This window comes from Myotis yumanensis, unplaced genomic scaffold, assembly GCF_028538775.1.
Source record: "Myotis yumanensis isolate MYYU_CA2020_CCGP unplaced genomic scaffold, mMyoYum1.0.hap1 SCAF_13, whole genome shotgun sequence".
Classification (NCBI taxonomy): Eukaryota; Metazoa; Chordata; class Mammalia; order Chiroptera; family Vespertilionidae; genus Myotis; species Myotis yumanensis.
Window position 1 is genome coordinate 26,730,188 of NW_027223764.1, and position 72,089 is coordinate 26,802,276.

Here is a 72,089-nt window from a genome sequence, read left to right on the forward strand (position 1 = left end):
CCTACTACCTGAATCATCAAACATATCTTCAAACGTGCTTGGCCTCTGTTCCTCAATTGAGCTTTCTGTATGACGACCTAGCAAAAATCACATGGGCACAAATATTTAGCTATAATTCTTTATCAAAAGCACAATATCCATCAATGCTCTCAAGGTCAGCAAATCTAGAAGAAAAGCTTATTATATTGACTCTACTCTAACAATAAATGCCAACTGTCATTTAAAAGCTTTCCTTAATGATTTAAAATTCTCTGATAGAGAAAATGTCACCAAAATGATTATGTTAGCATTTAAAATCATTTACAAGTTTGACAGCTTCCTGGATCTAAGTATTGATTGAATACACAACAATGGTTACATACGTGTGTAATTAACATAGTGACTTTCTTGAGACCATGGGTATCAGCACAAATTCATCACTTGTCTCTAAGATCGAGTCCTTAATGTAGAACTGAGAAAACATCCATGGCTGACTTTGTGGTTCCAAATCGCCTAAACTGCCTTCATCTCTAGCTGGACCACAGCAACCTTCGAACTAGATTCCCTGTACCCATCTCATTTATTCCCAACAAGGCATGTATTATCATTGTTTTAAATCACACATCTGACATAATTCAGTTTTAAGCACTCTTGGGATTAAAACTCTTTAATGGCTTTGCATTCAAAATGCTGTGAATGGTTAGGAAGGCCTACAAACCAGGCTCTGCCTACCTCTTCAAGCTCATCACTCCCTGGCTCCCTATGTTTCTTTAATTCTCTTCAGGAAGCCTAGCTCCTCGCCACCTGAGCTACTCCCCTGCCTGTAATATCTGTCATATTTTACAGATCTCAGCCAAACATTCATTTCCTCAGAGAAGACTTTTCTGTCCACCCTGATGATGGTGCACTTCATATTGCGATTTAACTCTGTGAGTAAGCAGCTGTAGAGTGTCTGCCTTTTACATTAGTCTGTAAGTTCCACTTGGGCAGGAACCTTATTACTCTGTGTTCTTAATGTCCGGCTAGTTCATAATAGATACAAAATATTATAGCATAAAGATTAAGAGCTTGATATCTAAAGTCAAGATTTCAGAGATTAGAGAATTGATATTTTGAGGCGAGTTGCCCAATATTTCCAAGCTTTAGTTTCCTGATGTATAAAGAAAGGATACAAATGGTACCATTTTATTAAGCTATTGTGAAACCGAAATATTAAGTGCCAGACTATTATTTTCTTATGCACTTGAGTGATTGTGTAGGTAATGGTTTCTGTCAAATCCTATACTTCTTCTGTGTTTTTTCATCTTTGTACAACAAGCGACATTTTTATACTAGGACTTCCTATGTTATTTACAGGTAAAGAATCTGTTAGTTTGGCATAAAACTTGATATAGTTCTTTTGACAGCTAGAGTTTTTAATGTAAATTATAAACACGTTATTGATTTGTGCTTTGTAACTCTTGTAAATTTCAGTTATGTGACTCAGCATGTGTAAGTGCAGTCATTTCCGACACACTTACAAGATTACATATCAGGATATGCTAGTCTGGTATGTCCCAGTCCCCCAAAAGGTGCCTCCCTGTGAAGTTGTTTGGTGTCCTGCCAGCCAGCCTTCCCCTGCCAAGGCTCAGATCTCATTCAGTTCCCTCCCTTCCAGATCAATAGCTCCTGATTATGCCAAGAAATTCTTGAGCAATGAGTCTTAGCCAAATATGTATTAATTGCATCTTAAAAGTACCCCCCTTTCCACAAGACCCAATCAAGTGCTTGGAGGACAGAGAGGACATTCTCAGCCATGTGACAACTATTTTTTAATCACTGACTTTGTGCCTGGGTGATTGTGGGTGCAATCACTCTACAGCTGCTTACTCACAGAGTTAAATCTTTGCTGTAATTGTGCCGAATCCACCGATATGAAGTGCACTGTCATCAGGGTGGACAGAAAAGTCTTCTCTGAGGAAATGAATTTTTGGCTAAAATCTGTAAAATCTGACAGATATTACAGGCAGGGGAATAGCTCAGGTGGCGAGGAGCTAGGCTTCCTGAAGAGAATTAAAGAAACATAGGGAGCCAGGGAGTGATGAGCTTGAAGAGGTAGGCAGAGCCTGGTTTGTAGGCCTTCCTAACCACTCACAGCATTTTGAATGCAAAGCCATTAAATGAGACAGACATATTGAGGCAGCTAGTCTCCCACCCAAGTTCATTTGAAAATCAGATAATAGAGTTACTAACATTATCTCCACTTTACAGGTAGGGAAATGTGGATTAGAGTAATTAACTTGTCTATGGATTATAAATATTATAATGGAGCTAGGAACCAAACCTAAACCATTTGGACTTGAAGGCCCATGTTTGAGTACTGTGCTACACAAATGTGCTTCATGAACATCTTTGGTCTTCATGACAGCATATTAGGTAGGCAGAAATGAATGACTCTGTTTTGTAGAATTAATGATAAAGAACTTTCCTAGGGGCACACAGGTAATAATTAGTGGAGGTGGCTCTGGAACGTCCACTATTTAGCCCTAACATGAGCATTCTTTCCATAGCGATTCCATCTTACCTCTCAATCCTTAAGAGGAAAGGTCATGATATCTGTGAAAGCACTTTGAAATGAAGTGCCATAGAAATGAGAGTGACTTTTTGTTATGGATGATCTTGATAAACATCAGCAGTATCCACGATATCCTTAGAAGGAAGGGTTAGGAGAGAACCAGTTCATTTCACTAAACCAATATATCCCCCTGACACCATATTAGCAGGATACAACCGTTGAAACCATCACTAAAAGGTCTAGGTTGATGGAACCTAAAAATGTGAAAATACTCAGCCTCATGTAAGAAATTTCAGGTATGAAATGAAAGGGAAGGCCATTGCTTACAGAGGATAGTGACTTTTCAAAATGTCTAGTTCTATTCAATATAGAAGAGAAGAAGATGCTGCTGAAGCTTGGGTAATTTTCCAGTGCTGCAGGGAGTGCTTCAATGAGAGGAATTACATTGGGAAAGGTCAGAGGGATGACTCTGAGCTGCTACCTTTAAGTGGTGTAGCTACGCAAAAGCCATCACAACACTCTTGTCAACAGATCTGTCAGCTGAATACCAGCCAAGCTGTCAACCTGGTTTTGACTCAGCACTTGGGTGGCCTGCTTTACATATTTGTATGCACCCCTGTTATGTGCTGGCATTGCCCATTTCATTCCCTGCCCCTGCTGTTGATGTAGTCATTCCCTCTCAGTAGCTCTGATGACATAGATTTTGTTTTAGTTACTTTATTTATTTCAAGTCTGTCTTAAATTCTGGTCTTGTCTTCTGTACAGAGCCCCAAGAATCCTCTAACAAGCAGATACTTTTGTGTCTACATGAGCTATCCTGGACTTACTATTGGGATACAAAACAAGAAAGTTTTAAAGCCTAGGATTTGGATTTAGACTCAAGACCCAGATTTGCTTAAAATTCTTAAATATTTGACATGAGCTATGAAAAGAAATTATTTAAATTTTCTAAGCATCAGTGGTCTTCTACAAAATAGATAAGCATAGTACTTGTATCACAAAGATATGGACAGGGATGAATGACCATATCTTTTATAAAAGCTAAATAAGTTAATAAGTGCATAATAAATGCTACGTAATGTTCATTATTTTACTTACCATCCTCATTGGTTGAAATTTCCCATCATATTTTAAACTCAATATATAAGTCGTAAGGGTAAGAACCTGGCTTTCTTCTTTCCTCCCATATCTCTAGACTCTAACATATAAAAAAATGCAGGGTACATTTTTAAAATTAATAACCTGTTACTTTGAGGACTTGTTCAGAAACTTCTTTGGCAGGGATTGCGGAAACTACCCAACACTAAGGAGACATCTGATACACCAAGTCCTGCACAAAGTAGGCTTACGGTTAAACTGAAAAATGATTCCATGTGAAATTTTTCTTCCTTCTAGAAGCTGCCAGTGTTCAGAATCCTAAACATATAGTACAAAATCAAACGAAAAACATTAAATTAATATAATTGATGAAAGCGATGGTGATGTACTTGAGATTCTTACTGAATATAAATTAAAACAGTATTTTTAAGATACAGCAATAAAAACAAGAAAATCCTACTTGCTTAAGAAATGCAATGTTATGATCTAATTATATTTTCATTCAGTTTAAGGCAAACAGTGTGGACAAATCCTGTCCACGAGAGTGAGAAAGATGTGTAGGAAGACTTAAGTGTACAAATCTTTTTTGAATAAAACATTTGCATCTAGTTAAGGAAGCAGAGGCAAAATGTAACTGGAAGAGTGGGCGGAGTCAGATTATGGGAAACTTTGAAAGACAGCTGGGGGTTAGGGTTTGATGGAATAAAATAAAAAGCAGAGCGTTATTGTAAATTCTGGTATGGTGGTATTTCATGGTGAAAAACCATTTTCAAAAGTAATAGGGAAGATGGATCAGTGCAAATGCTTGTAATTAAAGACATTAGGAAGGAAGCAGTAAAGCTTTTGCAGAGAAAAATTAATGTCCTAGAAATACTACATTTGACCAGCATTCTGAAAATACAGTTCATATATTATCTTACTAATTTATACACTTATACACCATGGACAAGTCACTTCTCCTTGACTGTGCTTACTTATATCTAAATTCAGAGGGTTGGACTCCATTACAGTTCTCCACAACATACTGGTAGTAAGACAGACAATTTCAGGTAGAACAGAGAAAAGTTAAAAATTTTAAGTTACATATTCTTTTTATTTCATATTTTTACAATTACCTTCTTTATGTGAAGTTATACTGGTTACACATTAGCAGAATGATATAATTTTTCAAAAGAATCTTGACTTTTGCTTTTAGTCATGAGGGAATAACAGGGTCTGGAGTTATCATCCTATCATAAAAATTAGAAAATGGAACCAAAGTAATAAACAACAGTTGTCAGACATTGGCAAGCAGGCAACACTGTGATGAAAACAAGTAAGGTGAACCCTATGAAAACCTTAGCTTTCTGCCTACCAGCAATTTCTAAAGTCTGTACTCAGCAATGCAAAATTCAAAGTCTGGCACCCAATAAAAAAATTTTAAGTATGGAATTGAAGCAGGAAAATATAACCCTTAGTCAGAAGAAAGGCAATCTATAGAACAAATGCACAAATGACAGAGAAAATTAAAATAAACAGAAAGTATGTTAAATCAGGTATTAAAATACGTGTATGATGTTAAGATTTAAAGAAGAACAGGAAAGTAAGGAAGAAAGGTACAGAAAATATAAAAAAAACCTAAATGGAATTTCTAGAGATGAAAAATACAGTATCCAAAATTTTAAAAAATGCACCAGCTATAGTTACAGCAGATTAGACAGTGCAAAGGAAAAGATTTTTGAATGTGAAGCCATAGGAACAGAACCTGTCTCAAATAAAGCACACAGAGAAAAATACTGGGGGGAAAAATACAGCTTCAGTGACTTGTGAGTCAACTGCAAGTGGTCTAACATATATGTATTGAGACCCAGAAAAAGTAAAGCACAGAAGGTATTTGAAGAAATCATGGACAAAATTTTTCCAAATTTGATGAAAGCTGTATATGCACAGATCTAAGAAGCTTTTATAATTCCAAGTAAAATACACACAAAACCACAACCAGGTTTACCCAAATCAAATTGCTGGCAATTATTGGCAAAAAGTATATTTAAAAACAAAAAAGGTACATTAAGTACAAAGAAACTTATATGGTATTGCATACTTATCAGAAACTATGCATTCCAAAAGTCAACGAACAATTTTAAAGCACTGAAAGAATAACAACTAATTATGAAGAAGGACAATCTAAAAGTCTATTGTCAGAAAAAAAATCTTTCAGAAATGAAGGCAAAATAATAATAATTCACCAATCAGCCCAGCTAGAAATTCTGGGAGCCTCTTTGTCTTCTTTCAATCATCACTAATCACCAGGGAAATGCTAATCAAAATCATTATAAGATATGACCTCACACCTGTTAGGATGGCTATTATCAAAAAACAAAAGACAAATGTTGTCAAGGATGTGGAAAAATTAGAACCTTTGTACATTGTTGGTGGAGATACAAAATGGTGAAGTTGCTCTGGAAAACAACAGTATGGAGGTTTCTCAAAAAATTAAAAATAGAACTACCATGTGATCCAGTGATCCCATTTCTGTGCATATATACAATAGAATTGAGATTAAGATCTTGAAAAGATATATGTACTCTGGGTTCATTCCAACATTATTCACAATAGCCAATGTTTGGAAGCAATCTAAATGTTCATTGATGAACAAATGGATAAGAAAAACATGGTATATACATACAATAGTAATTAAGCCTTCAAAAAAGACGTTTCCATTTGCAACAACATAGATGAACCTAAAGGACATTATACTAAATGAAATAAGCCAGTTACAGAAGGACAAATACGTCATAATTCCATGTATATAAAATAGTATATAAAATAGTCAAACTTTTGGATGCAAAGAGTACAATGGTGGCTGCCAGGGCCTGGGAGAGAGGGAAAAAAAGGGTTATCCAATAGGTATAAAGTTTCAGTTAGGCAAGAAAAAAAGTGCTAGAGATCTTCTGTACAACATAGTACCTATAGTAACAATAACTTAAAAAATCCATCAAGAGGGTCAATCTCATGTTAAATGTCCTAACTATAATAAAACATGAAGAAATGAAGGCAAAATAAAATTTTTTTGCAGAAAAAAACACTGAGAAAGTCCATCACTAGCAGATCTGCAAAACGAGCTATGATCAAAGTTCCTCAGGCCAAAGGAAATAAGACAAAGAGAAATAAGGGCAGGGTCTCTCAAGCTTCTAATCAGAGACAAAACAACAATAATCCTATATAATAAAGAGCTAATATGCAAGTGGTTGTCACACCCTCACACCATCACACCATCACACCATAATGGCTCAGACACTCAACACTGGGGAGAGAGGAATGGGGACCAGCCAGGCACAAATGAGCTCGCGAGAGAGTAATGGGGACTAGCCAGGCTGCGGCTCGGGAGAGGAACAAGCCACCCGCCCCACGGTCCCAGGCACCAACGGCTGGGGCTGTGGTCTGGGAGAGGGGCAAGCTACCCATTCCGTGGTCCCGGGCAGCTGTGGCTGCGGCCCAGGTGAAGCTGCCCCCACACGATCCCCTGCGGCTGTGGCCAGCCTGGTTGAAGCTGGCCTGGGTCCTGGGTGCCTGTGGCCGATCAGAGAGAGGGAAGCCTGGGTTTCGGGTGCGGGGTGAGGCAGAGGTGGTTAGGGGCAATTAGGCCAGCAGGGGAGCAGTTAGGGGCGATCAGGCCAGTAGGGGAGCAGTTAGGGGTGATCAGGCAGCCAGGCAGAGGTGGTTAGGGGCCATCAGGCAGGCAGGCAGAGAGGTTAGGAGTGATCAGGCAGACAGGCAGGTGAGCAGTTAGGAGCCAGTGATCCCAGATTGCGAGAAGCAGTCGGACATCCCCCAAGGAGTCCCAGGTTGGAGAGGGTGCAGGTCGGGCTGAAGTACTCCTCTCCTCCCCGCTTCCCCGGCCCGCCTACATGAATTTCGTGCACCAGGTCTCTAGTAACAATGATAATACTTTAGTATTATTACAATAGTAGTAGTTTACTATTGCTGATCACAAATACCCACAAATGTAGCTGTTCAGAACAATATATGTTTATTACCTCACTGTTTCTGTGGGTCAGTACTCAGGCATGGCATAGCTAGATCCTCTGCTCAAGGTCTCCCCAGGCTGCAATCCAAGTGTTGGCCAGGCTGCTTTCTCAACTGCAGGCTTTCCTGGGAAAGAATGGGCTTTCAAGCTCATTTGAGTTTTAGGCAGAACTCATTCCCTTAGAGCAGCAGTTCTCAACCTGTGGGTCACGATCCCTTTGGGGGTCGAACGACCCTTTCACAGGCGTCGCCTAAGACCATCGGGAAACATATATATAATTACATATTGTTTTTGTGATTAATCACTATGCTTTAATTATGTTCAATTTGTAACAATGAAAATACACCCTGCATATCAGATATTTACATTACGCTTCATAGCAATAGCAACATTATAATTAAGAAGTAGGAACGAAAATAATTTTATGGTTGGGGGTCACCACAACATGAGGAATTGTATTAAAAGGTTGCGGCATTAGGAAGGTTGAGAACCACTGCCTTAGGGTCTTATGACTGAGTGTCCTGACTCTTTGCAAGTTATTAGCTGGCTGTCACCTACAGATCCTAGAAGCCAGACACAGTGCCTTTCTATGTGGGTTTCCTCAACATAGCTGCTTGCTTCATCAGGCCAACAAGGGGAATTTCTTGCTCCAGTCTGCTAAGATGGTTTCTTACAGAATATAAAGTAATCAGAGAATGACATCCCAGCACCTTTGCTATAAACATAATCTAATTAAGGGGTGCCATCCCATCACCTTTGCTAATTCTAGGAGCAAGTCTCAGGTGCCTCCCGAACTCAAGGAAGGTGAGCTACACAAATGCACGGACATGAGGAGGTGAAAATCATTGGAGGGGTCACCTTTGGGTCTGTGTGCTACATAATTATCATGGAAACTTGCTGCTTAGAAAAAGGTAAGTGTGTTTAATTTTAGCAATAGTCCTCCATCATTCTAATTAGGTGCTGGTAAATTTCCTGGGTCGCATCCTGTCCAAGGTAAAAATCCACGTGATTGTAGTGTGGAATACATTTGTAATAAATAAGCCTGGTGATGTTCGGGAGTAAGCTTTCAATGTCCCTGGGATCAGCCACAATGTCATGTCCACCACTCCACATTGCCGTTGGCACTTCCATCTTAGTCACGTTGTATAAGGGAGGTGTAAACTAAATACAGTTAAAGAGAGGGAGAGAAAAAAGAAGAGTTTTCACGAAAAATCACATTAGAGAAGTAACAAAATCAGTTTTTAAGCATCTACTTTAAATGTTAAAAATGTGCCGTTAGGATACAGTTAGTGATATATAAACATTAAAATGTGAAATTTACTTGAAAACACTTTAGTACAAAAATATGAATTGTAAATTTTAAAAGACCACCATTATACTTTTGATTTGATTTTTGGGGAAATAGAAAAGGATCCTAGAGAAAACGGACGCATTTCTTTGGTGGGGCATCTTTCTAGTAGCACTTGGACTGGGAATGTGTCCTTTTCAAACAAAATTTTGGATGGGCTAAAATAGGACAAATATCAATACCCCTCCACATATGCTGAAGTCTGGGCCCAGGGAATTATTGACATTTGAGAAGCCTCTTCAGGGAGCGTTGAGACACGTACATAAAAACACACATTTGAAATACAATGTTAAAAAGCCAGCCTGTTACAGAAAAATCGGGCCTGGCAAGTTTTTCCTGCCCCTTTCTTTCTGTTAACACCACTCATGCTGATTTGACAAATTCCACTCCCCCAGTTCCAGGGTAGTCCAGGGGACCAGGCCTGGCTAATTTGTTCTTCATTCTTCTGGCCACAGCGATTATATAAGATGACTAAAACAGGGCCCGAGTTCTCTCTGGAACTTTTTGCTAGAGCTATTAAGAAAAACATTGCCGCCCTAACCGGTTTGGCTCAGTGGATAGAGCGTCGGCCTGCAGACTTAAGGATCCCAGGTTCGATTCCGGTTAAGGGCATGTACCTTGGTTGCGGGCACATCCCCAGTAGGGAGTGTGCAGGAGGCGGCTGATCGATGTTTCTCTCTCATCGATGTTTCTAACTCTCTATCCCTCTCCCTTCCTCTCTGTAAAAAATCAATAAAATATATTTTTTAAAAAAAGAAAAACATTGCCTTTTCCTTTGGGTTTGCAGTTGGAAGAACTGTGTGAGCTAGATACATCAGTCACCATCCTACGACTACTATCTTGGAAAGAACTTAAAAATGGAAACAGCATTTGAAGGCAGAATTCAGAGAGAAAAAGCAAGAGAGAGCGAACCCCAATGCCAGTGTTTAAGTTCCTGGCTATTGTGAGTTCACCATTGTACATTTTAGCTCAGTAAAGCAGTATAATAGAGTTTGTTTCTGCTACTTGCAACTGGAAGTCTTACCTTTTACCATTTGCTACGGACTAACTTGTTTTCCCTCTAAATTCGCATGTTAAAACCCTACCCCAAATATGATTGTATTTGGAGATAAGGCTTTTAGGAGGTGATTAGGTTAAATCCAATAGGATTAATGGAGGGGAGACAGAGGTCTCTTTCTCTCTCCAAGAGCACACACCGAGGAAAGACCATGTGAGCACATAGCAAGGAGGAGGCGCTCGGCAAGCCAAAGGGAGCCCTCCCCAGAACCCGACTAGGCCGCTGCCCTGTTCTCAGACTTCCGACTTTCAGAACTGTGACAAATACATTTCTGTTGTTTAAGCCGCTCAGTTACGGTATTTTTTTAAATCTCAGCCTGAGCAGATGAATATACAATAGTTAATTTTGGCAGCAAACAGTTTACCCTCAGTTTGTTTGGGTTTTTCTTATTTTCTCCCAAAGTCCTACACAAACTTTTCATAGCGAAACCTGAATCACCATTTTAAAAAAATAGAATCTGTAAGCTTAATGATAAAGCTAATACCTGTGAGTCAGAACTTATCCAAACAGATATCTGAGTCTCACATGGTGAGGCCACCATCTAACAGCTTTTTCTGGGGCAGCTATATACTCTTGCTAAAGCAGGGAATTGGTTAATTACAAGAGTAAATGGTACTTCGCCATAGCATGTTTGTGTGTTTGGGCACACCCACTTACACACATATAACCATAGCAGTTTAGAGGAAAATCGGATTTTTCACACCAATTAAGTTACGCATTTTTACTGTTGTAGTTAATATGGTGGCACTTTAAATTTGCTATTCAAAAAGTTTCCAAATTTCCTCAGCCCTGATTTGTAAAACCCTTGTATCTTTTTAAAACAAATTTTATTATTATGTTTTAGAGAGAGAGAGACAGAGATGAAGGGAGAGGGGGAGAGAGAGTAACATTGATCTGCTGTCTCTTGAACACCTCCTACTGGGGATCAAGCCTTCAACCTAGGCATGTACCCTACCTGGTTTTCACAGATAATGTCAGGAAATATCTTGACATACCATTCTCTGGCTGATAGCACTGCTTCTTCCTGAGGGGAATATTTCTGTTTGGTGTATCTTTAATTATCCTTTATTGTTTATTAAAAAATGAATAGCAAATGACTTTCCAAGACAGTGTTAACAAGACAGTGTTAGCTCATTTTATGAGAGATGGATAAGAAGTCAGAGGACATGTTCTAGAAATATAAATTATGTATCTTTATTTCTCTCTTTAAAATATGGTCTCAAGCGCTAAGAGTTCTTTTCTTTCTTTCTTTCTTTCTTTCTTTCTTTCTTTCTTTCTTTCTCTCTCTCTCTCTCTCCCTCTCTCTCTCTCTCTCTCTCTCTCTCTCTCTCCCTCCCTCCCTCCCTCCCTCCCTTCCTTCCTTCCTTCCTTCCTTCCTTCCTTCCTTCCTTCCTTCCTCTCTCTTTTTTTGAGAAGATAGTGGAAGAAGAATGGACTTTAGATCCAGAAACCCCTGGATCATATTTTGGTTCTTTACTAGCTAAATAATTTCAACAATTTACCTAATCCCTCTGAGCCTTACAAGGTCATTATGAAGATAAAAAATAATGATACAGCACATGGTAAGAAACCAATAAGTAACATCTGATCTACAAATAATAGCTGGCATAGTTTGGGACCTACTAAGTGCTTAATGAGTAGAGACAAAAGTAGGTTTATAGTTGTTCATATGAAAAATAACATGATGAATAATGATAATACAAGAATAAACTGTTTTTGCATACTCACAACTGTAATCCTACTTTTGCCCCACCCTATATCTATTTGTTCATTTGCGATATGCAACTGATGATTGTTAGAATCATACCTGTTGGAAGTGTAACATGTTCTGATAAGGGTTTCCCCAATCAAAAGCTTGGAACACACCAGAATGAACCGCCTATAACAAAATAAAAAGAATAAACACATTAAAATGATATAAAAGCATACATTTAGAGACAGTAAACAAGAAATATACAGAGAAGATTGACATTATGTTCCACTTTTTAGCACATGAGAAAATTTCATAAAGACTAATAAGCCAAATAATAACAATGATACAAATTTATACTAATTAATGAAACTGATTATCAAGCTTATATTCCTCCCTATAATTTTCCAATGAAAATCCTCAGACTGCAATGCTTTTAAGTGTTACAATGCTATACACAGACATTTTTTAAAAGATGCTGAACTGAATGATTCTTAAATATCTTGGCTTAAGGAATTTTTATTCATATTTTTTAAAGGCACCACCTACGTAACTCCTACATTAAACAATGACTGCCAGTATTCTTAAACAACTTTAAACCTTTCTATCCTTATCAGGTGGTCTAGGATATTACAATGTTACTCATTATTCTTAAACAATTTTCTTACTATTGAAAGGAATGTTTATTCACAGAACTTCTCAGTGCTTCCTGTGGAAGGTGTGGCATGGCTGTGTCCTTTTGTCGGCAAGGCCAAACATCCTGCCGCCTTATCAGTAATGTTGCCACAGGCTGCATGTCTGAGGTGCCATGCATGCCTATGTTTGCATTTTAATTTTAGATCAGATGTTGGAATAGAAACATTCATACACCTAGGGGTTCCTTTTTCTGTTATTTGCCACCCATGCCGATTAGAAGAGACAGATAATTTTTTTTTTCTTGTTCTTGATCTTTTTTATTTTTTTGCTAAAAGTATTACAAAGGGTATTACATAAGTGCCCTTTTTATCCCCCCCACCCTTGACAAACCCCTGCCCTCCCTTACCCCCCAGTGTCTTATGTCCATTAGTTATGCTTATATAGATTCATACAAGTCCTTCGGTTGATCTCTTACTCCCCTCCCTCCTGTCCCCCAACCCTCCCTGGCCTTCCCGCTACAGTTTGACAATCAGTTTGAGGCAGCTCTGCCTCTGTATCTATTATTGTTCAAAAGTTTGTAATGGTCTTTATTATCCATGAATGAGTGAGATCATGTGGTGTTTTTCCTTCATTGACTGGCTTATTTCACTTAGCATAATGCTCTCCAGTTCCATCCATGCTGTTGCAAACGGTATGAGTTCCTTCTTTTTCACAGCAGCATAGTATTCCATCGTGTAGATGTACCACAGTTTTCTAATCCATTCATCTACTGATGGGCACTTAGGCTGTTTCCACATCTTAGCTATGGTGAATTGTGCTGCTATGAACATAGGGGTGCATATATCCTTTCTAATTGGTGTTTCTGGTTCCTTGGGATATATTCCTAGAAGTGGGATCACAGGGTCAAATGGGAGTTCCATTTCCAATTTTTTGAGGAAACTCCATACTGTCTTCCATAGTGGCTGCACCAGTCTGCATTCCCACCAGCAGTGCAGGAGGGTTCCCTTTTCTCCACATCCTCTCCAGCACTTGTCATTTGTTGATTTGTTGATGATGGCCATTCTGACAGGTGTGAGATGGTACCTCATTGTTGTTTTGATTGAGACAGATAATTTTTACCTTTACATCAAGCACTTCATTAAATTATTCTGACTACTCTAAAGGGTTTTTTTTTTTTAACTCATTTATTTATTTATTTATTTATCCTAACCCGAGGATATTTTTCTATTGATATTTAGAGAGAGAAAGAGAGAAGGAAAGACAGAAATATTGATGTGAGAGAAACACATCTATTGGTTGCCTCCTGCATGAGCCCTGACCAGGGGCCTGGGTCAGGGAGGACTCTGCAACTGAGGTACCTGCTTTTGACCAGAATCGAACTCAGGATCCTCTGTTTCACAGGCCTATGCTCTATCCGCTGAGCCAAACTGGCTAAGGCTCTAAAGGTTTTTTTCACACTCATTGATTTAAACTTGATTTTTAGTTTTAAATGATTCCCATCAGATTTATATTGACAGAGGCAGCAACCTTTTGTTATTGAAATTCTGCAAATTTTCAACAATGGGAAGCAATAGACTGTACTAGCTAGGAACTTGGATTCTGGCATCAAACAGACCTGGTTTGAATCCAGGCTTAACAGAATATTGAACCGGTGGGTCCAGGACAAGATATTTATCTTCTCTAAACCTATTTTTTCACCTGTGAAATAGGAATGACAATAATATTCTTCTTGTAGGTTGTGAAGATTAAATAAGGCAATGCATAAAAACATGTAGCACCTAGAAATGTTCAACAAATCTCTTTTCACTAATATTACTACCATCATCTGCATCTTTGTCTATGTAACTTATGACCAAATATTTTATCCCCCACCTTTATTTCTATCCTGAAGAGTTCTTCCTGCCAGAGAAGGGTACTTTTTAAGAAGAGTCAGCTGTGCATGTGTAAGGGATTGGCTATTTAGAGAGTGGAGGAGAGAGGGAAAGACAGAGAGAAATATTGATGTGAGAGAAACACATCAATTGGTTGCCTCTTGTATGAGCCCCGACCAGGGGCCCAGGCCAGGGAGGAGCCTGCAACTGGAGGAGCCTCCATTTGTAGAATGGAGATATCAATGTCTTTATTGAAAGATTGTTATGAGAATGAATTTGATGATACTGAATGAAACCATGTACACAATAGCAGAAGAACACATAGTAAGTGCTCAATAAATATGAAATTGAAGTTGTATTGCCTGGAAGGTCATGGCCATCAGAGAGGCTCCGTCTCCTCACCAGTAGGAGGCCCTATGACTCAAACTTCATTTTCCCTATTTGAGTGTGAAGGCTTATCTCCTGAAGGTAGAACTCTTCAAAGAATTTCCAAAACTCTCAACTAGTGTGTCAGGCTATCTATAGCAGTGATTCTAAATTTTAAAGCAAAGAACAGGGTGTAGGTTAAATTCCTAGAGTTCTCAGCTATATTAAAACTTTGGGAAGTTCTCTCTCTCTCTTTCTTTCTTTCTTTCTCTCTCTCTCTCTCTCTCTCTCTCTCTCACACACACACACACACACACACACACACACACACACACACACTTGGGTCAGACAACTATACTAATTGAATTTGACTTACCTTTGAGCTTGTCAAATATTGAGTAATAGAGTAATACATGCACATACAAAGCTGAGGGTAAAAATAGACAACACTAATCTATTTTAATCCCTCCCTAATATTTAATTTTCTCTGAATTATTTCTCTGAATTATTTTCACACTCTGAAATGGCCTATATGCCAACTAGAAGGTGAAATAGTGACACATAAAGTTCTATTAAAGCTAGTGATTTCCAAGAGGAGAAAATACAAGTTTTCCTAGAAAAAGCAGTTTGGAGTAATCTAAGGATCAGAAGTCAGTGACTATGTCTAGGAACCACGCCCAAACTCCAGACCCGGAAGATGTGAAGACTAGAAGGGTGTAAAGGAAATCCGCATGAGTTTACGCTGATTCTAGAACACCAGCTGGACAGTGGCAGGTGCCTGCAAAACCCTGCAGAGAGTTCTCTGGGAGCTTTCCTTGGGGATCTTGCAGAGATGTGTGTGTCTCACATCAGAAACAGGAAGCACGTACCTGGGCCCAGTGTAGCATGTTCTGAACAGATGTTCCTGCCGGACTCTGTGCCATATAAACATCCAAGCGACTCTATAAAGTAAAGAGATTATGTCTCATTTGAAGGCTCATCATATAATCACATCACAAGGAAATGTGAATATCTTTTCTCTGTTTTTCTTTTAGGAATAAACATATAGCATAACCTCTGAAGACTCATTATCCAAAGAAGCCCACCTTTAAGAACTTTCCCTTCCCTTAGCTCTGTTCTTCTGTCCTGAGCAGTGTCTCATAGAGCCCACAGAGAGCCTCCCACTAGTCAAAGACAGAAGATAATACAGATTTTCTTTCCAGTCTTGCCTGGGACAGGTCTAAGAAGACAAGAAGTCATTGACCTTCTTCTTCACCCGATGTCATGTCCCAAAGACATTCCAAGAAAGTTGTTCTTTGTAAGACATTGAGAACACATCTGAATGTTCCCTTTGTCATCTGATTTTTAAAATGTGGTAATATTCTGCAAGGTTCTTCGAAAGTTTGTGGGGCATAATCCATCCAATATTTTAACCTCCATTAACTTTTAAATTTATTCTGAATTTTAAAAACCCTTGATTTTTTTCATAATTTCAATTGCATTTTTTTTTTTTTTAAATATATTTTATTGATTTTTTACAGAGAGGAAGGGAGAGAGATAGAGAGTTAGAAACATCGATGAGAGAGAAACATCGACCAGCTGCCTCCTGCACATCTCCCACTGGGGATATGCCCGCAACCAAGGTACATGCCCTTTGACCGGAATCGAACCCGGGACCTTTCAGTCCACAGGCCGACGCTCTATCCACCGAGCCAAACCGGTTTCGGCAATTGCATTTTTTTTAGTATGTAAAAGAGTTATTTTCCACCAAAGTTGACATCAGAAACATCTTGGAGCTTAAAAAAAAATACAACTACTTATGAGTTACCCAAACCTAGAATCAATATTAAAATCTCTAAGACTGAGTTCTGGACATGTGTATTCTTTCAAAGTTCTACAAACACTCTGCTTAGGTATTCCTGGTTATACTGTACTAAAATAAACATTCTTGCAGGCATTGTAATATTCCATAGTCCAGTACCCAACAGTGAGAAAAAAGGCATTCTTACTATATAAATATACAACAGGGGCCCCCCAATTTATGTTCAACTGTTATTTTGTGACGTCTTTCTTTAGCAAACTCTCAAACCATGTTGAGAGGGTGCTTTTGAAATTATCTCTATTGAGTTTGCTTAAAGGTCTTTTTACTTACCTTTACCTACATGAAATGCTTCCATCTAAGTGATAGGCAAGCATAGATTCCCTAAGATGTGAAAAGGCAGTGGCTAAAGCATGTTTTGCATAAACAATTTTTTATAAATCTTGCTTGAAAGCAAGGAAAGTGTTAATCAGTGCTTTCCACTGACAGAGAGATACAAGTCTCTGGGCAGAATCTGTGGCATAGGTGGAAATCAACTTCAGCTCTGGTTACAAACATATCTCCTCCCTGGCTGGGGAGTAAGCAGTAACTTCCCCTCTTTTTCATTCCCACTCTTTGGGTCAGCTAGTGGTAACTAAAAAAAGGAAAGGATCTCAGTTAAGCTGGAAAGGACTGGACAAGAACTCTAACATTTATTCGTCTCAATATCCCTTAAACAGTGAATGTATAGCTATCATTGAAGAGCCACCCCTCCATCCCTTTGAGTTAAAGAAGTGGCTCACAAAATGGCCATTTCCAGATCACTCATGAAAGTAAAAAAAAATGATTTAAAAAATAGAGATACCTGAGCTCACTCCCTAAAATTCTACTTCAGTAGGTCTGAGATAGGGCTCAAGCTCAGCAAGATTAATTTCAAAACCATAGCCATAGTCAAAGTGAAGGACTTTTCGGTGTGGTGCTTTGGCCACTAGCAAGAGTTGATGAGTATTTTCAGCAAAAACCTTCTTCTCAAATCCTCCTACGAAACCAGGTGGACTCAGCTTTGGTGGGAAGCCACGAACATGCTAATCACATTTCCAGAGACAAAAAAAGCAGATCTTGAATGTAGTTTGTATGCAATTTATAGTGAAATCTCCTAGCTGCTGTTTAACAAAACATTTGCCTTCCCAATCCAACTATTTACACGTACCATGTTTAAGTTTTTTGGATCAAATCCACAAAAAGAAAATAGGAAGTTGCTGCAAATACGATGAAATAGCTTCTGGTTGCACACTTTGGTGGCAATGAATTGTTCAAGAAATGTATGAGGAGAGAACATCTTGTCACCAAATAACACCTGCAAATTCAATTTAAGACACAATCAAATTTCATAGATGTGCATGTCAAGAGTGGAAAATGAGTGGTAATTCAGATAAGAACTGGACAGAAGATGACATCTCCTTAGTACTTATAACTCAGTGAAAGTGGGAGTTCTGTTAAATTTTGTCCTTGTAGTTCTTCCAACTCACCTCTTTTCCCAAGATCCTTTACTTGGAGTATTTTTGTAAAGTCCCCTAAGAAATGAGTCCCCACAGAACACTGTTAAGGCTTTGGCATACGGGATACTTTGGTTTGATTTTGGACTCTGTCTCTTATACCTTAGGAAAGTATTTACTTTCTATTATCCTGAAATTTCTCAACTATAATGGAAACTTAATATGCACTAAGTAGGACTGCTGTGAAGATAAAAGGTCATGTTTAAAAGGCACCTCATGCATTTTCTAGGACCCAGTAAAAATTCCAAATACAATGTTATTATTATATTTAGTGACTGACACAGACTTAAAGAGTCATTCCTTGCAGAATCTTTTCATGAACTCTAGAGGCAAAAGCTGAACCCAAAGAAATGAATCTCCACTAGTGGAATTTCAAGCAATGTTACAGGTACGTTTAACTTATCTTTTGAACTTTAAGAAATTTAATTTAATTCTTGAAATTAAAACATAAATTAATATCTAAACTCCTTGCATATAAGTACAATCTTGCATTTTTAAAAATAATAACTATTTTTATAATCTTAGGAAAATAAACTAGATATAAAGCTGAAAAGATTTCTTTTTATTCTTAAAACTTTTGGAAACCTCCATTTATAGTAAAAAAAAAAAAAAAAAAAAAAAAAAAACCCAAAAAACAACTGTCATATCTCTCTCCTGGAATCCTTCATTAATTGACTAAAAGACAACAATAAATAGCATTTACTTTTATTACACAAATACCTTACAATGTGTTACACTATCTTTGGTAAACTAGGTCTAGTAAATTCCTACTGGTTATAATTTGTTAAATTCTGAGCTTAAAAAATAGTTACCTTATACAGTCAAAGATAATCTTCATTCAATGGAATATCTTATATTCCATGGAATATTAATGAAGTATATGATACGCCATGACGTAATATAACCCTTAGTGCCAGAGAGAGGGAGGAAATAAGGAAAGACGGGAGAGGCTACAATATGTTAAACTCATTCAAATCATACTTCTTTAGGTCTGACAAACAATAATTAACCATTGCAGAAATTATCTAATTTATTCTGGCCTCTTATTCACTTTATCCCAATCAGTGGGTTAATCCACTTAACAAATTGTAACTCTTCCTATATAACTGTCTACATGGTAGTTTAATAATAGTACCTATCTTTTAATAGAATGTCGACATCTATGTTCTCAAGTGTGATAACCTAAATAGATCTCCACAGGAATAAGTTAAAGTAGAAGGCAGGATCTGATTTTACTCAGTGGACATTTTTGTTTTTCATTTACCAATATCTTGGTCATCCACACTTGGCAGAAAATTCATGTGAAAGAAAACAGCCAATTCAGAGAATAATCAACCAGGGAAATACTATTGAAGAAAGAGGTTATAGCTATCATAAGGGGTCCTTGTTCTTTGTTCTGAGAGTTGACTTTTCTAAAAGACAGAGTGAATTAGCACAGTAGTCTCTGACTTGACTCCACTGCTATGTCCATGCATGAATGACTCAGCTAAACTACCACACATTTACCTAAGAACAAATTATTGCTCTTTTAACCTAAAAGCGGGGGTAATAATGCAGACTAAGTAGCCATATAGCATCCACTTGGAGAGTGATAAACATGCTGACTTGTCACTGTAATTCCAAGTTTGTTCTGGAGGGGGCATGTTTGTCTCATAGCAGTATAGAGATATGCTTTTTCTGTTAACTCTTTTGGCACCTGTATGAGAATTAGAAAAGCCCTCTCCCCTTTTATTCTGCACACATGGCCCCATGCCAGGGCACATGGCTGGCCAAGCAGAACATGGTCTGGATTCAATAGCTGAGCTCCATAAATAGCTACATTTTGGATTCGATAGCCTGTTTGGCTGCATAAGGATCTAAGACTGACTTCTTCAGGTTGGCATGGAAAATGACAACATATAAAGAGGGCACTGACCATGGATGGTCTGATCAGATCTGGATTCAAATTCTGGTTCTGTCATCCGTTCACTAGGTGATTTGGGACAGAATGCTTAGTCTCTCTGAAACTCAAATTCTTCTTTTAAGAAATGGAGGCAATATTAATAATCCTTATTGTTGTAGATAATATGTTAAAAAAAAGCAAAGGGTCAAAGCAAGCTATACTTTAGAGAAAAGAAAGAGAATTAGGAATTAGTGGGCCACATGTGGTAGCTCCTCTATTGGAGTTAAAGCTCTTTCAGGGCAGCCTTTCGAAAACTACAAATCTGATCAAGCCATTTCTCTGCTTAACATACTCCATTGGCTTCCCATTACTAACAGAACAAAAATCTAAACTCCTTAACATGACACAATTGCTTTCCATTTACTGTCCCCTACTGTCCCTAGTCAAGTCTACCATGACTCTCACATGCACCCTAATTTTCAGTCATATCAATCAGCTGAATGTACCTTTATAGACATAGCCATTTTCTGATGCTATGCTTTTGAAATAGTAGCTCCTAGATATATTTTCACAGAATTGAATTGAACTGCACTACACCACCGGCATATCAAAACATGTGAAAGGCTGAAGCAGAGCTGTACAAATTGAGAAAAATAGAAAGAGCCCACCATCTCAAAATATCTCTTAACTGTGTGGAAATGCTAAAATAAATTAGCAAGCTCTTTACTCAGCATAGGGCCCAGTCTAGGCTGAATCTCTATGGCACAAGGGGGTATTGTGAGCATTTTCTATGTTGCTTAGTGGTTTTCCTGCTACTGTGTTTCTGGGTTGTATAAGTATAGAATTGACTCATTATAGGTTAATTTGCTTATTATTATTATTAGTATTATTTACCAACCAAAATCCCTGGCTTCTATAAAAATTGTCTCAGCTTTATTTGCTTTAATTGAAATCATTGATTTCAATTATACACTGTGATTACCTTTTGTCTAGTAGGGGAGAAGCCATATTAATATGCAACAGGAAAAAACACCAATACACATAGACCAATTCTCCTTGATAAATGATCAGTTTAGTTAGCTGTCAGCTAGTAGAAAAATCTGGGGTCAAAGACCCCATCTGGCTTCACGCTGTGATCTCAACCACTACTCATACTGCCCCTCAGAAACCAGGGGCCACTGGGAGAAATTTAACCTACTAGATTAAACAAATCAATTACTCAATTCAGCATTTGCTTTATCTGTAACTGAGGAATGACATACATGAGAGAGAAGACACTGATGAAGATAATAGGGTAGAATGGCATCAGAGTGAGCCCCCTGAACTCTATTACTAAAATTGCACATCATCAGTAAGCTTACATGGATACCTCCAACACTTATTATAGTCTCAGAGGTTTGTAAAATGTCATCTGGTTTCCTTCTATTGAAATCAGTGGGAACAGAGCTAGTTTTCATTCTACAGGTTTAAACTGGAGAAGTCACATACCTTGACTCCTTCTCTGGAAAGATTTGTTAATTTTCTCAGAGGACTGTGGGTGTATTTCACTGTAATGACTGGAGCCAATGCAAAAAATATTTTAATCCTTTTAGCCAGCTCTGGGTTTGTAGAGAATGCTATGAAAGCTGAAAGGGAAGAAGACACTAGTTTATAACAATTCTTAATTTATCTTAAATAATAGCAGAAGTATTATATTAAAAACAACAACAAAACAAATATAAAATAACTCAGAGTAAACACCATTTGTAGGAAGGAATTTTCTAAATTTCTCAAGGATGGAATTGGCTAATGCAGAATAAAGTGTTTTCTGTCTCCAGAGAGGACAAGAGTTGCATAGAGGGTTCAAATATCCCTTGTAGGGTATGTCTAGGTAAACTGCTAGGACCATTCCTGCTCAACCACTGTCTTTAGTATCAGACAAAACTGAGCTATAATTTTGGCTTCCCATTTACCAGCTGTGTGAAGATTTGGGTAAGTTATCTACCCTGTATAAGTCTCAGTTTTCTTAATCTGTAAATGTGGAAAATAGAATCCTCATAGAATGATTCTTTTGACGGTTAAAATACATACATATTATTTGGCAGTATCACCATTAGAAAGTATCTCTATATTACCATTTGTAAAATATGAATGATAATGGTTTCACATGTCTGTAGTTTTCAATGAGAGAATGTATGTAAGGTGCACAGTATAGTTCAGGCATATAAAGACCTGCTTTATACTAGGAACCTAATTAGGATTAAGATATAGGAAAGAGACTGGGGGAAGTGCTGTTGGCATTGTTGAGGTCTGTAGCTGAATGGGGAGCAGTGAAAGGAGTGAAGTGTCTCATGGCTTTGAGGCATGGCCCCATCCACATCCACTCTAGCCCAGTGCACCCTGGGAAGTGAAAGGCACACTAATCGTGGCATATGATCAGTGGGTTTATAATTTTCTGCTTTCCTTTTGGTGTCTTCTCTAGACTACGAGATCTTTAAAGGAAAGATGTATATCATATTTATTTCTTACCCAGTGTCTGGAAATTGTTTGTTGTGCACATAGATAAATAATTCTCTCAAAATAAATACATTTATGTATTATGAGAGAATTATAAATAATCCTTCTGGCATCTTTATGAATCTACATAGATTCAGTCCAACGGGAAAAGAAATCACTGTTGTGGTCCTTGTTTCATTTAATCTTCAAAAATCAGCCAGAGGAAAGGGTTTCCCACCTCAAGTCCCCAAGCTAGAGACTGCACAGAGGGAATAAATCCTGATCCCTTTCATAAATATGGAAGAAGATCCTCTGACACTCTCAGATCACACCTGCCCCAAACACACCGATGGTGGTGCCTTGGGAGTGGCCCACGTAGAAGAGTCGCTCCTGTCCAGTTTTCTCTACAATAAAATCAATCGTGGCTGGAAGATCATATTTAGCCATCTCATCCACACTGCAAAAGAAGAAAACAACAAAATTGGAAAAACATATCTCATTGTTAGGCCTGCAATATCCAAACACATTCACTGCAGACATTCGCTTTTCTTAAATATTAAGACTAGAGTCAATATATGATATTATGGGTCTCTGTGACTTTTGAGGATGTCACCTTGATTGCAAGAATAACGTTGTTAAGAAAATGGAACCAGAAAAATCTGATTTGCAAAGATCTACAAAGGCTTTTCCTAAAAGGCCAGTCATATTTCACCTAATTCTACAGCAGATTTACCAAACTCCCTTAAAAAGAACAGTGACCTAGATAAAAGCACACCGTTTTGCAGACCTCAGCCCAGAAACACTGAGTCAGTGAAGACTCGTGGTAATCTGAGTATTTATCAATCACCTCAGGTGCTTTTATTCATGTGTGTAGTTGGAAAATACTCATGTAGGGAACCAACATGTTATCTGCAATAGTTTAATGACACAACTGCACTGGGTGTGGAATTAGGAAATGCAAAATCGCTTCCAGGTATAAGGCAGGAATGAGGCCAAGGAAAAACTGCTTTAATGACCTTCAAGGTATGGTTCCTCGCTCTTATGCAAATACAGAGGTTTGATCCTATGACCAAGACCTGACTCCAGGGGAGGGCAGAGTTCTTTCACTTCTTGGAGAGTAAACATTTGAGTGTCTGGTTCACAAGCTTTTCAACTAAAACCTTGTTTCTGGTCCCATTTCTCAATCAATTCCTCTTTAATAAGAGCACTATATCAACTTCTTTTGGGGTCCATATGGACAAAGTGATAGTCTTGGAACTAACCTTTCTAAAGCTGACTTTTGCATTTTGATTTTTTTTTGCATATATATTTTGCATATACATGCATACAGCAAGTGGTGTTTTAAAATCAAACATAAGTGCAATCATAAGGGCCTTATTTTCAGAGCCCATAAAGAAAGTCGGAGTAGAGGTGGAAATATTCGTTTTCTTCTTGTGAATTCCATTGGATGCATTTGAACAGAAAGGGAAAAATCAAAGGGTGTTCATTCATATATAAATGACAAAATACACACTTTATTTTATATATATATAAATTTTTTTTTTACCTGAAGGCCCAGAATTCTGGTGATTTGGGTGAGAATTTCAAGTGTTTTCTGGACCAGGTATTTCCCCGGCTGTTCCCCATCCACACATCATAACCAGTATCTGCTAGAAGGAAAGCCAAGCTATTGTTGGGCAAGTTGCAAATCCAGTTACTGGCAGATGCAACTAAGCCATGTTGCAAATACACAACAGGTCTTGGATCTGCAAAACAGGCAACAAGAATTTCATGTCAACTTTCTTAGTGTCTATAAGAGAAGTCTCCTTCCTGCCTTCCTGTAGTATATACACGAAAAGATGAAATTTGGTGCCAGGCAAACCCAGGTTCTAGTCCTTTCTGAACTACTTACTTGGGCAAGTTATTTACCTTCTCTATGTCTTATTTTTTTTCTTTGTAAAATTCGGATTTTATATCATGTATTGTATTATGCTGTAGGAGCTGGAGTCAGATAGTCCTGGTTCAAAATCTATTCTACTATGTATTAACCTTTATGGTTAACTCAGTTCACTTATCTGTATAATGGGCAATAATAAATGGTTATCTCATAGTGTAGTCACAAGAATTAAATTAGAATTAAAATACATAAGACTGTCCAGCACAATAAATATTTGCTCTATTATTATTTATATTGATAATATTTTATTCCTCAAAGAGTATATGATAACAAAACTAACTTTTTCTCAAAATAATAACAAAAAAACATAAAAATGCCATTTGTTGAATACCAGGCACTATGCTAGATTTTACAAACACAGCTTAATTTAATTTGTACTCTCAGAAAGCAAAATTCAAGAAGATAAGTGAAATGTTATGCAATATAAAATTGTTAATTTGGTATAAAAGCCCTATTGATAATGTAGAATTGAAACAATTTGACTAAGAAACAGAAAAGAAAAAGAAGGAAGCTGGGAAACTTAGAGAGGAGATAAGAGTGACCAGTGACCAGAATTATTTTGTCTTTTATAAATGGTTTGTGAAGGTCACTTTTGGTGCTGCACCAGTTACCTGAGATTGGGTAGGCTAGAATGGACTCTCAGAGAGCCTTCAGCCATTTGGAAGCAAGGAACTATGCCCATTTATGCACCTTTTCAGAAAACAGAAAGAAGAGGTATTCCAAATTCTACTAAAGTTAAGTACCACCAGATAGCAGTCATAGTCTATAGCCCCTCTCTGATCTGAGCCCTCAGGCAGCTTCTTCTTCTAGAGGCAGCTTTCCATCTCATGCATTTTGGCAGCTACCTGGCAGAGATCATAAGATAAAAGCTTGTGGAAAGAAAGTTCTCATGAGTATTTATAAAGAAACTAGAGTAGCTAGGCCGGTGTGGCTCAGCAGTTGAATGTCAACTCAGGAACCCAGAGGTCACAGGTTCAATTCCTGGCCAGGGCACATGGCCAGGTTGTGGGATCAATCCTCAGTAGGGGGTGTGCAGGAAAGACTGATTGGTGTTTCTGTCTTTCTATCCCTTTCCTTCTAAAAATCAATAAAAACATATTTTTTAAAAATAAAGTTATTTGTGGGAGTGGATGGTTCTATTAAGTCAACACCATTCCAATTTAGATTGTCTCTTTAAATAATTAACCTTTCTAATGTTAGGGAGTTTGTTATACAACACTCCAAAGAATAAATGGAGCTAAAAATCAGAAAAGAAAGTACAGTTCTTGCCAAGTGGATCCCTCTTTTCTCTACAGATATTAACATCTATTGCAGCGAGCTAGAAATGGCTCTTGCATTAAGTTCAAGTATAAAACTAATAGGGTCAGATTTACTTAAGAACATAAACTTCCACTGAATTGGGTGGAAGATTAATACAACTGATATAATACCAGTTAGAAAGCTATTGTACTAGTTGAAGCAATAGATAATAATGGTGTGTTAACCTACACTTGAGCGATATTGAAGCTGAGAGAAGTTTGTGAATCAGAAAGAAATTTAGAAGGCAAAATGAATAGATCTTGGTGACTGGCTGTATATAGGAGGTAAGGGAGAAGAAAGTATCAAAATGACCTTTCAGTTTCTAGATTTAAGCTGGAAAGTAGTTATCTCTAGAGTAAGAAAAAGTTTTCTTTTTGTGCTTGTTAGGAAGGAGGATAAAGCGAAGAAGAAAAGGCTAAATAGACAGTGTATGGGAAAATTCTGGAAAAATTCCAAAGGCTTATACAAATGAAAGAGAGTAGTAGAGGAGGAGGTGATGGTTTTCCTCCTTTGATGGGAAGGCACTCGGCTCTGTTTAGAATAAAAACTGCTTTGCTGCTATCAGCACATCGAGGAATCTCTGCTTTAGGCATTATTTCTTTCACAACAAAATAAACCCTACCTGTTCTTGGACATCCTCTCCCATGAGGAATCCTGTAAATTCCGAGGACATAGCCATCTTTTGTCACAACATCATAATTTTCATAAGGATAACCCCAGTACGAAATGACTTGGCTCTGAAAAGAGGAAAAACATAGATATATATCTATTTATGTTGTGATCTTTTGATTTTTATACCTGCATTGCAATATAGTACTTTCAGCCACAGCCTACTCTTCCCCAGTATATTGAGACAGAATAAAGCAGGAAAATCAGGATAACTTGAAGAGGGTTTTAAACTGGGGATGGATGCATACAAAGCATGGGTGAGGCAAGGTTGGGTGACTATACAACCTGGGTTCTCCTGGCTGGCCTGGTATTATTAATACACACTGGCTCATTCTCCAAATGTTTTGACAAGATTATGTGGACATCTAATGAGAGAAACCATAGGTGATAGTGTAGTACCTTGAGGCTAGTACCAAGTGAGCTGTTACCTCCTTATTACCTTAAAGGAGATGAGAGGAAGTGGTTACCAGAATCAGAATGAGAAAGTCAGGTAGAGAGGGTCACATTGAGAGGACCTGTGATCTCTAGCAGAGACAGCCTGCCTAAGGTGACCTCCAGGACAATAACTCATCTGATTGCACTCTCCTCCTTCCTTCTGATCTCCTGTTCAGGGTTTCCATTGTATGAACTGACCTAAAAACTAAAATTCAGGGGAGCTTATTGACCTAGTTCTTACAGGTCAGCCTCTTAGACAGAAAACAATGTAAGAAAATACAGAGTGGCTCTAGAGGGGTAAACATAAGATATATCAACTACAACAGTACAAAGAAGAGGAGAACTATTGTTGATTGCATAGAAGATGGTTTATATCCCCTGTTTTATTAAACTCAATATATAACCTTTCAGATAAAATTATAGTGGCACCTTGGTTCTCAAACTTAATTTGCTCTGTAAGGCTGTTTGAGAAGCAATTTGTTCCAAAACAGAATAATTTTTCCCCATTAGAAATGTAAATTGAATTAATCAGTTCCAGACGCCCAAATGGTTCCCTGTTTTATCCTTTCTTATATACAGTGCATGTCTAATGTACTGTATAATCTATAAATAAACACTTCTTTTCTTAACGCTATTGAACCAGCCCCTACTAGCCTTAAAGGAATCACTTTGAGTGCTCGGTCCAGGCCAGTGGTGTCTTTCAGACCAGCTTGCAGCATCTTTGCTTGTTCATATATCACTGCCCCGAAATGTTGTCACTAGCTAACTGCTTCTCTCTCGTTTATGCAGATCAACAACATTGCCTGTGATCATTGCTTCTTTCACACCCTTAGCAACATTAGCACTCTTGATTGCTTCTTTATATTTTAAAACTGTACTAATCTATTTCAACAGCAACAAAAGTATTCTCTCCTTTGTTGCCTGAGAGGTGCTTTTTGTCATACTGAGTTATCAGTGTGAAAGGGTTGTCAGGTTGATAATCAAAGTTTGATTGGACAACCGAGACATTTTTTCTGTGAACAACTTGGTCAAAAACCGAATTGTTCAAGATGAGAGACTTTCGAGAAACAAGGTTTGACTATATATCCTTCTTTGGAGTTGAGAAAACTAATTTTCCAGAAGATTAACAATCTGTTGGAGATTGTACAACTAGGAAAAGATAAAGATAACAATTAAAGCCAAAGTAAGTTTAGTGCCAAAGCAAGCCCTTAACACAAAATTAGGTATTAACCCATGCCAGGCACTCAAGAGGTGTGTATACATATGGGGCCACATGAAGCAGTGGTTATAAGTTCAGACTCTAGAGACTAACAATATGGCACTAAATTCCAATGCTTCCTCTTATTAGCTATGAAACTTTGGGGGAAGTTACTTAACCTTTCTGGTCTCATTTCCCTCAACTATAAAATAAAGATAATAATAGTAACTCTTCACAGATTTGTTGTGAGGATCATACACAAAGAATCTAGAACAGTGCCTGACACAAAGTAAGTGCTATATAGTGTTCATTATTCTTATTATCATTATAGAATAATTAAGAGCCAAAAAGCATTTAGACCAGGACAAGAAGATGTGTGTGAATATGAGAGGAAAGGAAAATTTGGATTAAAGAAATACACTGAGTGGCCAGATTATTATGACCACCCCATCAGTACTTCATTGACACTTCCAAAAATACTGAATATTGAAAACTTCCTAAGCAAATACTCTCAAGGTTTTATTATGATTATTTGCATAACTAATTCACTTCATTATACTGATGGGGTGGTCATAATAATCTGGCCACTCAGTGTATATTCATAGACTGTGGGCTCAGCAATGTGATAGAAGATTAGGGGTACCTGCTGGATACATTGTAAAGAGCAAAAAGATGAGACACTAATTTTAAAACTTTGGTAGTTCCATCCTTAAAGTTTTAATATAAAGTGGTGTGGGCAAGTACATCAATAGTGTATAATTGTATACAGAAATATAGAGTATTCCATTAGAATAAAGCCTATAGTAGACATTGGTCATTTGTCTTTTTTTTTTTTCCCCCAGCACTATTCCGCTCTATCACTCTATTTTATTCCATTCCACCTCCGGTATGAATTCCTCCATGTTAAGGTATTTTTGGTTAAAAACAACTGAAACCAATTTTGGCTTACTAAACTAAAAGAGTACACCGATATAGCTCACAAATCTCAGAAATTGCTCTAGAAAAAACTCAGGAAGAACTCAAGGATACTCTATAGAGATCACCAGTATGGGCTGATGAACATGTTCTCCAGTAAGGCACCATCAGATGGTGACTCAACTACCAGGAGAAGGAATATTACTCCCCAACTTGAATCAGATCTTTCAGCCCTTAGATTAGATAGCCATGTCAAGGAACAGGGGAGGAGGCACAGATTTAGTCAATTTAGAATTGTTGAAAACTAGAGAAGCACATCAGTTATAACTAAAATGATAACTTCATAATTAATTCTTTATCTTAATTTTTTTTTCCTTAATGAGTGACTTACAATATTCATATGAGCTTCAGGATTTGTGGTGCTTCCTTTCTTGTGACAACCATATAGAGGTGCAAGAAGAAGTATCCAGCATGCTGCTGCTAGAAGCTGCCACATTTGGGGTCTTCCTGGGAATGGAAATGTCAATATTTTTGTCATCAGAAAGAATTCTAAAAGTGAAATTTGGTGTAACCTACCACTCTACTGTGGGAGGGAGTAGAAACATAGTTCTAGTTGTGCTTAAACAAGTACTATACTTAATTATTCAAGATTTATCCCATGAAGAATCTAAAATGGTAACTTTTTCAGAAAGAAAGATAGAAGAAGGAAGAAAGGAAGAAACCAACGTCAATTAAGCATCCAACAGGTAATTGGACAAAAGAAGGAAATGTATAATTTGCAGAAAAAGAATATAACAGCCAATATATTAATCAAAGCAGATTCAGTGACTCTAGTTAGCAGATAAAGTAGTATTTTTCTTCTGATGGTGGGAGTGAGCATTGGCACAGACTTCATGGGAAGAGATTTATTAACATGTCTTGCAAATAATGGTGCAGCGGAGGAGAAGTAGGTGGTTAGCACTGTGTGCTGTGTTTGTCTAGTCCCAAGAGACAGCACAGAGTGTGCTAGTCATGACAGGTTGAGTTTTGCAGCCATGGCAGAGGGCCCATTCAGCTGCCTTAGTTTCATTCTTCTGTGTAATGGGTCTGGCGAGGGTGATACGCCCAGTCAAGAGGAGTCTGTGTGTTCCACTTTGTAGGAGTGGCGGGTCCTACCGAAACGGCCTTTCTTCAGGCACTTCTCACCAGGGCTGTGTTTGTCTGTGCTTTCCAGAGGTGTGTTTATCTAAGCCTTACATTATTAACCGTAATTGCTGGGTAAGTCGGCCTGACTCAGGTATCTCTTGTTAATGATACTCCAACAGTCCTCTAATTTATTTGACCTGTTTCTATAATGGCTCCCTGATGAATGGGTTCACATTAACATTCTGCTGATTCAAACTAATGCATATGAGGATGTTAGACTAAGAAGAAAGCAGACATTATAAATTCCAGGTGACGCTCAGTGTTGTTTTTTTTAATTAAATATATTTTATTGATTTTTTACAGAGAGGAAGGGAGAGGGATAGACAGTTAGAAACATCGATGAGAGAGAAACATCGATCAGCTGCCTCCTGCACACCCCCCACTGGGGATGTGCCCATAACCAAGGTACATGCCCTTGACTAGAATCGAACCCGGGACTTTTCAGTCCGCAGGCTCTATCCACTGAGCCAAACCGGTCAGGGCATCTCTCAGTTTTTAAAGAAGAGACCCTTAGCCCAGACTAAATCATATACAATCTATATAGATTTTGTTGACTTATCACTCTAAATCCACATTTCCCACTGCTTTCCTATAGCATGACTCCCATAAGATGTTATTGTAAAAAAGAGCTCTAGGTCATGTGGAAACTTGGAATGGATAGATGGATAAATGTTAAACTGTACATGGTGCATATATATGACTTGCTTGGAGAGTCATAGAAAAATATATATACATAGCAATGCTACATACATGACTTGTTTAGACAGCCTTACCTTACAATAGCATAATTAAGGCTGAGAATAATCCTATAGTCAAGAAACTGTTTAACTTTGTTTAAAACTATTTTTTCACAGCCTTATTTCTTCTTAGAATTTTAGTGTTTGAATAACACCAATTAAACATATATGACCCCGATTTTCTAAGGAATACACTTGGGAAAACTGCTCTGATATTTATTTATATTTTTATTTACTATACCAAAAAAAGAAAACCAGTGAAATGAAGGGGAGGCTAAAATTACACAAGTATCCAAAAATTGGAACTTCATCTTTTAAGTTTTCTGCAGATAGGTTCCCTCCATGTCTGCGGTGAGAGCTGTTCCAGACTTAACTGAATTTGGTTGTGACCACTTGTAACATTCTCCTCCATTGCTCAAAATTCTTCCTTCTTTATGGTTATGTTCTGTATTTCCCTCTAGCAACTGCAGCCAGGGGTATATAGGAGAATTTCAAGAGAATATTGGTACATTTTCTGTTTCACATAGGTATAAATATTTTACATCAAATGCATGTAGATTATACAGGCAACCCTCATAAGGAAAACATTTCCACCTATAAATACATTAATGATGAAATAAATTTCTCAACAAAAGAATATCAGAAATAATAGAGAACTTCATCTCACTCTTCTCATTGCCCCATTATAGTTATTGTCAGACTTATCAGGCAGACATCTAACCAAGGCTTATGTTGATGCTTGGATAGCATTCTCAATGAATCCACACCTCCATTCTTAACTGTGTTACAAAAATGGAGATGAGAATTAGCCAGAATATACAGGTGCAATGAGCTCACAGTATTTCTAAGCAAGCTTTGGTTCTGGAAACACATAAAGGCCAGTTTCTATGTATCGCTCTCTGATGAATCTCAGTCTGTTCAATGGCAAGACGAATGATTAGTTCCTGAATGCTCTGCAAGAAGTTTGAGGTGAACATCAGGCTCTGTCCTTTAGAGAATGAGGCAGCCATGAGAATGCACCGCTGAGACCTTGGACTACAGGGAGCAAAACTGGCCATCAGCAATCTCCCGGGCTCTACCATCCATCACTGTGTCCCACTGAAGATGAACATTGTAGACACTCGGTGTTGACTATCACTGTTATTATTATTAGTTGAGTGACTTTGTTAGTCAGTTCCACCTCCCTGAAACTTAGTTTTCTTATCTGTACCATGGGGATAATAACACCTGCTAGAGTTAGCTTGAGATGATAAGTAAGATGATAAATAATGTCTATAAGACATCTAACAATGCTGGCACTCAATAAATGGTAGCTATTGATATAACATACCTTCTATTATGAAGTGATTGTTTCAGATGTATGGCTTGGCTGTCAAATGAGTCCATAAATTTCTTAAAGGAAAGAACCACATTTACACTCTGCCTGTATTTATAACTTTCATGTCTCTCATGCATCTCTCTAGCTTGCTGATGCTAGATATGGTACAATTCTTTGAACTGAATTGTAATTAAATGACGGATTGGTTTATACCAACATCTTTTCTCAAAAAGAAACATATGTCAAGCAGTTAAGAATTTCTGTTTGCTTAAACCCTCTACCAAGTATTCTCATTTTATGCTGTATAAAGTATATAAATATTGTGTATAATCTTTATAATTTTTACACCATATATTGAGCATCTATATGCTTAATCAATACACCAATTATTATTTTTTCCATAAGTAGAAAATGTCAGTTTAGGATTTGAACAAGATTTATTTTACTCCATGTTCTTTTCACTGATTCTTGTTTCCTCATATAAAATTATTCTTTACTGAAATTTTCTCAAAGTATGAATAGACTTTAAAAAGTTTGGACACAGTATAACTCAGAAAAGGATCAAAACAGATGAGCAATTTTGGTTAAACAGATTTGAGTATGAAATTATTATCAGTGACAAAACTGAAAATGGGAGTAAGCTTAGAAATGTGAAACCATCCTGTGTATGCAGGTTGCTTGACAACCAAACAAATGACACAACATAGAGCTGGTATGAACATACATATTAAAATGTAAATAAAATGTGTGCCATTCTCACAGCCAGAGGGAGATGTGATGATTGGGAAACAAATTATACATATATATGAAAGCCACATACAATATTAGTAAGAGGCATGCAATCATATCTTTCCTGTTATCAATAATGGCATATTTTTTCTTGTTTCATGTTTTATTGACAAATGAGTCCAGAGGATGAGAAAAGAAATGTAGGAAGACAGAATGAGTGGGAAGAGAAAGAACAATCATATCATAAATTTATACACACACAAAATTCTAGACCTTAGTAGTTTCATAATGAATATTCTACTTAACATTTAAGAAAATAATGATTAAAGTTAAGAAAAAATAACCTCAGAAATAGAAAAGGAAGGCATTCTTCTGAACGAACCTTATTAAAATGACCTAAAGTAGCCAAAACAAATTTGCAAAAGAAAACAAAGTTTGATGATTTACACTACCTGCTTTAAAGGCTTACTAGAAAGATACAGTAATCAAGACTGACCCTATTTGGCAGTGTTATGAAGATAAATACATAGTGTAATGAAATACAATAACTATTCCACAAATAGATACATACGCAAATGGTCGATTGATTTTTGGCAAAGTTTCCAAGGTAATTCAATGGAAAATAATCATATTTTCAAAAATGGTGCTAGAACTATATTAAAGAAAATTATTCTCAACCCCTAATTTACACTATTCACAAAAGTAAAAAGTAAATCATTTGTCTCAACCTAAAAACTAAAGCTATAAAAGTTTGAAAGAAAACACAGAAAATCTGTGTGACTTTGGAGTAGGCAAAGATATCTTAGGACACAAAAAAACATAAAGGAAAAAAATAACAAGTTAAACTTTATCAAAATTAAAAAACTTGTACTGTTGAAAAGACACCATTAAGAAACTTAAAAGTAAAGCCATAGACTTAGATAAAATCTTTTAAAAACAAGTATCTGACAAAGAAATTTTATCCAGAATATATAAAATCTCTTACTGTTTAATACAAAGTTAAATGACCAATAATAAAATTGGAAAAAGCTGTGTACAAATACCTTACAAAAGAATATATATATATATATATATATATATCCTATCTAATAAAAGACAAACATGGTAATTGACCATACCTTCGCTACGCCTCCCATTGGCTAATCAGCGAGATATGCAAATTAACCGCCAACAAAGATGGCGGCCGGCAGCCACATAGCTGAAGCGAGTAGGAGGCTTGCTTGCTCCAGTGATGGAGGAAGCCAAGGTTCCCTGCCTGCTGCCCAGCTCTGAGCTCCGAAAGCAACAAAGTTTCAATTATAGAAGCTAAACAAACCCCAGATACCTGCTTTCAGCAGGCCGTGGCCTCAGAGCTGGAGCGAGCAGGAGCCAGCTCTCAGCTCCAGTGACGGACACAAAGTTTCAATTATAGAAGGTAAATAAATCCCAGAATAAAAAAAAAAAGAGAGAGAAACCAATATGGCGACATAGGTAAACACTGGAAATTGCTGCCTCGCACAACCACTTCAAAAATACAACTAAAAGATAAAACAGACGTCATCCAGAACCACAGGAAGGCTGGCTGAGTGGAAATTCTACAACTAGAAGGGAAGAGAAAAGCATACCGAGACTCAGAGGAGGTGCGGTGTGGAAGTAAAGTGCAGAGGTACAGAGGTGCATGCGGAAAGGGCTGGTGGCTGAGGACACAGTTGTCTTTTTCAATCAGGAGGGAGTCTCAAGCTCCCAACTGCTCTGAACTACAGTTCTGGGCGAGTCTCTGGGGACTCAGACTCATACGGGGAGAGGCTAGACTGTCTGGCATCGGTCGGACCTCGAGGGCGGCTTTCTCTCAGAGGTGCTTGCAGCGATTACCAGGACACTGAGAAGCGGGGCCTCTTAGGGCAGGACTGAGGAGCAGCCATAGCTGCTTGCTCCACCCTCTTGATCCCCTTGGACCCCGCCCCGCCCAAGTTGTGTGCCGGCTTTTGCATATGAAAGGCCTAGCCCTTTGCAATCTGAAAATTACTTAACCAACTGCAGCTGGCCCAAGGCCCCACAGCAGCTTGCATTCCTCACAGCTGAGCTCCTGCTGGGTAGCCTCAGGCAGAGGCTAAATTAGCACCTCCTTAGCGATCCAAGAGCCAGTGTACCCAATGGTCAGAGTGGGACCATCCAGATTACAACTCCTCAGATCCATAAGGGATACACTCAGGGGGCAGACTCAGTGAGCACCAAAGTCCCACTGAAGCAAGTCTTGCCCCAGAAGGGTGTCTTCAGCACAGAAGTTCTCCCACTGCAGACACAGCTGATTCTCACAGCCAATTGGCCTGGAGGTCAATTCCTCCCAGTGGTACCTACAACAATCAAGGCTTACCTACAACAAGACTGTGCACAAAGCCCACAAGGGGGTGCACCAAGAGTGTCCACCTCAGGTAATTGGGGAGGCTGAGCCACTGGGCCCAATAGGACACCTAGCACAGAAAGCCACTCTATCAACACAGGGAAGCATAAAAAATGCGGAGACAATGAAACAGGTCACAAATGACAGAAATGGAGGAAAGCAAAGTACTGGATATAGAGTTCAAAACCACACTTTTAAGGTTTTTCAAGAATTTTCTAGAAACCGCTGATAAACTTAGTGAGACACTCAAGAAATCTAGCAAGACCACCAATAAATTTAATGAGATCCTCAATAAGTCTAGTGAGACCCTCGAGGTTGTGAAAAAGGACCAACTAGAAATTAAGCATACACTGACTGAAATAAAGAATATTATACAGACTTCCAACAGCAGACTAGAGGATCCCAAGAATCAAGTCAAAGATCTGAAATACGAAGTAGCAAAAAACACCCAACTGGAAAAGCAAAAAGCAAAAAGAATCCAAAAATATGAAGATAGTGTAAGGAGCCTAGGGGACAACTTCAAGTGTACCAACATTCGAATTATAGGGGTGCCAGAAGAAGAGAGACAGCAAGATATTGAAAACCTACTTGAAGAAATAATGACAGAAAACTTCCCCTACCTGGTGAAAGAAATAGACTTACAGGTCCAGGAAGAGCAGAGAACCCCAAACAAAAGGAATCCAAAGAGGACCACACCAAGACACATCATCATTAAAATGCCAAGAGCAAAAGACAAAGAGAATCTTAAAAGCAGCAAGAGAAAGACAGTCAGTTACCTACAAGGGAGTATACATACGACTGTCAGCTGATTTCTCAACAGAAACTTTGCAGGCCAGAAGGGAGTGGCAAGAAATATTCAAAGTGATGAATGCCAAGAACCTACAACCAAGATTACTTTATCCAGCAAAGCTATCATTCAGAATTGAAGGTCAGATAAAGAGCTTCACAGATAAGGAAAAGCTAAAGGAGTTCATCACCACCAAACTAGTATTAAATGAAATGCTAAAAGATATCCTTTAAGAAGAGGAAGAAGAAGAAAAAGGTACAGATACAAATTATGAACAACAAATACACATCTATCAACAAGTGAATCTAAATCAAGTGAATAAATAATCTGATGAACAGAATAAGCTGGTGATTATAATAGAATCAGGGGCATAGAAAGGGAGTGGACTGACTATTCTTGGGGGGAAAAAGGGGTGTGGGGGATGCGGGAAGAGACTGGAAAAAAATTGTACACCTATGGATGAGGACAGTGGGGGAGCGGGGGTAAGGGCAGAGGGTGGGGTGGGAACCGGGTGGAGGGGAGCTATGGGGGGGTAAAAGAGGAACAACTGTAATAATATGAACAATAAAGATTTAATTTTAAAAAAAAAAGAAAAAAAGGAGAGGCTGGGAACTTCAGTTGCCAGCCAGCCTGAAAACGGCCTTTAGCCCCTCACCCAGACTGGCCGGGCACCCCAGTGGGGACCCCCACCCTGAAGGGGGTGTGGCCAGCTGCAAACAGCCATCAGCCCCTCACCCAGGCTGGCCAGGCACCCAAGCGGAACCCACACCCTGATTCGGGACACCCTTCAGGTCAAACCAGCCGGCCCCCACCAGTGCACCAGGCCTCTATCCTATATAATAAAAGGGTAATATGCAAACTGACCCTAACAGCAGAAAGACTGGGAATGACTGGTCACTATAACACACACTGACCACCAGGGGGCAGACGCTCAATGCAGGAGCTGCCCTCTGGTGGTCAGTGCACTCCCACATGGGGAAGCTCTGCTCAGCCACAAGCCAGGCTGATGGCTGCCAGTACAGCGGTGGTGGTGGGAGCCTCTCCTGCCTCCTCAGCAGCACTAAGGATGTCCGACTGCAGCTTAGGCCTGCTCCCCGCTGGCAAGTGGACATCCCCCGAGGGCTGCTGGGCTGCCAGAGGGATGTCTGATCGCCAGCTTAGGCCCAATCCCCTGGGGAGCAGGCCTAAGCCAGCAGGTGGTCATCCCCTGAGGGGTACCAGACTGCGAGAGGGCACAGGCCAGGCTGAGGGACCCCCCCCCCCCCCACCGAGTGCACAAATTTTTGTGCAGCGGGCCTCTAGTATATATATAAATGACTAATAATTACATGAAAATGTGCTCCATATCTTTAGTCATAAGGAAATGCAAATTACAATGAGATAGATCTTCACGTCCACTATAACAGCCACAATTTGAAAGACAAATTATTGACAAGAAAGTTGAACAACTAGAACTCTCATGCATTGTTGGTGGAGATGTAAAACACTAAATACTAGATAAAACAATTAGGTAGCATCTTATAGAGCAGTGGTTCTCAACCTTCCTAATGCTTCGACCCTTTAATACAGTTCCTCATGTTGTGGTGATCCCCAATTTCATTGTTACAAATTGAACATAATTAAAGCATAGTGACTAATCACAAAACAATATGTAATTATATGTGTGTTTTCTGATGGTCTTAGGCAACCCCTGTGAATAGGTCGTTCGACCTCCAAAGGGGTCGTGACCCACAGGTTGAGAACCACTGTTATAGGGTCTTATAGGGTCAAGTATACAATACACCATGAACATGTGATTCATATTCACTCAGGTATTTGCCAAGAGAAATGAAAACATGTATACAAAAAAATTTGTAAACAAATATTATTTATAATAGGCTCCCATTATTATTGGTCAGATGTTTGTCAATGATGGATTAGATAAAAAGATAGTGGTGTATCCATCCAATGAAATACTACTCAGCAATAAAAAAGAAACAAACTACTAATACACACACCACATGGATAAACCTCAAAAACGTTCTGAGCAAGACATCAGACACAAAGGAGTATTTATAGTACAATTATATTTAAATGAAGTGTGAGGAAAAAATCAATACTAGTATGGTTAATAAAAATCAGATTAAGGGTGAGCTAGACCAGGGATGGGAGTGGGTACAAAGACACATGAAGGTACTTTCTAGGGTGATAAAATGTTTAATATCCAGATCGGTCTTATGATTGTTACATGTGTTATTTATTTTTTAAATTTTTGACCTATACACTTATGATGGGTATTTATATTACAATAGCAAAATTATAACCTCAATAAAGTTATCTATAATAATAAAAGCGTAATATGCTAATTAGACCAGACAACCAAATGACCTTCTGGATGTCATTCTGGATGTCCTTTCGGATGAAACCTCGGCAGGGGCCGAGGCAGAGTGGTTAGGGGAGATCAGGCAGACAGGCGAGCAGTTAGGGGCGATCAGGCAGGCAGGCAGAGGGGTTAGGGGCGAGGGGCGATCAGGCAGGCAGGTGGAGGAGTTAGGAGCCAGTGGTCCCGGATTGCAAGAGGGATGTCTGACCGGCAGTCAGACATCCCCTGAGGGGTCCCGGATTATGAGAGGGTGCAAGCCTGGCTGAGGGGCCCCGCCCCCCCCGCCCCCCCCCGCCCCCCCCCCCCCCCCCCCGTGCACAAATGTCGTGCACTGGGCCTCTAGTTTAAAATAAAAAGAAGAGCCCTAGTCAGTTTGGATCAGTGGATAGAGTGTTGGCCTGCAGACTGAAGGGTTCCGGGTTCAATTCTGGTCAAGGGCAAGTACGTGGATTGCAGGCTTGATCCCTGGACATACGACAATTGATGTATCTCTCTCACATCGATGTTTCTCTCTCTCTCTGTGTCTCTTCCACTCTCTCTAAAAATCAACGGAAAAATATCCTAGGGTGAGGACTAACAAAAAAATAAAATAAAATAAAAAGAAGAAACAATCACAGTGGTACAATATCCTTACCATGTTATTTCCATGGTAATTTCAGAATCTCTGGGGTAATTGCTAAAAAAACTGGAATCTTCAACTCTATCTATGAGATTCTGATTATAAGGTAAAGAAAAAGACTCAAGAAGTGCATTTTTTAACCAGCACCTCCCCCCAGGTGACTTTTATATAGATGGTAGAGCATGCCTGTATCATTTCATTTCTTTTGATGACTATCAGCATGACTATATTTTATGAAATTTTCAGTAATTTAATACAGACCCTGTCTGGGTTCCTCTGTTGGTTAGAGCACTGTCCCAATACACCAAGGTTGCAGGTTCCATTCCCAGTCAGGACATACAAAATCAACCAATGAATGCATAAATAAGTGGAACAACAGATCTCTCCCTCTCCCTCCTTCTTTTCTTCTCTCGCTCTCAAATCAATCAATAAAAATTAAAAAAAAAATGAATATAAAAGTTACAGGCTGATTATCTTATTCAAAAGAAGTTACCTATCTTTCTAGCCTCTTCATTCTTAGTCCTCTGGTTAAAAAAAAGTAGAGGTGGGGGCAGGGGGGGGGCATTAAACTTTACTCAGGAGAAACAGAAATTACTGACCACGGCAATGGAAGACTTCCAAGATTTTCTCTTCGTTTCAAACTCTTCCTCCCTTTTTCTCTTCTTCCCCTTCTCTTTTTCCTTCTCTCTATTTCTCCTTCTTCCTCCCTTCTTTTCTCCTTCCCTCTGTAGCAAAAAGAATCAATCAGCATCTTGGTTTTAAAGGGCTTCTAAACAGGACTATTCTGAGGTCGGTAAACAGAAGAGTGAGAGGGAACAGCAGAGATGAGTCAGTTTTAGATGCCCACAGAGGCTGCAATTAGGCTGAACAGGTGCTGTGTTAATGAGAAGAGGAAAACAAACTGGCTCAGATGACTCACAGTGTAGAGTCAGGAATGATAAAAACACACTGTCTGGAATAATCAGAACGAGGCTACTGTTATTCTAATAAAAACATCTGAGGAAGTGGTGCTGTATTTATAGTAAACACATTCTCGGTTCACCATTTATAGGAATTTAGGGTATGGTTTTGCTAAATAAGTGTAAGAATAAATAGGTAGATGTAACTTACTTGCTTTTTTCCCAAAGGTTTATTGTTGTTGTCATGGCTGGTTTTAACTCTTTTTAGTTGAAAATATTATTTAAATGTTTTATACATTTCTTATCTATTTAAAAGTGGCAAAAATACGATTTTAAGTGAGAGAGATCAGGGTCATAATTGCATTCAACAACAGTTTTTCTGAGCGGTAACCCTGCAATCGTTCTGGGGCTACTCAAAGCTAATGAGTGCTCTTTTTTCTGACAAGTTGTTCTTCATGTCCTGGTTGGATAATGTAGTAGCTATGATTATTAGAATAATAAGGAAATTAATCAAATTAGTAATAAAAGCTGATTGGTTTTGAAATTGGAGAATATATTTGACAAAGCTCAATACCTCTTCCTAACAAAAAAATTCTCAGCAAAGTAGAGATACGTAGGAAATTCCTCAATCAGTTGAAATATTTGTAACAAGTGATGCAGAAAAGTATCAGGATACTAATATGATAAAGCAATAGTTTGCCTTATGCTAACAAAAAATGCTGAGAAAACATAATTTTTAAATGAGTTAAATAGTATAAAAACAAAAATAAAAAATAAATTGAACAAAAAACCAGTAAGATCTTCAATGAAACTGTCTTGAAAAATAATAAAGGTGGAAGAAATACACTACATGGTTTTAAGATTTACTTCAAAGCTACTATAATTAAAACAATGTGGTGTTGATGAAAAGATTTAAAAAGATCCATGAAAAGAATGGAATACAGAAATAGACCAAATTATATGTAATTTAATAACTCATAGGCTTCAATGCAGTTCAATGAGAAAAGGAAAATATTTTTAACAATTATTTCCGGTGGAACAATTTTTAAAAACAAAACAAAAGAAAACCTTGATCTATATCTCAAATCATACCCAAATATCTACTTGCAGTGTGTATTGCAATCCTAAACATAAAAACTAAACTATAAAGCTCTTAGAAGAAAACAGAAAGTAATATGTTTAAAATTTGGGATAGAAAATTAACTATAAAAGAAAAAAATATTATAAACAAGACTTTATTAAAATAAAAAATTTCTGGTTACCAAAATACAATAAAATAAAAAGGCAATTCACAAAGTGAAAATATTTTAAAAACTATTTGATAAAGTACTCATATCTAGGACATAATAATAATAAATACTAATATAATAAAATAAGAAATAATGACACAATTAAATTTAAAAATGGGAAAAATTCTTGGACAGACACTTTACAAAAGAGGATATATGAAGGGTCATTAAACACATGAAAAGACGCTCAATATTGTTAGTCATCAGAAAAATGAAAGTTCAAACCCTCATGAGCTACTACTCCATACCCAGTAATTAAAAAGACCAATACCACGAAAAGTTGAAGAGGATGAGGAGCAGCTGGATTTTATGCATCGCTGATGGGAATTATATTATGATTGTAAGAAACTTCATCAGTTTCTTAAAACCCTGTGAGACTGCAATTTTATTTGTAGGTAGTTGAATAGAGAAAAGAAAACATAGGTCTATAGAAACAGTTGTTTGCAAGGTTGTTCATTGAAACTATACATAATAGCAAATTATCAGAATTGACTCAAATGCTCATCAATAGTGGAAGAAATACACAGCTATGCTATAGTTATTCAATGGAACTTACCGACACATGAACAACATATTTAAATCTCCAAACATTATGCTCAGTAAGAGAAGCCAGACACAAAAGAATGCGTACCCTAGAATTCTATTTCTATGAAGATCAAAAACAGGTAAAACAAATTTATTGTAATAGAAATTACAACTGTGTTTGCTTGGTGGTGGGATTGACTGAAAAGGTACAAGAAGACACTTCAAGGGTCATGGCAGTACTGTCTGTCTTGACTATGGTAATTGTCAAGACCCAACAAACAGTACACTTAAGATTTGTGAATTTTACTGAATGTAAGTATAACTTAATAAAAAGAATCTGAAAACTAAGTAGCAAAGCAGATGTTCTCAATGATTACTATGAATGCTGACATAAATTAGTACACCTAATTGGTAAACAGTATTGCTATATTAATCAGGAGTTTTTAAGAGCATTCATATCTTAAGGCCCATTCAATAAATTTCCATTCAATAAATCTATACCAAGAGGATACATTCTGAATTTGAAGGTAAGGGGGGATCTTTTTGTACAAAATTACTTTTATGGTTGTTATTTGCAATAAATAAAAATTTAAAACAAATTTTCAATTATAAAGGGATGCATATATTAAGCTATAATATGTTAGTTATATACATTAGGTAAGTAATTGAATATTGTGGACTAAGCCATTAAAATTTTTATGAAAACATCATAATAACATGAAGACATACTTGTAATATTACATTAAATTGGGGGAAGGGGGAATGTTGTTGGGAGGAAGAATTGTATACACCAGCAGTCTTTCAATACATGCAATGACTTTCCAAAGGTATATACAAGTATATAAAGTTTTTGTTTTGTTTTGTTTTTTAAAAATCTATTTGTATTGATTTCAGCCAGGAAGGGAGAGGGAAAGAGAAATAGAAACATCAACGATGAGAGAGCTTCATTGATTGCCTGTCCCCTGCACACCCACTGGGATCCAGCCCACAACTCAGGAATGTGCCCTGACTGGGAATTGAACCTGGACCTCCTGGTTCATAGGTCAATACTCAACCCCTGAGCCATGTTGGCTGGGAGGTATATAGAATTTTAAAAATCAAATTCTAGGACTTTGACTCCCATATATAATCTTTCATAAAATTGATATGACCTGAGAATGTGCAGCTTTAAGCAGGTTCTTCTTTTCTAACTTTACAAAGAAAGCAAAGCCTCTCTTCTCTCCTGAATCTATGGTTATTGTCCCAGGCTGCTGTAAAGAAGTCTGAAGCCCCTAACAAAGGAACACTTGACAATATTGACATTGGTATTGAAAAGACCATTGTTAATAAAGTACTCATCTTTTTCAAGGGCATTTAACCTATTCAAATGAGTTAGCTTCTCATTCTTTGCTTTCAAAAAATTGAAAAAGGATCTACTTGAGCTGTTAGGAGATAAATCATTAAAAATAATTTTTTTTGTGGATGCATCACTATGTGACTTGTGACACAGAACTTCAGAAAGAGTTTGAAGAATTGAACGATATGTAAACACGGCTTTTCAGCAGCATCTGTTGAATAAATGGGAAAACACTGCTGCTGAATTTTCATTCATCTACCAATAAATAATAATTATCACTCATCACTGGGTATAATTAAAATGAAAAGGTCCATTCATGTCATTAAGAGATTCATTGCTAAAAATTTGATTTTAAAGCCTAATAATTATTCATTAAACTTTTAATATATTTATGATCTTTTGACCAATATAATAATAAAAATTACAATGAAAAAGTATTAAAAATGTAAAAGAAAATGCAACCTTTGGTTATAAAAAATGAAAGCAAAATATCAATGCATATTCACTTTTTAGTTGCAAAGAAGAATCACTTCATCAATAAAAGACTTTAAGTATAGTAATATATTTCCTTTGGATATATGTTTATGGAAATATGTAGCACCTCTAGAAAAAAAGTAGAATGGGAACTTGGATTCAAGAAAACAAAAAACAAAAGATATAAATTTCAATTTATTAAATAAAAGATTTTTTCCCCCAATGGATATTAGTTATCAAGTCTCTTCTATTGGATATAGTTTCTTAAATGTGTGACAATTTTATTTAAACTATCAATATTTGCAATGTCCCTTAAAGTTCATTTCTTGCAACTATTTAAAATTATGACACAAAAAATTTATATGTCAGAATAAATATTTCAAGTATGTATGGAGTTTTGCAAAATTTGTTTGGGGCTATAGAAGCCAAAACCATTTTTAAGCAGCTCACGAATATAATTACAATTTTATTTTTAAAGTATTTAAACAAATAAACAAACCAAAATACTACGCTCTTCAAAAAGAGTGGAAAGATTACTCCAAAATAATAATGGTTATATTTGAATACTGGGAATAAAAATTTTTCCTCTTCTAATTTATTTATTGGTTATATATATTTTTCTCAATTATTTTATTAGTATGAATTAGTCTTATAATAAAAATATACTTAAGACATTTAGAAATAATAAGGTATACATTTAAACTCAGTGACCTTTGAGTAAAGACCCTAGGAGGTCTTATGGGACAAAGTCCACAAGTTTTAGTATTTCCACCTGTACTAGCCATTTACTTCTGCGGTTGCCTGGAGTTTGGGGTTATTAAGGGATTTTTGTCAGTGATACAAATGACTGGGTTTGCCAAAAGGCTGTTGTCTGTCAATGAAAACATTGTGACATCTGCCACACTTTCTCTTTTTACCTGCCTTGTTCAATCTAAAACAGATTGGAAAGTTTGCAAAATTTAGATTCTGTTATGTCTTTACTTGAGCTTTCTCCTTCACAAAGTTATGATATTCTTACTCTTACCAAAGAACAGTCACTCGCCAGGTTACACAAGCATTAGTTAGGTTAATCAGAATCTAGATCTAAGCTGTTTCACTGCTCTCTGAATTCCTCCACCCAGAGTGAAAGACGAAATGAATCAGGAAGAGTGAGACTACTAACAAGTGAATGAAAGAAAATCATTGCACAATAGGATATCCAGGCTGGCAAATTTCAGATCTGAGGATTCAGCGCATTATGTCAAAGGAAGAGGACTGGTCAGCTTTGATAGGATCTACAAATAGAATTGGGAGGCCAATAGCCCTGTGCTTCAAGCCCAGAGTCAGCAGAGGAGAAGAGTTTGAGGATGAATGAGGATTAACAGGCTCAAGGGAGAAAAAAAAAAAAATACAGCAAACACCTAGAGGGCACACTATTTTCATGGCTCTTCTCCAATACTGAGGATGAAGCACTTTTACTCAGAAAAACTGTTGCTTCAAAGTTTAAAAAATAAAATAGATAACAAGGGAGGTGCTGTGGAGGAAATAATTTTTTCTTCATTTTTTTTTAATGAAGTAAAGGAGACCAGAATGGGCTGAAGGAGGAACATTAAAGCAAGTTGTATTCGAGTAAAATGACTCCTTTAACACCATATTCTCATCCCCCAATTTAGTTCTACACTCATATTTTCAGTCTCAAGTGCTAAGTGTGCTAAGTGTGATCGTATATTTGAACTGATTTCTTTTTTTAAAGTCTGGTAACAACTTCTTTCTTATAGCTTACGAATGAAAAATAAAGGATAAGTATACTATAAAAACAAACAAAAACAACAACCATTTGGCTTTGATATATAGAATTAAAGGACAATCATTTCATCACTCATTTCTAGGGGGCATTTTAGTCCATCTGTTGGCTCATCCCCAGCCTTCAATGCAGGTCTGCAATTCGGAGAGTTAGTGGAACATGATACTCTTAAATAACATTCATAATAATATGAACTACTTTTTCACTTCTCACCCAGTAAACTTTCACTATAAAGCAATAGAAAATGAAAATGGTGTGTCCTTCACAAGCTATTAGAAGAGTGTTTGTAATTCCCATAAGCAGGAATGTAACTTAGTGCAGTGATTCCTGCCAATCATTTGGTCCCACGTTTCCCTGCAGGTGACCCTGCTGGCAAGAAAGAACACACATGCTCAAGGCCACTGAAACACTGTGACTCAGTTTCCTCAAAAAGATCAAAAATCATTACCTGAATCCTCCGGGGATCTGTCTTCAAGTCTTGGGAGCTTCAGGTGATTCCAGCTCCTTCCAGAGGCAGCTGTCACTGAAGCATGCTCTGTTCTCAACAGTCCAAAAGATGTTGCAATCAGAAATTTCTCAAGTGAAGCAGATTAATTATGACTTCAAATACAACAGATGCCGCCCAGGCAACCTTGTTAGGTGAGTTCTTAACCAGTGATGAAAAAAGGGTTGCAATGAACTAAAATCCCTGCACCTGCCAATCCAGTCCCGGAGTTTTGTGCCTCAAGGGTTAGATGAATTGGAAGCTTCTCGGCAGACTATAGACTCTCAGTTCAGAAAATAGTTTTCACCCAAAGATGGATGCAATAACCCAGTCATAGGAGCATCTCTATAAAAGGTCTATAATCATCCTGCATCATCATCCAACTATAATACCCAACATGCTGTTTATTTCCAATTAATGCTTTGACTTCCCTAAATTTCCTCTACCTTATTCAGTAAACTGGGTATTTAAACTGGCAGGAAATGTAGAAAATGTATCCAGTTCTTTCAACTGAAGCCTAGAATGACTGTGTCTCATTCAAGATCTCCGGGTAGCTAAAGGCAAAAAACAGGCTTTTTTCTTCTCCTAACCAGTCTCTATCCTACCACACAAGCAGCTCCTACGTCTGTTCTGGGTGGAGGTTTGATGTTAGATAACCTGTAAGGAATTTTAGGCCTGCATAGATTTCTAATTTTTGTTTTCATAATTATGAGGCTACAGATTTAATTTGGGTGAATGAAACTGGACTCCTATCTTTATATCACAAAAATTAACTCGAAGTAGGTTAAAGACTTAAATGTAAGACCTGAAATCATGACCCCCCCCCTAAAAAAAACAAAACAAAGGAAAAAAAACTACTTGCCATAGGTCTCTACTTGCCATAAGCCTCGATAATGAGTTTTTTGATATGATACCTAAAGCACGAGCAACAAAACTAAAGGCAGGGAAGTGTGACTACGTTAAACTAAAAAGCTTCTGCACAGCAAAAGAAATAACAAAGTGAAGAGACAACCTAAAGAATGGGAAAAATATTGCAAACCACATATTTAATAAAGGGTTAATATCCAAAATATACAAATAATTCATATAACTCAATAGCAAAAATCCAAATAATCCAACTTAAATATGGGCAAAGAAACTGAACAGACATTTTTCCAAAGAAAATATACAAATGGCCAACAAATACATGAAACGATGATCAACATCACTAGTCATTAGAGAAATGCAAATCAAAACCACAAGATATCACCTCAGTCCTGCTGGAATGGCTAGCATCAAAAAGACAAGAGATAACCAATGCTGGTGAGAGTGTGGAGAAAATTAACCTTTGTCCACTGTGGGTGGTATTGTAAATTGGTACAGCCACTATAAGGATCCTCAAAACGTTAAGTAGAACTACTATATGATCTAGCAATTCCACTTCTGGGAATATAGCTAAAGGAAATGAAAATATTAATTTAAAGAGATATCTGTATCCCTGTGCATAGCAGCATTATTTATAATAGGCAAGACATGGAAATAACCTAAATGTCCATCCACAGATGAATGCATAAAGAAACTATGGTATAAATATATATAATACATTATTATTAAGCCATAAAAACACTGCCATTTGAGACAAGATAAATAGATCTTGGGGGCCTATGCTAAGTGAAATAAGTCAGACAAAGACAAGTACTCTAGGATCTCACTTATTTATAGAATCTAAGAGGAGGAAAAAAAACCCTCTGAAAAAGAGATCAGATTAGTGGTTGCCAGAGAGGCATGGGAAGGAAGAGGGGAATTTGGAGGAAGGTGATCAAAGGTACAAACTCCCAGTTGTAAGATAAGTATTAGGATACCAACTTATTGTGGTAATCATTTCATAATATATGTAAGCCAAACCTTCATGCTGTATACCTGAAACTCATAGTGATGTATGTCAATTATATCTCAATAAAACTGGAAAAAAATTGGAGAAATTTATCTCATCCATTACTTATTACAGTGTTGGCTTCCTCTTTTCTCTCTCCTTTTGTTTCCCATTAATATATTCTATCTGCTCATTCGTTTATCTTCCTTTTATTTCTTTCAGCTTAAATACTTAAAAGTACAGACATTTCGGTTTTCTGAAACAAATTCTTAGTGTGATTTCTGATTGAAAATTCTTTTCCATTAAGGGAAAACAGAATATATATATATACATATTTTTAAAATATATTTTTATTAATTTCAGAGAGGAAGGGAGAGGGAGAGAGAGAGTTAGAAACATCAATGATGAGAAAGAATCATTGATTGGCTGCCTCCGGCATTCCCCCTACTAGGCATCGAACCCACAACCCAGGTATGTGCTCGTGACTGGAATCGAACCTGGGACCCTTCAGTCTGCAAGCAAATGCTCTATCCACAGAGCCAAACCAGCTAGGGCAATAAAATATTTTTTTAAAGATTTTTTTTTTTTTTTTTTTAGAAAGACAGAAAAAGCATTAACACACATACTCAAAGCTAATTCTTTGAGTAAAACTCAAAGTGTACAACTTAGAAAAATAGTACTACAGAAGGATGTCTTAAACAACAAAAACATTTTAAAAGCCTTTATTTAGTACTTATAGAGATTTATAATGCACATTATCTTTATAGACAATTCTGGATGAAATGGAATTTTTTTTTGTGAAATTAAAGTGACCGATATCAACTCTAGGAACAATAGAGGACCTGAATATATCTTAGAAGAGATTTAAAAGGCAGTTAAAGATATCATCATAAAAAAGACTCACACTTTTTAAAAAAATCTTTATTGTTCAGATTATTATAGATGTCGCTCTTTTTTCCCCCATAGCTCCCCTTCACCCGGTTCCCACCCCACCCCAGGCCCTCCCCACCCCAGGCCCTCGCCACCCCACTGTCCGTGTCCATACACACTGCATACATGCATATAAGATCTTTGTCCAATCTCTTGCTGCACCCTCCCCACACTCCCTTCCCCACAAGAATTGTCAGTCTACTCCATTTCCATGCACCTGATTCTATTACATTCACCAGTTTATTCTGTTCATCAGATTTTTTATTCATTTGATTTTTAGATTCACTTGTTGATAGATACGTATTTGTTGTCACTTTGTTGTTCATAATTTTTTATCTTTACCTTTTTCTTCTTCTTCCTCTTCTTAAAAAATATCCTTCAGCATTTCATATAATACTGGTTTGGTGGTGATGAACTCCTTTATCTTTTTCTTGTCCGCAAAGCTCTTTATCTGATCTTTAATTCTAAATGATAGCTTTGCTGACTAGAGTAATCTTGGTTGTAGGTTCTTGCTATTCATCACTTTGAATGTTTCTTGCCATTCCCTTCTGGCCTGCATAGTTTCTGTTGAGAAGTCAGCTGACAGTCACATGGGTACTCCCTTGTAGGTAACTAACTATTTTTCTCTTGCTGCTTTTAAGATTCTCTTTGTCTTTTGCCCTTGGCATTTTAATTATGATGTGTCTTGGTGTGGTCCTCTTTGGATTCCTTTTGTTTGGGGTTCTCTGCTCTTCCTGGACTTATAAATCTATTTCTTTCACCAGGTAGGAGAAATTTTCTGTCATTATTTCTTCAAATAGGTTTTCAATATCTTGCTCTCTCTCTTTTTCTATCACCCCCATAATTTGGATGTTGGTACACTTGAAGTTGTCCCAGAGGCTCCTTACATTATCTTCATATTCTTTTTTCTTTTTGCTCTTCCGGTTGTGTGTTTTTTGCTTCCTCATATTTCAAATCTTTGACTTGATTCTTGGGATCCTCTAGTCTACTGTTGAATCTCTGTATATAATTCTTTATTTCAGTCAGTGTATGCTTAATTTCTGACTAGTCATTTTCCTTTTTTTTTTTTTTTTTTTTTGGCATTCTCACTAAGATCCTTGAAGGTCTCACTAAGCTCCTCAGAGGTTTCTAGTAGATTCTTTTTTTTTTTTTTTTAATGTATTTTATTGATTTTTTTTACAGAGAAGAAGGGAGAGGAACAGAGAGTCAGAAACATCAATGAGAGAGAAACATGGATCAGCTGCCTCCTGCACACCCCCCACTGGGGATGTGCCTGCAACCACAGTATATGCCCCTGACGGGAAACGAACCTGGGACCCTTCAGTCCGCAGGCCGATGCTCTATCCACTGAGCCAAACCGGCTATGGCTCTAGTAGATTCTTGAGAAACCTTATAACTGTGGTTTTGAAGTCTATATCCAGTAGTTTGCTTTCTTCCATTTCTTTTATTTGTGACATGTTTCTTTATCTCTGCATTTTGGCTGCTTCCCTGTGTTTGTCTCTATGTATTGGGTAGCTGCTAAGTCTCCTTGAGTTGATAGAGTGGCCTTGTGTAGTAGGTGTCCTATAGGGCCCAGTGGCTCAGCCTCCCCAGTCATCCAAGGTAGACATTCTTGGTGCACCCCTTTGTGGGCTGTGTGCACAGTCTTGTAGTTGAGCCTTGATTGCTCTTGGTATCACTGGAAGGAATTGATCTCCAGGCCAATTGGCTGTGAGGACCAACTGTGTCTACAATGGAAGAACTGCTGTGCAGGAGACACCCTTATGGGGCAGGACTTGCTTCAATGGGGCTTTGGTGCTCACTGAGTCTGCCCCTTGAGTGTGTCACTTATGGATGTGAAGAGTTGTAATCTGGTATGATCTCACACTGACCACTGGGTACACTGGCTCTTGGATCTCCAAGAAGGTGCAAAGTCAGTCACTTCCTGGGGCCACCCAGCAGGAGCTACAGAGAGAGCTGCAGATTCCTCGTCTTTGTATTGGGTTTGGGAGTGCCCAGACAAGGCCCAGCAGTGAAGAAAGGCAGGCTGGTGCTGGTGTGGCCTTGGGCCTTCTTTTGATAGCTTTGGGGCTCCCTGACCCAGCTGCAGCTTGTTTGACAGGTTTTAGGCTGAGAAAGAACAGGCCATTCATATGCAAAAGCCACTGCACATAGCTTAGGTGGGGTTATAAATTGGGTAGGGTGGGGTCTCAGGGAATCTCCAGGGCGGAGTAAGCAGCAATGACTGCTAGTCAGCCCTGCACTGAGGAGGTCCCGGCACAGGAACAATGACCCTTACTTTTCATTTGTAAACTTCTCTAAGACTTAATTCCCTTTTTAAAGATAAAATCTGTACCATTTTTAACAAGGGAATCTAACATGCTAAGTAAAAGGACCCCAAGCACCATCTATTGATTAGAGTATGTAAATACCCTGAATTAAAAGGGAAAATCAAGGAAATCTCCAAATCCACCCTCTAGTGGCAGATTTGGGTAACTATAGTTTCTATAAAATTTCAATGGTTAAAATAGATTGTGAATATGAAAGTATTATTTAAACAACAGTAAGTGTTTTTATCATAAGAATAAGATACATGTCCCTGTTTGGACACTTATGAAATTAATTTAATAGAACAGTTAAATTTTAGAGCTATAAAAAGAAAACACTGGTATATTTGCAGCAATTCTGATATAGCCACAAAGCATGTTTCCATATTAAAGGAATAGTTTTCTGGACCAGTGTGTAATCTGAAATATATAATACTATTCAATGATGCCAACATCTGTGCTTTAATCAGTCTGTCTTGTAGTTTTAGACTGAAATATCACTAATATCAACATCAAGCATGAGATTACCATTACTATTATTATAATAATTTCATAAGTAGGATTTTTTTCTATAATTTCAATGGTCTCTTTTGTTTCATATCTAGATAAACTGTAGTTGGTAATAGCTAGGTACAAAAGTCACTCAGCTGAACAACATTATATGATACTAGAGGCCCACCTCTAGTGGGGTTCGTTGGCCTGGCCTGCAGGGGATCCAGCAGAAACCAGCAGTCCAACATTCCCTCGAGGGGTCCCAGAGTGCGAGAGGGCACTCTGCAAAGTTGCTGTCTTTCAGCAGCTCCTGCGTTGAGCATCTGCCCCCTGGTGATCAGTGCACGTCATAGCTACTGGCCAGTTGGCAGTCGGCTGGTTTCTTAGGCTTTTATATATTGCTTAGGCTTTATATACATAGATGAGAATTGTCCCTAGTAGAAGGTATGTTATTTACCTGATTTAATAACATTAAAGATCACCATGGGTATAAGTAGTTAGAATTGGGAGTTTCTGACTATATAGCACAGTCAAATGAAAGCAAATCAACAACAGCACAACACAATATGATCTGTTAATAGACTTAAAGTAGGGATGATCAAAGTAGAACTTCCTGCCCAGCCGATGTGGCTCAGTGGTTGAGCATCAACCTATGAACCAGGTCAGGTTTAATTCCCAGTCAGGGCACATGCCAGGGTTGCTGGCTTGATCCCCAGTGTGGGGCATGTGGGAGGCTGCCAATCAATGGTTCTCTCTCATCATTAATGTTTCTATCTCTCTCTCCCTCTCCTTTCTTTTCTGAAATCAATAAAAATTTTAAGAAAAGTAGAGCTTCTGGGCCAGCAGCATCAGTATCGCTTGGGAAATTGTTAGAAATGCAAATTCTTAAACTCAACACAGTTCTACTGAGTCAGAAACACTGGGATTAGTTCTAGCAATTTGTGTTTGAAAAGCTTTCTCGGTGACTTTTAAAATATATATATATATATATATCTTTATTGAGTTCAGAGAGGAAAGGAGAGGGAGAGAGAGATAGAAACATCCATGATGAGAGAGAACCATGGATCATCTGCCTCCTGCATGCCCAGCACTGGGATCAAGCCCGAAACCCGGACATGTGCCCCAACCAGGAATCAAACCCGGGACCCTTCAGTCCACAGGCTGTTGCTCTATCCACTGAGCCAAACCAGCTAGGGCTTTCTAGGTGACTTTGATGTATGCTGAAGATTGACCCTGGGAGACTATTCTTTGGGGTATTTCTGCACTTCTCGGATCAGTTTTTGTTCCAGACTATCTTTTCAGAAAAAAAAAAAAAAACCTGCCCTCTGTTTGTATAGCAGACAGAGGCGTGTCTCTTTTCAGGCTAGAAGGCAGGTTTGACCAGTATAATAAGAACACACTTTGGGGCAGAGATTGCACAGGTTTGCTAGTAGTCCCTTATACAAGACTGGGACTTTCCTAAGCTTGGTGTCTCTCACTATGACATAGACGCCCTGTGTGTTCAACTTCCACCCGCCTCTGCTTTCACAAAGGCTTTCTAGCAAAGGTTGAAGGACATGACAATATAATAAAAATCATTAACAGATTTTTGTGACTATCCACTATGTTCTATATACTATGCTAGGTATAAGATACTCTTGATCTCATTTATGTTTTATACATTAAACCCTACCACAGCATGATAAGTGGGACTCCCAAAGCTGCATTGCATTAAATATGAGGTCATAATATTATGGGGTTAATAGAATTTCCCAGGTGAGGCTGTGCTTACTGGAAATTTTGGAAGTATGGGGGAGCCATCATTTTGCGGGGAGGTGTATCAACTGCTGGGAGTTGTACATTCTGACTTAAATAGCAGTGGGAATGTTTCTGGATCCTGTGGTTGCCAGGAAAGTGGCAGTGATTTCAAAAATCTTTTGTTTAGTTGCTGCCTGTTTTGTGGTTGAGGTCCAGGGATATGGGGGCAGAACAGTAGTAGGAATGGACAGCACACCCTTTGCTTCCCAATTTCCTAAACCAGATTTCTGTTGCTTCCTAACCTATCCTTGCTCTCTTCTCCCTAGGAAGTGAAAGTGAGCTGACTACAACTCATTTTATCCCTAATTTGCCTTTTCATGGGGTTAAACATGCGAAAGAGCAGGTGATGTTCCGATTATGAAGATGGAAAGACAGCTTCAGCAATAGTAGACAATTGAAAGCAATTTATTCAACCTCAAGGATGCATGCAAGGTGTCAATATTCAATCCCAGGATTGTCTTTTGGAGACACCCATGGTTTATAGATCATAATCTATGCTGAGTTCAGAAGATAAATTAAATGAGATTGGAAGTTTCACCTCTCCAGAAATGTGTTCTTTCAAATGTTTCTAAATCAATTTTTAAGTGAAAAATCAAATTCAAAAATTCTTTTAAATGAAAAACAGAAAGTTGGTTGATGCTAATATATTTCTAAAGTCAAGATTATTGAAAGAAGCATTGCATCTCAGCCATTACAGAAAATCATGCGACAGAAAACAAAAAGTATTTGGAAAAGTAAATGGATAATTCTTCAAATCCAGAACTAATTCTGATCTTTTCCCATCAAGTTTACAATTTCATTGTAAACTTCTTGAGGGGCATCCATTGCCCAGATGAAATCCAAGTGATTGTAAAAGGGAATGTTCTTGTGGTAAATGAGATTAGGGAGCTTTGGAAGCAAAAGGTCAACATCTTGAGGGTCAGCCAACCAATCTTTGCCACCATTCCACACTGCAATTGGCACATTCATGTCTGTCACACTGTAGATGGGAGGTGTGGGCTAAGATACAAGAGAGAAAGAACCACAGTTTTCATTGGTATCTGCACTTTAAACCCCAATACGCATTCCTTGGGTAGCTTATACAACCTAAACTGGCCTACATATTTTTTACTGAGGTATAATTGACATAAAACCTTATATTAATTTTAGGTGTACAACATAATGTTTTGATATATGTATATATTGTGAAATTATCAAAACACTAAATCTGGTTAATTTCCTTCACTTTACATAGTTGCAATTTTGTTTTCTTTTGATGAGAATTTTTAAGATTCACTTTCTCGGCAACTTTCAAATATACAATACAGTATTATTAATGGTAGTACCGTTCTATACATTTCCATTCTCAGGAGTCATTTGTTTTATAACTGGAAGTTTGTAACCTTTTTACCATTTTCACCCATTTTGCCCATCCTCTACCCTTGTCTATGGCATCCACCAATCTGTTCTCTATAGCCATGAGCTCAGTTTTATTGTTGTTTTTCTGTTTTAGATTCCACATCTGAGATCATATAGTATTTATCTTTCTCTTAGTCTAATGCCCTCAAATTTCATCAATGTTGTCGCAAATGTCATGACCTAGTTTTACAAGTAAATTCTAAACAACGATTGCTCAAAGAAAGTCACCATACCCAGAGAGCAAATTGGATGCAAAATGATTTAGATCAGTGCTTCTCAAATTTAACAGCTTGAGAATCACTTAGGGATCTTGTGAAAATGAAAATTCTGATTCAGCACATCTAGGGGAAGACCCTAGGTTCTGCAGTCCCAGGTGATGCGGCTGTTGCTGTTCCTGAACCATGTGTGAATAGTGAGGCTTTAGATAACAATGCTTACAAACTAAAAATTTATATTTCAACTCCTGCTTAAGGAAGTAAACTTTCTTGGGTTCTAACTGCAATAGATTGTTTCTACCCAAAAAGTCTAAAGTATGATCTCCTCAAAATATCCTGATTCATTTATTTTGGTTTTGCATTGACTCACCAGTATGGTCAGTCTGTAGATTCATCGGTTCATTTAAGAAGCTGTCTGTGTTAAATACTTGCCTGAGTTTACATAATGTTGGTTCAAATTCTGAGAAAAGCTATCATCAGACCCATTTCCTATTTCTAGAAAATTGCCATTCACACATATAGCCTTTATAAAGGCTCATAAAGCAGGACCACAAAAAAAGAGAAAGAGAGAATTTTCCTACAGAATTTTGTTAGTTGTTTTATGTCATATTCTCAATTTCTATTGTCACCTTAGGAAATAGGCAACTTTCCACAACAAAGGATTTTACTATGTGCAGTTTTCCTTAATATTTTAATACCCTATTTTAGTTGAAGACCATCCTTAGCAAGTAACAGCTTGTTTGGAGGGAGGGCGGATTTGGGATTAGGTTATTCTGGTCTCACTTAATCCTTCAAAATGGTGTCCTTGGATTACTGGTTTTAGAGCCCCGTAGAAAGACAGATTCAAAGCAAGTATCTGTTTCGAGAGTTTGAGGAGGTGATGGTTGGGGGTGGAGAGTGTTTTCAACAAATGTTTGATTTGATGATGTTCTAAAAACATCTTTAAAGACATCAAAGATGTTTTAAAAATGGGGGCATCTTCTCTACACATAGGATATTGTGATGAAAGACAAATCCCTTCTAAATATTGAGGCATGGAAGCAGATGAAAATTAGTAGTTTTGTTCAGCTACCACTTGGGTGGAAAATTTTGGGGTATGGTAAGGAGGAGAAGGGGAGAATTACAAAAAAAATGTAGGTGTTCCCCTTGTTCATATTTAGCCAGTGGTAATCTGAGAGTTTACTCTGTGTGAAGGATTAATAGACATTATCCCATTAAATATTATCAATAACTCCCTGAATGTAGGAGTAGAGATGAAGAAACTATTGCCTGAACTCATACTGACCTCAAAGAGGGCAGACTCCAAAGTTTGGGTTCTTTGTGCTACAAAAAGTGGGAAGAGCACACAATGTGTCTGCCTGCAGCCCATGGGGCCTTCTGCTGAAAACGATTCCCACCCCAGACCTGCAAGCACACCATCCTTCTTTTATATCTGGAAATGTGATGGAGTCACTCTCCTGGCTGACAACAAAGGAGAGGATATTGTTTAAAAAGACTGGAGATTCCAGCTCTATCTCATGAACAGTCAGAATTACTGGTTTATTATACTAGTTAATTGCACTTTGGAGAGAACAGCTTGCTGGGGTAGGGGAGTCTGGGATACAGAGCAGGTCTGTCTAATGTGGTGAGGGGAGATGAATTCATTCTAAGTTTGTCACATGTAGGGATGTGTTATTTCCAGAGCAGCTCGAATGAGCACAGCCACTGGAACATGAGAACCCATTGGGACAATGGGAGACTGGGGTGATGTTTGACATGATGAAGGAATGACAAGGAAATAATATTCTACTTTATTATTTCTTTAAGGCTAGGTTTAGGCACTAACATTCCTTTGGAAAATATATGCACAGTTTTCATAATTTCATCTTTAACCTTTTAAAGATTTGTCTTTGAAAATGTGAATAATTTTAACTTTAAGAAGCTTACCTGATTAAAGTGCATCATGTTCTGAACCGGGCTTCCCCAGTCAAAAGCTTGAAATTTCCCAGACTTAACAGCCTAATGTAGAGAAATGAAGAACACAAGGAAATAAAAACTCTGATTGCTATGTGAAATATAAAACCCAAACATGTCCGAGTAGTATAACTTCCCATTAAAACAATTACAAGTATTAAAAAACTTTTTTTTCCTTCCGAAAATTAAATCTATTCATCACCCAGGACAAGGTATTGATGCAAGTTCAAATGCAGCTTTGCCTTCATAAAAATCATTCATTTCTTTGCTGCCCAGAGTACCTGTTTTCATAGGATTTCCACTCACATGGAATGATAGTTATTTTTAGCTGGTAGTCCCATGCCAGAAAAATTCCCCAACAGGAACATTTGACAGGATATTTTGAAAATGTGCTTTAGGTTAAGGCTCACAAAATAAATTTTAACAGCATTTGCGAAGTGATACCTGGGACCAATGGAGCATGTTTTGAACAGAAGTTCCTGCTGGATTATGTGATAGATATACATCCAAGCGACTCTAGAAAGAAAACACACACATGCACACTCACACTTAGATCTTTATTTTCTTTCTAAGATGTAAGTTTTCCTGATATTGTGCTGAAAAGACATAAATATTTAAGCTAAGATGTAAGCTTTTCTGAACCAGTTCAAGTGTTTAAGGGCAGCATTTACTGGAAGGATATGAACAACACAGTTGTATGTCACTTGAGAGCTTGCATAGGCTAACTCATCTAATTCGTAGCCACTCAAAGAGGAGAGTTTATCATCTCCATTTTATCAAAATGGGAAACTTCTTGCTTTGAAGAACTGTGTGTGTGTGTGTGTGTGTGTGTGTGTGTATAAATATATATATGTTGAGTTGTGATTATTTTTTCTACATAAAGGGACAATGGGGTGATAGAAGGGATCTGCAGGGGACAAAACTGGGAGCAATGACTTCTGATTTCTGTTAGGCTTATCTGCATATCACGTACACAATTCTGAAGCTACTCCTAGTTCTTATAAAGTACCATTTCTAAGTGATGATTGGACAAGTAATAAAAAACTGTTGCTCCAAATATTCAGAATAGAAATTTCAATGCATACAAACCATGTTCAAGTTCTTATGGTCGAATCCACAAATGATAAATAAAGCATTGCTGCAGAGCTCATTTAGTATCTTCCGGGAACACAATTCAGTGCCCAGGAATTCATCAAAATAATTATGTGGGAAGAATTCTTTGTTACCAAATATAACCTGAAAAATAAAAGCATCAGAGGATTAGAAAAATCGAGCTGCAGAAAGTACTAACTAATTTGTCTAATTTACAAGTTCAGGTGTAAATAGGCTGATATTTTCATATTTTTAATGCTGTTTTAGGAATTTCAAACATATTCAAATAATTCCCACAATAAAGTTGTGGAATAAGTAGGGGATATATTAATACTGGGTATTTGGTGTTACATTGAGAACTGTACTGACTGCTGAGAATGAGTATAAAACACAAAAGAATTATAGTCTAGTTGGGGTAATAAGAGTTATGAAATAAAATCATAAAACAGCATGGCAGAATGCAGAATGTCACAACTAAGTTCAAGATGTGTGATTTCAATAATAAATCATGAAAAGATCAGAAAGGAAAATGGTGATGCTGAACCATATTTTCAGCTAAGTCTTCAGAAAGACAAGGAAGCTAGGTAGTTTTTTTTTTAAATATATATTTTATTGATTTTTTACAGAGAGGAAGGGAGAGGGATAGAGAGTTAGGAACATAGATGAGAGAGAAACATCCATCAGCTGCCTCTTGCACACCCCTATTGGGGATGTGCCCTCAACCAAGGTACATGCCCTTGACTGGAATCAAACCTGGGACCCTTCAGTCCGCAGGCGGACGCTCTATCCACTGAGCCAAACCAGTTAGGGCGAGGCTAGGTAGTTTAATAATGGAAAGGATTGGACTTAACTCTTCTTGAGCAAAATAGACATTTTGTCATCCCCATTTTATACATGAGAAAACATGAGGCTAATAGTCAAGGTCTTGGGCTAATTAGACCTGATTATAACTAGAATCTTGATCCAAGACTCTGACTTAAGGTCTAATGTATTTTTGTTGTTGTTTGTTTGTTTGTTTGTTTTTTCTACTCTCTACATCGCCTGTGAGAAAATATGAGTACCAGTAGGAAATAAGTTCTGTATCAACGTAGCCTGGATCATCATCAAATCTTGTACTTTGAGTAAAAGCTTTGATTCTAAGTAAAGTTTCATAGGCTTTAGACACACATGTTCATTAAGAGTCAAAAGAAGTGAATAGGACAAAATCAGACAAGGAAATGTCATCATTACATTGAATAGCTTGAGGCTAAACTATTCTCTTAAAGGAAACTGTGTATGTGTTGGTTTTCACGGGTGGGAGAAGTAGGTGATTAAGCTTCAGGAAAAATAAATATTGTTAATTCCCTGCCAGGTATGCCTACTTAATATTTATGGTTTGTTGAAATCTATGCTACTGCCCTAAGAAATCCTATTTAAAGAGAAAGGAGCTCTTAGGAAAAGGCATAGAAAGCCGAGAGTATTTAAAGAGTGGTCTCAGAGTCCTTGCCTCACTCAACCATTATTTTTCTCTTTCTCCTTTTCCCTTCCCTCCCCTCCCCTCCCTTCTCCTCCCCTTCCCTTCCCTTCCCCTCCCCTCCCCTCCCCTCCCTTCTCCTCCCCTTCTCTTCCCTTCCCCTTCCCTTCCCTCCCCTCCCCTCCCCTCCCCTCCCCTCCCTTCTCCTCCCCTTCTCTTCCCTTCCCCTTCCCTTCCCTCCCCTCTCCTCCCCTCCCCTCCCTTCCCTTTCTATCTTATTCTTCCTCTTCATAGTTTTGTTGGCCTAGTTAGTTTCAGTTCTTTTTTAAAAAAATATATATTTATTGATTTTTTACAGAGAGAAAGGGAGAGAGATAGCCAGAAACATCAATGAGAGAGAAACATCGGTCAGCTGCCTCCTGCACACCCCCTCCTGAGGATGTGCCCGCAACCAAGGTACATGCCCTTGACCGGAATCAAACCTGGGACCCTTCAGTCAGCAGGCCGACGCTCTATCCACTGAGCCAAACCGGTTAGGGCTAGTTTCAGTTCTTATTGGACTATTTTGTTTTGGTTTTATTTCCCCTTCCCTACTCCAGTGGTGGAATCCCAGTCTTGACAGCGCTGAATGGAGTGCTTGGTATATGAAATATCTATGAGGGCATTGCTAAGCCACACAAAGTAATCAAGAACAAAGATATGTACAGGGATCTCACAGGCTTTAGTGGGTATTCAAACGTGGCCAGTGCTATGCAAGAAATAGTAGAGTACTAGTAAATATGTACATCTTTATTCTGAATGCAAACATGATTGGTCACTAGGTGTTTTTGTGTCTTTCTATCCCTTTGAAATCCATGGACAATTTGATATCTTACATTCAGTTAAAAAGAATCACATACCTTGAAGAGGAATGAAGGAATAAGTTTAAGTTCTTTTAATGGGCTTTTGATGTATTTCACAGTAGCAACTGGAGCTAATGCGTAGAAGGCTTTGATTTTTTTAGCCAGTTTGGGATTAGTAGAAAAGGCAATAAAACCTGAAACAGAACAAGAAAGAAATAGGTGAAGTGTGTGTGTGGTGTGTGTGTGTATGTGTGTGTGCATGCATGTATGTTACAACTGTGATATTACTTTAGGTTTAATAGGATTGTCATCTGAGGAAACCTGGGAGATTAACCATCAGTGCTTGTTCAATTTAATCAGATTCTATTATTTTTTAATATTTATTTTTTTCCTATAGATTCTCTATGAGGATACGGGGCTAGAGCTTTTAAAAGGTTATAATGAGCTCTTTTTTTAAAAATATATTTTATTAATTTTTTACAGAGAGGAAGGGAGAGAGAGATAGAGAGTTAGAAACATCGATGAGAGAGAAACATCGACCAGCTGCCTCCTGCACATCTCCTACTGGGGATGTGCCCGCAACCCAGGTACATGCCCTTGACCGGAATCGAACCCGGGACCTTTCAGTCCGCAGGCCGACGCTCTATCCACTGAGCCAAACCGGTTTCGGCTATAATGAGCTCTTTTATCTGACTTTAGAAATAGGATAATGATATTTTTGCAAAAAAGAGTTATTTGTACTACTCCAGGCTCAGACCATTTGCACTTGCCATTCCCTCTTCCTGGAACACCAGTCTTCCAGGTATGCAATGCCCACGCCTCACTCCCTGACCTCTTTCATTGTTTAGGGTAGTTGGTGCTGTCCCCTATTTAAAATCACCATGTAACCCTCCAATGCTTCCTAATATCCTTCCTTCACTTACTTTTCTTTCCATAGCATTACCATTATCTAATCAACTTTATATTTTACTTTTTAATCTTTGTTATTTTCTCTGCCTCCTCCCACTGGAATATAAGTAGTAGGAAGACAGAGATTTTAATCTGTTTTATTTATTGCTGTATTCTCAGGTCATCTGGTAGGTGCCTGATTAATATGACTGAGTGAATGGAATCAATTCAGGGCAGAGGCTGTGTGGTACAATGTTTCAGAGCATGGGCTTGGGAGTCAGAGTGCCTGGGCTGGTAAATGAGCTACCTCATTCTATATAATAAAAGGCTAATATGAAAATCAACCAAACAGTGGACCGACTGGTCACTATGATGAACACTGACCAGCAGGGGGCAGACGCTCAACACAGGAGCTGCCCCCTGGTGGTCAATACGCTCCCACAGGGGGGTGTCGCTCAGCCAGAAGCCAGGCTCATGGCTGGTGAGCACAGTGGCAGTGGCGGGAGCCTCTCCTACCTCCACGGCAGTGCTAAGGATGTCTGACTGCTGGCTTATGCCTGCTCCCCACATTCTCTGGCAGTCAGACATCCCCTGAGGGCTCCCGGACTGCAAGAGGGCACAGGCTGGGCTGAGGGACACCTCTCCTCCAGTGCATGAATTTTGTGTACCAGGCCTCTAGTTTGTAATAACTATGTTACTTTGCACAAATTATTTACATCCTGTCTGTTTCCCCATGTATATAATAGGAATAATAATTGTTCCTATATCATCAGGTTGTTGAAGACATTCTATTATATATGTAATGAATAGAAAGCAATAAGCACAATGACTAACACACCTGCATAACAACTAGAAAGGGTCTATGTGAATTAAACCACCTTTTCTGACTACTTTACCTACCAATGGTGGTGCCCTGGGAATGGCCAACATAGTGTAGCTTTTCCTGTCCAGTTTTCTTTACAATGAAGTCAATTGTGGCTGGAAGGTCATATTTAGCCATTTCATCGAAGCTGCAAGAAAAAAAGACAAAATAAGACAACATATTTCCTTGCTATAATTTTTAAAAGTCAAACGTGTTTATAGCTCAGGCTTCTTTTGAGAAATTGAACACTAGATTCTCTAAGCATTAGTGAATGCCAGGTGCTCTGTGGGGTGGCTTTTTATAAACAGTTGACATCATTTCTGAAGCATAGCATTAAAGCCACATTTTAATCAAAGCAAGGTAATATCTGTAGCTGGGATTATTTCTACCCCTAAAACAATGTCAGATTTAATAATAATTTGTATGCAGTGTTCCACTGTTGTTTCATATGAACCATATCCCTCTCTATTTTATTCTTCACAAATCAGCCCGAATGACTTTTGAAAGTGAAAATGGGATTATGCTGCTCCCTTGTTTAAAACTTTTCATTGGCAACTCATTAAATTTAGAATGAGCTGCAAGGCCCTACCATGGACTACACAGCCCTTGTCAACATCTCTAGTCTCCTCTCATGTCGCTCTCCCTCTTCCTCACTATAGTCAGGACACACAGGCTTCCTTTCAGTTCTGAGCATTTTTATGCCTCAGAATTATTAGCCAAATTGTTTTCAGTTCTCCACTTCCATGAGTAATTTTCAGGAATAAGGTACAAAAGGGACCCTAACAGAAAGGCTTTGATAATATGTCCATGGTGTCAAATTTCATTGCTCCTACCCCAACCTCAGTAGTAATATTGACTCAGATTGCTGTTCTTAACCCCCAACTAGGTTTAACATCCTCTTGAATCCATATGGATGTTCCTTTTCAAATCAACTCCGGAGAGAAAATGTCCTTGCTTCAGTCATTGTGCTCATTCCATTTGGAAAAGCATAATCAGAAACATAAAGCATAATTCCCAAATACTGGGTAATGAGATCACAGAAAGTGAAAAACTACCCTGGGAGAAAAAACTGCCCTTGCAATGAGGTGTATGGAAGAATCCAAGAAACAATTAGAATGAAAATTACTTCCTTCTCTTCTTACTTGGAATATAATATATTGAAGTGGGACTGAATTGAATGGGGTGAAAACCCATGCTTTTTAAACTCAATATTTACTTTTGTGTCCCTTGTTAATTGTTCCTTTTCTTTACCTGAAAGCCCAGAATTCAGCGGAGTTTGGTGAATAGTATATATTTCTCCTGGCCCAGGTGTTTCCCCTGCTGTTCCCCAGCCACACGTCATAACCAGCATCGGCCAGAAGGAAGCCCAGGCTGTTGTTGGGCAGGTTGGCAATCCAGTTTGTGGCTGATGTGAGCAAACCATGTTGCAAAAACACAACAGGTCTCTGGCCTAAAGAAGAATATTATTTAAAAGCTGTAAAAACACATTTCTCCTTCTAAGATAAATTATAATGATAGAAACAGACTTTCATATCACTAGAATTAAACATTTGCTTGAGTTGACTATTATTTTAGTCACCTACCTTAAGTATGGTGATGGTTTCTCAGATGACAAAACTTATCAAATGATAGACTTTAAATCTGTGCAGTTTATGGTATGCCAATTATGCCTCCAAAAACTATTGAAAAAATTATATCCTAAAAAATTCAGCATGATGTTAATTTAAGTGGCCTTGCTTAATTGTATACTTTTTGTACTGAATAACTTTTCTACAATGAGAAAAAGATAAATTTTTAATAGTACTAGCAAAAATGACCTTTATCTGTTTAGCAAATGAGCCTTGAATTGCCTCCCCTTTCTCCCTCTGCAACACACACACTGGCTCTCTCTCCTAGATCCTCTAGGACTGCGCTCAGTTTAATTTCAGAGAGCAAGCTTTCCTTCACTTCTCCTCGTTAGGAGCCTTTGTCAGGACTTCTAGCTTCATATCCTGTGCACACTTCTAGCATTGCTCTGATCACACATTATTATAATCATCTGTTTATCCCTCTCATTCGTTTGATGGTGACCTCCTTGAAGAAATGACTTCATCACTGTTGCATTTCCAGAATGATCAAGGATTAAGTCTAGGAAAAAATTAAAGGTGGAGAAAGAGGAGGAAAAGAACAAGGAAGACATGAATGGTGGAAAAGAGAGAGGGAAGGAGGAAGAAAGAAAGAGGGGGGAGAGGGGGAAAGGAAAAAAGGCGAAGAAGGTTATACCTCTATTCTCTGCATTTTTCTTCCCATAAGGAATTCTGTAGACCTCTAGAATATAACCATCTTCAGTTATGACTTCATATTCTTCACTTGGGTATCCCCAATAAGAAATCATCTGACTCTGGTGAGGAAAAATCAAAACTTTTTTAGTTTACTTCTTAAATGCATCTAGTAAGCAGATATTGTTATATTTAATTGAGCATGCAAAAGCTACTATAATCCTAAGTCATGGTAATATCTTGGTTTTGTAGGTGTGCGTTTTTCCTCCAGTAACTTACAATATTCATAGTCACTTCAGGGCTTTCATGACTTAATGTTCCAAAGAAACCGTGTGTAGTTCCAAGAGCAGATATCAAACTTGCCACTGTTAATAGTAACCACATTTTGGTTCTGCCTGAAATAGAAGATAGTTTGTGCCATGGTTAATCTATTACACTTTCATTCCTCCTATTTTTGTTCATTTTATCTTCATGTAAAGTAGAGAAATGCTTAGGTTTTATTATATTCTGTTGAGCAAAAACCTGAGACGTGGATGTTAGCCCAGGCATTTTAATGCTTAGCATGTTTTCCCTATATTTGATTCCTTTTGTTTAGGAACATTTCCATTTGGTTTTGAAGTGATATTGAACAAAACTTAATTGATTAAAAAAATGTCTTCTGCCCTGGCTGGGTTGCTCAGTGGGTTGGAGTGTTGTCCCATACACCAAAAGTTTGTGGGTTTGGTTCCCGGTCAAGGCACATACTTAGGTTGTAGATTTTATCTCTGGTCTGAGCACATACGGGAGACAACCTATCAATGTTTCTCTTTCACATCGATGTTTGTTTTTCTCTCTCCTTCTCCCTTCTAATCTCTCTAAAATCAATAAAAACATGTCCTCAGGTAAGGATTTAAAAAGTCTTCTAGCCCTAGCTGGTTTGGCTTAGTGGACAGAGCACCAGCCTACAGACTGAAGGGTCCTGAGTTCGATTCTGGTCAGGGGCACATGCCCAGGTTGCGGGGTCGATCCCAAGTAGTGGGTGTGCAGGAGTCAGCTAATTGATTTTCTCTCATCATTGATGTTTCTATCTCTCTCTTCCCCTCCCTTCCTCTCTGAAATCAATAAAAAAAAATTTTTTTTAAAGTCTTCTAGTTGTCTGGCATAATGTTATATTCCAATTATGCCTTATATTTATCTTATTTTGAGAGTCCAAAGTTGGGGTGTGTGTGTGAGGCATTGTATGGGCATTTGATTCTTCTAGATGCTATCTCGATATAACAAGTATTCAAAACAATTATAATGTTTTAAATATTGTTTATAATAGTCACTCCATAGATATTTATCATAAGGTAATTATGTGGATTTAGAAGCTACCTCCACCTTCTCAAAATGCTACCATAACTAGAGTGACATGTGAATATAATTTTAAGAAAGCTTTTGCACTTTTAATTTTTTTCAGTGCTATTACCTAATTGAAATTACTTAGGTAGGCCTTGACAAATATAAAGTGTCAATGTATTGGACGGTAAAATATATTTTTTTCACAAGCTTTAAGCAACAAAAAGGAAAATCTGTATCATGATTTGAAAAGCAATTTTCCAATTCAGCCTACTCATATTTTATAGGTAAAAAATAGCAACTTACTTCTTAGATAATTTAATGACAGTTTCAAGTAGTTTGACTTAGTTCTATTGTTTAAATAATAGATCTTTCCCATAATTGCTTTATCAAAATTGACTGGCTTTTATAAGCTATTTTAAAAAGTCAAAAAAATATGTCAATCTCCATAAAATATTTTCAGCTCCTATGACAAAAGATTAATTTCTTTAATATCTAGTTAGCTTTTATAAATCAGTAAGAAAAAGAGCAACAGCAATAGAAATTGGTACAGTACATAAAAAGCTTTTTATATAAAACCTTAAGACTTAAAAACATTTGCAAATGTTCTTAATTTCATCTATCATCAATGAAATATAAATTAAAACAAGAATGTTATAATACTTTCCACCTTTATCAAGTAAAGCTTGATAAATTACAGTAATGGCAAAGTTAGATAAAACAGACACTTAAATGTTATTTATGGGAATATAAATTTTTGCAAGGTCTTTCAAGAGGAATGTAAAAATTTAAATATATATATATATATATATCCCTTCCATTCCACATTTAGAAATTTAGCTTCAAATATAATTACTAATGTGTCTAAAATGCATGTACTAAGATGTTCATTACAACATTATTTATAAGAGGAAAGATTGGAAACAACCTAAATGCCTATCAGTAGAGAACATAATTTTAAATTATTGTACAACCACACCACAGAATGCCATGCATATTGTTCAAGGAGAATAGTGAAGTAGATCTATTTGTGCTTATCTGAAAAGTTATCCTAGATGAATTGTAAGAGCAAGGCACTGAATACAGTATATTTAGTACACATAGTACAGTGAATATAGCACCATTTATGAAAATAAATTGGTATACTTTTAAAAGTAAAAATAAAACACTGAACTTGTTAGGCTTCTTGTAGTTGTAAAGCAATATAGGCCAAGAGGCCAATGACAAAATGTGCTTGCTATAAAATGAATGAAATGTTTTACATTGAAAGTAGTCTAACTGATGTGCATATTAGCTCTAATCTCTCATAAAAACTTAGTAGGTCCCAGCTACACCTGGGTTGCCCAACTTAAGACTTATCAGCCTTGCTTGTCAACATGTTGTCCCTGGGCTACTGGTCAGCATTTTCTCTCATACAGTAACTAGGAATTTTAAATATACTCAAACTCAGTAGAACTGAACTAGTGTTCCATTCAAGTTTCACATTTTTATTAAAATTGCAACTTATATGCTTTCTTTTTTTCCAAATGACCATTTTGACAGCACTGTACATCATATATATATTACAGATAGGAAGGGAGAGGGAGAGAGAGATAGAAACACCAATGATGAGACAGAAAATCATTGATCGGCTGCCTCCTGCACGACTCCTACTGGGGATCAAGCCCACTACCCAAGCAAGTGCCCTTTACCGGAATCGAACCAGGGACCCTTTAGTCTATAGGCCGGCCCTCTATTCACTGAGCCAAACTGGCTAGATTTTTTATTTTCTGATGGCAATTATCACTTGTTTCTCAGCACAGAATATTTGACATTAGACCCAGAACATCTAAATGTCCTATGTTATAATCACCAACTACAAGTTTGAGAATCTTCAGGTACTAAGCTGGGGAAAAGTTTCAAGGGAGAAGGGATATTTGTCCTCAAATATTTGAAGGAATGCCATGTAGAGAACAGTATTAAAGCAATTTATTTTTAGTATGCCTGAAATTAATAATTCAATAAATATTTATTAAGTTCAAAGGCAGACTAGTGTTCTCAAAATACCTAGTGACAAGTTTTAGAATAATGGCAGTAAGAACACTTACATTACAGTGTGCTTACTATGTGCTGGATAGTGTGTTTGACATGTTGTGTGTGCAATAGAGTTACCTTCTTTAAGATGGATTCCTATTCCATAAAATAGGGCCAGTAATAGTGCAGGTTCTGAAGTTATCATAAGAATTCATTAAGATAATAAAAGGAAAGTTATTAAGAACATGTTAGGCATCTATTAAACATTGGAAAATGCAGTGATATTTTAGTAGGACCTCTCTTAATTCTCATGCTAAGTCTATGAGTTAAGTAGCATTATATTCCCCATTTTACAGATGAGAAAACCAAGGCTAAAAGTATGTAGAAAGCAACCGAGCCCATTTTTGAGACTAGGTAGTATGTCTCCAAAGACTATGTTCTTCTCCACTACAATGCTTCTTTAGGATAACCTAGCCCAGCATCTACTTGGAACAACATGGAACATCCCCAGAGAGAGTTACATAATTTGGCCTAAACTTCTTTTTAGGGATTTATAATTTAAATAAATACATTAGTAGCCTATAAAATTTAACAACAGTATTTACAATGGTTAATTCAATAGCAGTTGATTTGGATGAAATGAAATGATTCAATATAGCATATCAATAAAGTCAGTTCATATGAGGGCTGATCTATTACTTCTCAAAAAGGAAAATAAAAGATATTAGACGCACATTAAACATTCATTACAAAAATGCTGAATTAATAAACACATTTGTCATCTAGTAATTCAGAATCCTATGTACAGATAAAAATAAATGAAAAAATAAATCAAATCCCAGAAGAATAAGCTTTAATTCAAATAGAAACATTTATATAGATCAATATTCAACAAATATATAGGCTTTTAAGAATGCACAATTGGGTTAAAGAAAAAAATGAATCTAATAACTCAAATATTAATTTTGCTCAACAGAAGCTATACTCACAGTCTCCTCAGATATAGGACTATGTTTTGCTGGATAGTTAGTATTTTTGTTAATCTTGCACTTACTTCTTATATACAAAAGCTCAACAATGGCCAGAATTACTCACTCACTGATTAAATTGCCATGTCTTTAATATCTCAACATCATCTAATTATAAAAGGACAAACCTAAAACTCAAATATTATACTCAAGGTGAAGGGATTAAGCAAGAACACACAAACACACACACAAAAACCCCATACATATAACACAAAGACACACACAGCAGAGTGGCTACAGCCAAAAGGAAGTGGGGTGGGGAGTAGAAAGAGGTGGGCAAAGGAGGGGAAATGGGGATGGAAATAAACTTTACTTGGGGTGATGGCCACATGATGCAGTGTGCAGACAAAGTTTTATTGAGTTGTACACTGAAACCTGTATGATTTTGTGAACCAATGTCACCCCAATAAATTCAATTAACTTCTAAAAATACTACATTCAGTTTCACATAGTATTGAGTTCACCCCTTCAACTTTTTTTAAAAAATGTATTTTATTGACTTTTTTACAGAGAGGAAGGGAGAGGGATAGAGAGTTAGAAACATCGATGAGAGAGAAACATCAATCAGCTGCCACCTGCACACCCCCTACTAGGGATGTGCCCGCAACCAAGGTACATGCCCTTGACCGAAATCGAACCCAGGACCCTTCAGTCCTCAGGCTGACGCTCTACCTACTGAGCCAAGTCGGTTAGGGCTCACCCCTTCAATTTTTAACAATCATAAATATTGGCCAAAGGAGTTTTGATGACTAATGATTTCGAAAACATTCAAAATTATTCTTGATATCTTAAACATATAAAAACTGTTAAACCCACGGTATAATGCAAATTATTATGCAGTATGGCTCAGATAAAAAGGCCTGAGGTAACAAAAGGCCTCTTTGATTTTTAAAAATACAGTGCACAAACTATTCTGACCGGATGGTTAGATAACCACCTGCAAATATATGTAATCAGCAAGGATTAGTGTTTTATGATGGTCTTTGATCAGGGTCTCTAAACCTTCAAACAATAGTCTAGCTAATATATAGTACCAAACCCAATCCCACCCTTTAAAAACATATGGGTGGTATCATTTTCATTATATAAAATCATTGTTTGGAGTTTGAATATTATCATTATGTTTACAAGTGACTTGTGATATTAAAACATTTATATTAAAAAATATAGCTGATTTTTTGCAACCACCATGAGCAAATCTGTAGCCCGTAGTAAGAGAAAAAGAGAATCATATTTTGAGTTCTTAAAATAGTTTGCCATTTATTTTTAGAAATTATTATTTTTTTATTCATACTTAAATACCAAAAATGGCAAGTTATAAATCAACTTTCCACCAACCATCAAAATACAATTAATTGGAGTTGCATTGTTTCAATAAACTAGGAAAACAATTTAGGATATGTCCAATACCACGTGTATTTACATATTTTTATGTTGCAAATATCTTCCCTTTGCTTGAGTCTGGCTGATTTTCATGACAATAACATTTCTGAAAGTAAAAGATGGTGACACATTCTCATAAAGATCAACACGAAGGGAGAGGGTTTTGCTCGCTATCCTAATGCAATTTGAATTTACTTCACTAGGAGGTGGGAAGTAGATTAACCATGTTTCTTCATGTCATTGCTTGTGTAGATTTAAACAAGAGAATGCAGGATGTGTTCCTTTGGCCTTTTACTGTGGCTGAAAATAATTTGGAGTCAGAATCTGGACATATATAAATACTAGAGGCCCGGTGCACAAAAATTTGTGCACTCGGGGGGCATCCCTCAGCCCAGCCTGCCCCCTCTAACAATCTGGGAGCCCTCACAGGATGTCCTATTGATGTCCCTGTGGGGAGCGGGCCTAAGCTGCAGTCTGGCTTCCCTCTGTGGAAGGCAACTGGCTGATCAGGTATATAGATACTTTCTGAAGGCAGCATAGACTCCTTCCTTATTTCTTTCCTCTGTGGTTGGAGAATAGGGGACTAAAAGGTGGAGACAGAACTGTGGCCGGGCCTGGGGCTCTTGTAGGCAGCAGAAAGAAGGAGAGGGCTGGGGAAAGTCTAGACACAGTTTTCTTTAATTGTCCTCCCTTCCTCCAGGCCCCTCGCTCTGTTCTTTCCTTGTCGTGTGGACGCTTGGGCCTCAGACTGACAGGAGCCCAGTGACGGTGGACTTCAGCCCCCTCACTTCTCAGCTGAACATACAACCGCCTCACATTCCAAGTGGAGCTGTTTTCAAGTGGCTAAAGTGCTGGCAATTCATGCCTCCCGGCCTTTCCCGTCTCGGGTTTCCTCCTTGCGTCAGTTGCAAACTTCACCGAGACATCGAAGCAACTCTGCCCTGATAGTTCTGCACCGGCTCCTGCCCGGGCCCGGCCGGGCACTCTTCCTTGAGGTCTCTGGGTCCACAGTCTGAGCTCAGGGAGGTCACCCAGAGCCCGTTCCCCCAGACAGGTGGGGTAGGGGGGCTAGCTTGAAGAGCTGGAGGAAGATGGCAGAGTAAGAGTTGGTATGAACCAGCGCCTGCTTAGCCAGACTTCCTAAGCTCCCCACCGGGCCCAGGCTGGGCCCCTTCCCCACACCAGGAGGATCCCAGCTGAGGTCCCCTCCCTGCACCCAGTGCTCTCCTCCCTGTTCTACCACTGGGGGAAGGGAGCAGCTCACCTGCTCTGGACCCTGCCAACCTGGCAGGCTGAGGCACAGGCGGTGCAGCCTAGGGTGCTGGTGGCTGCGAGCCTTCTCCCCATCCCTGAAGCCTGGGGTGGGGTTGCAGCAGCTCAAAGCCACCCCTTGGCACCATGTATGGAGACACCGCTCTCCACTCAGCCACCGTCTGCCCAGGACCTGTGGGGGTTGGGGTGGTCTCGGGCTCCCACCGGCCCCACTGAAGCCAGACTCAGCTTGGCCGGCCACCCCTGCCACCCAAGGGCTGCGCATGCCCCACGGGCCTCATCGCCCTCATGAATTGCCCTGGTCCAGCTGTCCCATCCCAGGAAGTGGCCATCCCCATTGCCATGGCTCATTCCCCAGGGCAGTTGGGCCTGCCCAGCAAGCATGTAGGCAGGAGCTGGGCCTCTGAGGGGAACAAGGAGGGATGCGCGGGCCAGGGCAGAAGTGGGGAACTTGGCGGTGTAAACACAGCCCCCCCCACATCATGCAGGCCCCTCGCGCTGCATTCCCGAACCCCTGGGTGCCCCTGCCCAGCACTGTGCTCTCAGGCCTGGGGTGGGGGTGAGGGACCTGGAGCTGCGGCCTGAAGGCAGCCCTCGCTGGCTTGGAATCGCAGTGGTAGATCAGGGAGGGATGCGGGGTGCCAAATTCCGCCTCTCTCTCTCTCTCTCTCTCCCTCTCTCTCTCTCTCTCTCTCTCTCAGAGGGCCCCGTGTCCCTGGTGGGTGGGTGGGGGCTCAGGCGAAGGCAAGCGATGCCAATCGCCTTGCCTGAGCCCCCGCCCGCCCCCGGGTAGCACACAGAAGTGGACCCTGTGTCCCAGGCGGGCAGGATTGCTTCGCCTGAGCCCCCACCCCCAGGTTGCACACGGGGGCCTGGATGGCGGCTCACACTGTCCCACCCTGCCTGCAGTATGCAAATTAGCCGCCATCTTTGTTGGCGGTTAATTTGCATATCCCTCTGATCTGCCAATGGCGGGCATAGTGAAGGTATGGTCAATTACCATGTTTGTCTATTATTAGTGTAGACTAGTAGTCTTTGAAAGAGATCTATGATTCTTACAATAATGCAACCAAACAATCAACAT

General features: G+C 38.2%; 2 protein-coding genes across 2 annotated transcripts; both read right to left on the minus strand.

Moving 5' to 3' along the window:
- Positions 1-7,601: 7,601 nt before the first annotated feature.
- Positions 7,602-45,699, minus strand: LIPK (lipase family member K). The gene is made up of 11 exons (XM_070431896.1): positions 45,619-45,699; positions 39,464-39,589; positions 29,139-29,254; positions 26,153-26,267; positions 23,842-24,040; positions 22,643-22,752; positions 21,309-21,445; positions 17,593-17,739; positions 15,475-15,546; positions 11,850-11,921; positions 7,602-8,798 (listed from the first exon to the last, which is right to left on the minus strand). The coding sequence occupies exons 3-11, from the start codon at positions 29,241-29,243 to the stop codon at positions 8,565-8,567; spliced, it is 1,191 nt and encodes a 396-aa protein (XP_070287997.1). The 5' UTR covers positions 29,244-29,254; positions 39,464-39,589; positions 45,619-45,699; the 3' UTR covers positions 7,602-8,564.
- A 7,721-nt stretch (positions 45,700-53,420) lies between these two features.
- LOC139021912 (gastric triacylglycerol lipase-like) lies at positions 53,421-68,397 on the minus strand. The gene is made up of 10 exons (XM_070432755.1): positions 68,312-68,397; positions 64,272-64,387; positions 63,997-64,114; positions 62,986-63,184; positions 61,773-61,882; positions 60,042-60,178; positions 57,687-57,833; positions 57,042-57,113; positions 56,571-56,642; positions 53,421-54,030 (listed from the first exon to the last, which is right to left on the minus strand). The coding sequence occupies exons 2-10, from the start codon at positions 64,374-64,376 to the stop codon at positions 53,794-53,796; spliced, it is 1,197 nt and encodes a 398-aa protein (XP_070288856.1). The 5' UTR covers positions 64,377-64,387; positions 68,312-68,397; the 3' UTR covers positions 53,421-53,793.
- Positions 68,398-72,089: the final 3,692 nt, after the last annotated feature.

Excerpts from the sequence above, each read along its gene's own strand:
- LIPK (XM_070431896.1), bottom strand. The coding sequence starts at position 29,243 with ATGTGGCAGCTTCTAGCAGCAGCATGCTGGATACTTCTTCTTGCACCT. Across the intron at positions 26,268-29,138 it reads CTGAAGCTCATATGAATATT|AGCCAAGTCATTTCGTACTG; the intron begins GTAAGTCACTCA and ends TCCTCTTTTCAG. Across the intron at positions 24,041-26,152 it reads GAGAGGATGTCCAAGAACAG|ATCCAAGACCTGTTGTGTAT; the intron begins GTAGGGTTTATT and ends CCTGTTTTGCAG.
- LOC139021912 (XM_070432755.1), bottom strand. The coding sequence starts at position 64,376 with ATGTGGTTACTATTAACAGTGGCAAGTTTGATATCTGCTCTTGGAACT. Across the intron at positions 63,185-63,996 it reads GAAAAATGCAGAGAATAGAG|GCCAGAGACCTGTTGTGTTT; the intron begins GTATAACCTTCT and ends ATTCTTCTTTAG. Across the intron at positions 56,643-57,041 it reads ACATGCTCCATTGGTCCCAG|GCTGTTAAGTCTGGGAAATT; the intron begins GTATCACTTCGC and ends TCTCTACATTAG.